The sequence below is a fragment of the Trachurus trachurus genome (genome assembly GCF_905171665.1).
Source record: "Trachurus trachurus genome assembly, chromosome: 5".
NCBI lineage: Eukaryota > Metazoa > Chordata > Actinopteri > Carangiformes > Carangidae > Trachurus > Trachurus trachurus.
This window is the reverse complement of record NC_139896.1, coordinates 187,192-259,280: the sequence shown is the minus strand read 5'-3', so window position 1 is coordinate 259,280 and position 72,089 is coordinate 187,192. Positions and strand designations below refer to the sequence as shown.

Here is a 72,089-nt window from a genome sequence, read left to right as displayed (position 1 = left end):
AAAAGCGCTGTGGAGTTTTGGGATGTTGAATTTGATGAGTTTAATGAGGGAAACCAAGAAATTCCCTTAGCCTCCATAGCGTAGCTCTGAGCAGCCAGCTGCTGCGCTCCGCTGTACTGAAAATAGCTTACACCCAGGGTTCAAACTTAACTTTTTTGTTCACTGGCCAACTGGCTAGTGAGCTTTAAAAATCTACTGGCCAGAAAGATTTTTTACTGGCCAAAAATGATGTATAGCTGTTATGTATATTTTTCATTGTGTTGAACTGTTATAATACACTCATAAGCATTTTTAACACATATCATAGCTATTAGCATATTTTTGTTTGGAATAAAGGAGTCAAGTTTGCCTTTTTTTTTCCCTAAAAGGTTCATTTTAGGGATGCACATGGTCGTTTCTAAGGCTTATTGAGCGAAGTAAGAGGGAACAGCTCTGAACCATTAACTTATAACAAGAACTTGACTGAATAATACTATCAGTTAATTATATATTTTTTTATTAGCTCCTTATGTCGTCAACTCATGGGGGCGTGTCGACATGTGCAGACTTCCACTGCCTTCAGTCATATTATTAGTAGCTAAAAGTTTCACAGGAGGACTGACACTGTGCACCATGAAGGAAGATCAGACAATAAATGTAGCTACACGGACATAGATGTGCATCACCTGTAATAACGGCGCTGAAAAAAAAAAAAGAGGTGGCAGCTCTCCTGCAGCTCCACAGAGGAGCTGTCAGAGGAGCTCTGCTGTTCCTCTCTCTTCAGTCTGGTGTTTGGCTGCACTTTCAATAAGAAAAGTTCCATATGAGCGCGATCAGCTGAGACAGAGCACAATGGATGTGGCATTGATCAGATATCGCAGCGCACATGTTTATTTAACGGCAAAAAAAAAAAAATCGGAGCGGTGTTTTTTTGCCGTTAAATAAACATGTGCGCTGCGATATCTGATCAATGCCACATCCATTGTGCTCTGTCTCAGCTGATCGCGCTCATATGGAACTTTTCTTATTGAAAGTGCATCCAAACACCAGACTGAAGAGAGAGGAGCAGCAGCTCCTCTGACAGCTCCTCTGTGGAGCTGCAGGAGAGCTGCCACGTCTTTTTATTTTTTATTGCAGCGCTGTTATTACAGGTGATTCACATCTATAATTGATCCATGTTAAATACACACGTGCGCCGCGAGCGTTGTAATCGGTCACAAATCATTGCTATACGGCATGTTGTGAGCTTGAACGTCTGCATGACACCGGCTCACAACCGGGTCGGGAGGAACAGTAACAACAACGAAGTAGTTGGATTTTTTTTCACTCGCCAGAGTGGCCAGTCAGCCGGCTTCCTTTACTCGCCAAAGCATCAAAGTTAGTCGCCACTGGCGACTGGCGACCGCTAATTTTGAACCCTGCTTACACCTACAATTAAAGATAACAAACCTACTGCTATGACTATAGCGATTATGGCTATGGGCCAATTTGCCAAAATGTTGAACTATCCCTTTAAGCACAACAGTGTGTAACTGGTTCAAACTGAATTACAGTAAGTCATGTGTTTCCATATTATAATTAAGCAATATCACACGAGAGGGAGTGCTGTTGTACTGTATATCAGCACGGCTGTGATTCGGTCGTAGGCACGAGGCCGCAGGCCGAGTGCCGCAGATAATCCCACCGTGCTGATATACAGTACAACAGCACGACCTCGAGTGTGATATTGCTTTTATACAACAGTGCTACGAGCGCATTTTAGAACAGTAATAAACTACAAGAGATTATGATTTGTTTGTTTATTTAATCATTTATTTGGCTCCGCCAACAGAAATAGTTCCGCAACTGGAAGGGAGACAAGGCTGTTGCCAGGCAACACATAAACATTTCATACTAGCTTGCTACGAGCTACAAGCTTCTCCACCGAGCTGCTTCCAGTGCTGGTTCTGGTTCTGAGCCCGTGTCTGATTAGCACCGCAGCAACAGGACCAGCATGAAGACACAGAGACGTTATCGATACCGTATTACATTTGTTTATCATCTATGTAATCAATATAAACACAGTTGAAGCTAGTAGCTGAGCTACGTGGCTAACAACAGCTAATGCTAATATCAAAACACATCACCGTCAAAACGTAGTTGCCCCCGCGGCGATTTTTTTTCCAGCCGGGTTTAGTAGAGATTTATCGCCAATTAGACGGACCAGGTCAGGTCCAGGTTTTAATGTTCAGGTCCGTTTATAACTGTAGCAGCAGCAGCAGCAGCAGCAGCAGCAGCAGCAGAGAGATGGGGCAGCTCCTGTATGGGGAGCCTGGCTCTGACTTAGCTCCTGTCCAGCTGAACAGCGGAGTGATTATGTCTGTGAAAAGTCCCAGTGCTGTTATACTGTATATCAGCACTATGGAATGTCTCGTTGTCCAATCAAATTGCTCGGTTGGGACCGGTCGGAACTAACTGTTGTATAAAGTAGTGTATAGTTTTTACAAGTGAAAGTGTTTCATTTAGCTAATTCTGCTAATTGTGTGTAGTATTTTGACAAACCAGGCCCAGTTTTCAAAAATAATGCTTAAGCAATTGAAAAAAAACTGTAACTCTTACTAACAAGCTGTCAGGTGTATGTAGCTCCGCCCCCGTCCCCACAGGTGGACAGGATGGGTTCCTCAGGTCTGTGGTGTGTGAGTCTGTGTTGATGAGACTGTCGGTGGTTGACTGCAGCTCCAGGTCAAACACTGGGTCTTCATCAGAGGGTCTGATTACCTTCTGGTTTCTGCCTCAGCTGCCCTGTAGCTTTCCTACGTTCTACCTGGACGAGGCTTCAGCGGTGTGGAGCCGCTCCGACCTCCGGCCTTCAACCGTCCACCAGCATCAGCCGGACAGAGACCGACTCAAAGACCAGAACCAGGACTACAGAGGACGGACGTCCATGAGGACTGAGGCTCTGAGGACCGGAGACCTCAGCCTGACTCTGAGGAGACCCACCACCAGAGACAGTGGCAGCTACACCTGCATCCTCAGAGAGAGGGGGGGGGGTCAGGTAACACTGTGGGTCAAAGGTCAGAGGACATGGACTCATCAGAAATGTGTTTTAATGTTTCACATCATTGTTTATAGTGATGTTTTAATCTCATGTTGTTGTTTGTGTCGATTGCAGAACGTCCTGTAAACATGAACTACATCGTCATTGGTATGATTGATCTGATCCACTTAGTGCTTTTTGCACTTGGTGTGATTCACAACATGTATGAAGGGAAGAAGGACGAAGGAGGTAGGGAGTGTGTGTGTGTGTGTGTGTGTGTGTGTGTGTGTGTGTGTGTGTGTGTGTGTGTGTGTGTGTGTGTGTGTGTGTGTGTGTGTGTGTGTGTGTGTGTGTGTGTAGCTCATGTTGTTGGCACATTGAAATGAGAAAAGAAAATGAATTGAAGTCAATGTGATCAGAGCTGTAGACTGAGGTCAGAGGTCAGAGTAGAGTTGAACTCTGCTGTGAATTGATCAGAAATTGTGTTTTAATGTTTAATTATTTATCAATATGAGAATCTCATGTTCTTGTTTGTGTTGACTACAGAACGTCTTCGAGTCTGGATCATGGTTCCTCTTATTCTCATGGTTCTCCTGTTCTCTGTGGCCGGAGCTGCTACTGTTGCTTTTGGCTTTATCGTTTATGGTAAAGGGATTAAGGACCCAGCGGGTATGTATATGTGTGTGTGTGTGTGTGTGTGTGTGTGTGTGTGTGTGTGTGTGTGTGTGTGTGTGTGTGTGTGTGTGTGTGTGTGTGTGTGTGTGTGTGTGTGTGTCCCTCCTCCTTGAGATCATATGGAGGAGCAGCTCTGTAGACCAACATCAGGTCTCTGTCTGGTTACTATGACGACAGAGCAGGAAGCTGAGGACGACTTGAGTCCAGTCAGAGCAGCTGTCCCAGTCAGTGTGTAGTGAACCTGTGGTGTGTGTGCAGAGTGATGAGCCTCATCCTCTGACACATGACCAAGGCTTTGAGTCTCTGTTTGGATCATTCATGCTGATTGACTGCAATCTTTCCTAGAATATTTGTCTTATTTCTTGTCAAAATGTCTCATTTCTAGTCCAAACTAATCTCTTTCCACTTAAAATAAGACTCATCACATAAAAAATTAACTTTTTTTTAGATCATTTTCACTTGTTGAAACAAGTAGAAAAATCTGCCAGTGAAAGTAAGTTTTTTGTGCTTGTAATAAGAAAGAAAAACTTGCTCCTTTATCAGATTTTTCTACTTATTTCAAGTGAAAATCTGCTTGAAAGAAGTAAAAAGTGTCTAAAAACAAGACATTTTTTATGTGATGAGTGAGTCCTATTTTATGTATTTGTTTTGTCTAGAAAGTTTTTGCAGTGTGGAGGAACTCACTTCACTGTCGACTGACAACAACACTAACATGTTGTTTATGTCAATGACAGAACCTCATCCAGTCTGGATCGTTGTTCTGCTGGTCCTGCAGAGTCTCCAGATGTCCCTGGCTCTCCTGGGTTTGGTGTTTTTGTTGGTCTCAGAAAATATAGAGAAATGAAGAAGACAGGGGGTTAGTATATGTTTGTCAGAGGTTATGAATTGATCAAATGTGTTGTTTTATTGTTTATTAATGTTTCAATCTCATGTTGTTAACTGTGTCGCCTACAGCACGTCATCGAGGCTGGGCCGAGGTTCTGCTGCTTCAGTTGGCTCTCCTGGTTCTCCTGTTCGCGGCTGCTGCTGTTGTTTACAATGTCCTTCTTTATAAAGGCTTTCAGAACACACAGGGTGTGTAGTGTGTGTGTGTGTCCCTCCGCTCCACACAGCTCCAGTCTTTTTAGCTGTTAAAGGGATAGTTCACCCAAAATTCAAATGTCCCTCATGATCTCCCCCCCCTCATGTGGACTAAGGGCTGGGAGAAGTTTCAGAGTCCTCCGTGGCTTCTCTGAGTTACAGGGGGTCTCGGCGTAGCAGTGCATGTCCATATGACGGTTGCTAATGGATACCAACTGTCTTCGTAACAAAAAGACACACCAAAAAACATCCAAATACCTCCATGCTGCTCGTATGTAATGTCCGTCTTGTATTGAAGCCCCGACATGAGAAATTGTCCCGAAAAAATGTAATCAGTCTATATTTCAAGCTTGTTTTGTAGCGGAAGCTTCTCGAAGCTCCTCTTCCGGGTTCGTCAATTTTGGACGAACTGGGAAGAGGACAGACCCTGGTTCGTCCAAATTTGACGAACCGGGAAGAGGAGCTTCCGCTACAAACAAGCTTGAAATATAGACCAAAACAAAAATCTCAATAATTCAAGATATAGACTCTGAGTAGAGTCAACAAGGTGAGTATAAACCAGTTTTTGGTTACTCAACCCAAATTTGTGAATGTTTCTGTTTGAGTGCACTCAAGTTTCCTACCACCCTTTATGAGAAAGACTATCCATCCTGGCTGACAGATGAAGACTGCGGAGTGAGTTGGGGAGATGAGGACTGAAGATGGTGACGATCATCCAGTGCAACTCAATCCAGTCTGTAGAACAGCTCAACAAAAACCCAGCCTGCACAAAGTGTGCAGGGAAATCATTAATTGTCCTTATCAATAGTCCACATTGTGTGTTACACACACAACAATCCCACATACTACACACAATAACATTTCCCTCACACATGTATGCTTGAACTTAGTGTCATATACCAAACTTAATAAAATAGCTTACAAAGAACACATTCACACAATGCATTAATCACATAACATTGACCGTTTTTGCGCAGGTTTGCTGACCATTATATATATATATATTTTTTTTTTCTTTTGGCCTTTTTATGCCTTTATTGATAGCACACCGTAGAGAGAGACAGGAAAGGGGGAGGCAGAGAGAGGGGGAATATAAATAAATATACTGTTTGTAATACTAACTGGTTATGAGCTCATCCTGACTGTTTTTTTGTAAACATAAATAATCCACAAATCTCAAAGTTATAAACATATTTCAAGGTGCTAATTTACCATGGTTGTAAGCAGCTAACTCACCGGATAGCCACGTCATTCAGACAGGTCGGACGACTTCTCTTTCAATGGTCAAAAACCTCTTCTGATGTAGCCTTACAGTTCAGCGGTAGAGAGCTCCACAGGGGCAGTTCATGTGTTTAGTATCAGACAAGTCTTAAAGTGGAGCACCGTTTAAATATAAATTAACAGTGGTCTTATATTCATCTTCTGTGTGGAGATCTCCTCTGATGTGAGGACATGACTGATCTATGTTCCTGTCTCTGTTAGGGATGCAAACAATTAATCGACTATCGATTAATTGTCGATAAGGATTTAATCGATTAAATTAAATTACTTGCAATTAATCGTTCCTTTTCAATGGGAGTTTTACTGTGAAATGTAAACAAGCAAAGCCGACATAATGTAGCGGATCTCTGTGTAAACGTGTGCAGCGCTGCGCACTGCAGCACACAAGGGAGAGAGGGAGAGGAGGTGAAAAGAGACAACACTGTTACCTGTTGTAGCTTTACGGGACTCAGGCTGTACCATCGCTAACACACAGACGACCAGTGAGTAACGAGTCAAAAAGCCGCCGACACGGAGCTGCCTGAGGAGTTGTAATGCAGCCTGAACGCAGCTCAAACCCACGGTGCCTCAGCACGGCGACCAAGCTTTGATAAACACACCGGATCCGCGCTGGTTTACAGTATCCTTCCGTAGTTTAGCCGGTCGCTACCGGAGCTTCATTTTAAAAAAAAGAAAAGAAAAAAAAGCGCTCGTTGCGGAGCCGCGGAGAACAGCGCGTGTGTCCACGCTGTGTTGGTTTATGTAACTTGAGGGGACAAATGAACCACATGTTTATTGTCATGCATTGCTGACCTGGGCATTGTTTCTCAATAAATTAGAAAAACCTTTCCTATCATTCCCCTTTTCCGTGCATGGTTGAAGGAGACTGGCTCGCATCCACGCTCCCACTCCCTCCTGCGCCGAAATGTCCTTTTAAGTCACATAAACCAGTATGGGTGTGTGGACACAACCACCTATATTGTTGTCAGCGCCTCATCACCGCTGGTGTTTAAAAGGCTCCGTTCTTTCTGCAGTCAGGTTAAAGCGCACATCCGCCGTGTTGGTAAACAAATAGTCCCTCTGTATCAACGGAGGAAACCGTGCTTGAGCAGCTTGGGTTGGAGGCGGTGTGAGTGCGGGCCAGCGGGGGAGAGAGGGGGGGGGGGGGAGAGGGCATTCGGGCTTCAGCACGGTGCGGAACAACTGGCCCTAGTGTGAGTGCGTCCTTATCTGTGGCCGCTGCAGCGCCACACGGGCTTTGCCTTTCAGCAATCAAGCGCTGTTTTTGTCAATGTTAAAAACAATAACAGCAACAGCTGTCGGCAGCTGAGATCGCTGTGCCTTCACCATAGAAACGCAAGACGCATTACGGCTCATTCGCAAAATACCTTTCAATGGAAACACCCGCAAATAGCAATTGCACTTTTTCTAAGTTTCTGAAATATCGCTTTTATTTTGCGAAAATCTGTAATGGAAACGCAGCGGTGTCTCTCATCTCATCTCATTATGATAGGACTTCAACCTCAGAGCTCTCTGTCCCAATAACGTGCTACTTAAACATTTTCATTGTGCTGTGCTCTTTAAATAAATTAACAAATACTAGTGTAAAGTCCATAAGGAATGTTGATCTTAAATTTTCCCCTTAAATTTAGGTTCTCAGGAAAATCGCCGCTTATCAATTAATCGATCATCGATCGATAAGGTCTATCAACTATCGATTAATGAATTACTCGATAATTTGCATCCCTAGTCTCTGTCCTCAGTGTCCTGGCATGGAGACACTGTGGAGGTCTCCAGTGGGTGGTCGGTCCTTCTGCCCTGTGAGGACTCTCCTTTACCCAGAGACCCCACAGTGACGTGGAGCCGCCATGACCTCCATCCTTCAACCGTCCACCAGAGAGACCAGCTGGGTGACGACCTCATAGACCAGAACCAGGTTTACAGCAGCAGAACGTCCATGAAGACTGACGCTCTGACCACTGGAGACCTCAGTCTCACTCTGACGGACCTCCACCTCTCTGACAGCGGAAACTACGCCTGCATCATCTCAGCGTTTGGACATGAACAAACACTGAGAAACATACAGCTGAAGGTCAAAGGTCAGCAACACACACCAACACCTACAGTACACACAGGATACAGGTCAGAGGTCAAAAGTCAGAGCTGTAGATACAGGTCTGAGGTCAGATCTGGTTGGACTTTGGACCAGGGTCACAGAGGTCATGTAAAGGTTACGTTGTTGTTTCTGAAAAGCAAGGGTTTTTATACGCACATCAGGCTGTCTTGAGGTGCAGTGCAATAAAAAATGTAATAGAAAAAAAGAGGGCATGCCCACACACTCTAATATCACAGTTTAATTGCACACAAACGTTTTCGACCGTGTGGTCTTCTTCAGAACAATGGAACACCCACATCGATAGAGAAACATAAAAGGGGACAAGCCTGAAGGTGAGGGGCACATCCTTCAGCTAGAAGCTGTCTCACTGTGTGTTTGAACAGTGGAGAAGTTTAACCATTTTTAAATGTAGAAAATGTTTTTAAATATAGACAATAACTTAGTGTTGCCACCCGTCCCTTTTTTCCCAGAATTGTTCTCTTTTTTCATCAGCTGTTCCGTTTTTGGGGGAAAATATAAAAAACGTAATTTGGTTTATAGCATATCACCATGAAATTCCTCCAAAGCAGAGAGATCATAGTATCGCCTATAGAGGCTTCTTATCAACTTGTCCAATCAGACTGCAGAGGGTTGTTATTATGGACTGTTATTATCTAGCACAGGGGTGTCAAACATGCGGTCCGTGGGCCAAAACTGGCCCGGCAGAGGGTCCAATCCGGCCCTCAGGATGAATTTGCCAAGTGTGAAAATTTGAAATTGCACATATTTTTATCAATAGGCTACATGTCAGGTTGTTCATAGCATGTTTTGTAAAAGGATAGTTCATTAACTATAGAAATATCTTTATAATGTACTTAAACAAAAGGAAAAATTAAAGGTTCTTTTTATTTATAGGTTATCATGCTATTATTTTACTGATCCGGCCCACTTGAGATCAGATTCTGCTGTCTGTAGCCCCTGAACTAAAATGAGTTTGACACCCCTGATCTAGCACCTTGGTTGTCTTCTATTGTCAAGTCTTTCAATTCAGTGGTAGGCCAATATGTGCAGATGGTCTCTCAATGGACTGGTCTGAATGTAGGTACAGTGTTTTTATTATTAGATTATTTCAAAATATTTTGTGCAGATGCATTTTAATTTGATGTACACGTAAATCACTGTTAATAATTATTGTGAGGAATCAGTAACATGCCTGTGACAGCCTCTGCACATACAGGATATACGTAGGCCTATGAAAAATAACTATAGCCTATTTAATATGGATGTTGCAACTTCATTTTTTAGGTTCAAACAAGTAGCCCTTTGTGAAGATTTTCAAACAGGTTGCAAAATAGAAGTTTTTCAATTGTGTTGATACAACATTTGAAAGGTGGTAAGGTGGCAACCCTAAACATCATACACTATTATTCGACAACCAAAAATGGGCTAAGATAAACACACAATCACATACATATACGTGTATACAGTGGGTACTAGTTTCATTTGGACGGTTTCACGCGAGATTCACGCGTGAGTCACGGGAGGCTCTCTCGGGAGGCACTCTCTCCCCCCTCTCTCCCTCCCGAATTGGGCACATTATGATAAATATAACTGTAGATGAAAACAATAATTGAAGAAAACAATAAGCTATTGTCGGCCCGAGGTATAAATGCCCAGAAATCGAATGTTTCATTTGTGTAAGTTGTAAGCTTCAGAAACCATCACACATGGAAAAGTCACGGACTGAGAGACCTGTAGTTTTAATGTAAACAAAGTCATTTACGTAAGAAAAACACAAACGTCTGTGTGAGACCATCTTATCTCAAGGAAATTTAAATCGAATGCAACTGTAACTTGTAATCCAAGAGGATAAGAGGTGAAACGTCTTCTTAGACGAATAACCAAGTCCAGTTGCATTCGATTTAAATTTCCTTGAGATAACTAGCCTATATGACCGGGGCACACGCCGGCCGGAGTCAACTCGCAACAATGTAGCTTTCCCTCGATTAAAGTAGTTCTGTCATCTCCCACTTTGTACCGGATAAGAGACAGCACCCGACAGATATGCTAAATGTCTGGATGCCACAAAGTCACTGTTAACAAAATCAGCATCTAGTCTGTCCCTTCAAGAGCAGCTGCTGACAGATGTGCATTATTGCTCCGCTCGTGAGTCCAGCAGCATCGGGTCCAGGCTGCTGGCACAGGCGTAGCGGTCGTGGGCTGTGAGTGGATTGTTACATTCACCAGAACTTGCAGAACTCAAACTACTCAAACTTGGAGCCCGACCAGGCTACAGGAGAGATCAAAAATATGCAGGGGACCCCCAAAAGGCTGAGAACCACTGATCCTGTTGAACGTAGGCTACTGTAACCACTGTGAAACAATAAAACAACAACATTGATCTGATTGACCGGCATAGCGGTCCCTCTCTCCATCCACTCTCTAGCTCTCGACCACAGCTGTAAATTAAGTACCTATGGCCTATGAACAGCGCCACTCTCCATTGCAGCTACGTTGTGGTCAAATTGTGGAATTACCCCAAAATCTTTTGAGCTGCATCTCAGTACGATGCTTCCACCTAGTGGCTACAGTGTGACCTACAATTTCACGTTACGTGAGGGAAACGTCCAAATGAAACTAGTACCCACTGTAGTCAGTGGGAACCCATTTGTAATCAAAAAACGTCATGAGGAAGAAGAATAAAAGCCGTGTATAGTCCAAAATAGACACAAATGCATAAACAACATCCAACATCACATACTAACATATTTTAAAAATCATTGAAAGTTACAGAACAAACATTAAAATAAAGTTGTTTCTGTTCGTCTCATCCACAGAAGAGTACTTTCTGACAGATGAAACCATCCTTCTCTATGTTCTCATGACTCTAAAGACTCTTGTTTTTGGTGTTACCTGGTGGCTTGGAAGAGGTAGGATGTGTGTGTGTGTGTGTGTGTGTGTGTGTGTGTGTGTGTGTGTGTGTGTGTGTGTGTGTGTGTGTGTGTGTGTGTGTGTGTGTGCACAACACTACAGAGCTTTTATTGTGAATATCTTTCATTAATTGTGTTATTTGTTTATTTTATTTCCTGTTTCCTGTAGAGTTAAATGGTGTCAAACAGGTTGTCTCCTGTTTACTGTGAGGACTTCCTGTCCAACTGTCTGTGCTGTGACGTCCTCACTCTGTCCTCTCTGTCCATCTGTTCCTCTGATCAAACCAGCCACTGATCCTGATCAATAGTGTTCAACAGTAATCAATATGGGGGTGCTCGGTGGTCGAGTGGTTAAGAGCATGTCTCATATTGGCAATTCACCTTCCTGTGAATTAAAGGCAAAAATACTTAAAAATCTCTTTAAAGGGGCGGTGTTTATCTAACTTGGTAGAGCTGCTGCCCCATGTTGAGGCTACAGTCTTTACTGCAGGCAGCCTTGGTTCAATAAGTTGTAAAACTCTGTATGAGAGTGAATTTTATTTTGCCAGTTGTGGGCCCTGCTGCTCTCTTGGAAATCAAAAGATTCATACAATGTGGAAGTGACTTTGTGAGTCCTTTGTCTGCATGAAGAGATTAAAGGGATACGCCAACATTTTTTTTCGTGTCTTGCCTCACTCCCAAGTCCATAACGAGCAGATAGACATCATCTCGACTGTGCGTGCATAAACAAAGGAGATAGAGCCGGATCGCCCGTAATTAGCTTAGCTCAAACGCTGGAAGTGTATAATAATAATAATAATACATTTAATTTAGAGGCACCTTTCTTGACACCCAAGGTCCCCTTACAGAGCATAAAATCTTAACAACATTAAAAACAAGACACAGAACAAAACAAAAAAACAAGACAGTGACCAGTTATAAGTTGTGTGCAAGTACAGGTGAGTTTTGAGTTGTGACTTGAAGGTTGTGATGGAGTCTGACTGTCTCATGTGTGGGGGGAGGGAGTTCCAGAGCCTGGGTGCCGAACAGCTGAATGATCGGGCACCCATGGTACTGAGGCGTGATGTGGGGATAGATAGTAGTCCAGCAGAGGTGGAGCGGAGGGAGCGGAGGGAGTGTATTCTTGGAGGAGGTTGCAGAGGTAGGTGGGGGCTAGGTTGTGGAGAGCTTTGTAGGTGAGGAGTAGGGTTTTATATTGGATGCGGTATTGTACCGGGAGCCAGTGGAGTTGGATGAGAACAGGGGTGATGTGGTCAGATGATTTGGTGCGGGTGATGATCCGGGTGGCCGAGTTCTGGATGATCTGCAGTCTGTTGATGAGTTTGGTGGGGAGTCCGGTGAGGAGGGCGTTGCAGTAGTCGATGCGTGATGTGACAAATGAGTGGACCAGGATTTCAGTGCTGGATTGGGTCAGTGATGGGCGGAGTCTGGAGATGTTGCGGAGGTGGAAGAATGCAGTCCGGGTGATGTTTTGAATATGGGGTGCGAATGAGAGGGTGTTGTCCAGGGTGACGCCGAGGCTCTTGACTTGGTGGGAGAAGGGTACAGGGAATCCGTCGATGATTATGGGTGGAGCTGGGGTGTGTTTGGTGAGGGTGGATTTGGAGCCGATGAGCAAATATAGGTAGTGTTAGCCTGCCTCCACCTAAAGTCGCTAATTAGCTTAGCTCAAACACTGGAAGTGTATGGGTAGTGTTAGCCTGCCTCCACCTAAAGTCGCTAATTAGCTTAGCTCAAACACTGGAAGTGTATGGGTAGTGTTAGCCTGCCTCCTACCTAAAGTCGCTAATTAGCTTAGCTCAAACACTGGAAGTGTATGGGTAGTGTTAGCCTGCCTCCTACCTGAGCTGAAACCAGCAGTCAGAAGCTGATTTCATTTTAGCTCTAAACTCTGTAAATATATCACTTTATCCACATTTCAAACATGTTTAGGTGAGAAAGTAGCCGTTTAGATCAGCAGTGTGTCGTTAATTTGTCTAAATACCAGCTGTTTACTATTTTGTTCAGACGAATTCTGCGCTACTCAAGCTAGCCGTTGTGACCAACGCACTTCCTGTTACTTTCACAAAATAAAACACCCGTTGCCCTTTACATACAGAAAACCATGACGATAGAATTTGTGCTTTTACTTTGAAATAGGAAGCTAACCTAGCCTCGATGTAGCTAGCTTGAACCAAAATAAAGCGTCTTTGCTTTCCGTTTAGAGTTGCTGAAGAGTTTCTCTGATGACTTTAGGTGGAGGCAGGCTAACACTACCTATACACTTCCAGTGTTTGAGCTAAGCTAATTACGGTGATACGGCTCTATCTCCCTTGTTACTGCACGCACAGTGGAAAGGATGGTGTCTATCTGCTGGTCATGGACTCGGGAGTGAGGCAAGTCACGTAAAAAAAAGAAATGTTGACATATCCCTTTAACAAAACATTTTGTGCTCATTATTGGAAGGTATATTATTTCATTTTTTTTACGTTATTAAACTTTATTATAAAGTTTCAGTGAATCTCTTGTTTCTTCAAGCTTCAGGATGTCCCTCACACTGGGGTGCATGACGTCTGTCCGACTACCCATTTCTCCGACCACCCATTTCTCCGACTCCGACCATACATTTCTTTATTTTTGCGTCCATCAGTCCGACCTCCCACTTCTCCGACTTAAGTAGCCCTAACCCTTAACCTTACCCTAAACCTAACCTCAACACTGTAGAATGAGTAGTCGGAGAAATGAGCCGTCGGACTTGTGGGCAGTCGGACTGACGTATGCTCCCCCTCACACTGGCAGCATCTGCAAACACTACATATCGTGATAAGAATCAAGATCGAAAAATATATCGTGATAACATTTTTTTCCATATCGCCCATCATCTTCAGTGGACAGTTTTCATCCACATGTCAACGTGACAGAGAAAAGATAGAGGAGACAAAACTAAACTCTGATCATGTCCAACACCTTCAATATCTGGTTTGGTTCTGTCCTTCAGGTTCCTCTACAGCTCTGTGATCCTTCAGTAAAGAGATTAAAACCTGCTGCTGCTGTCTGTAACAACATCTATTGCACGTCTGTCCGTCCTGGGTGAGGGATCCCTCCTCTGTTGCTCACCCTGAGGTTTCTCCGATTTTTCCCTGTTAAAAGGGTTTTCCATGGATTTTTTCCTCAGTGGATGTGAGGGTCTAAGGACAGAGGATGTTGTTATGATGCCATGTAAAGCCCTTTGAGACAAACTGTTTGTAAAAACGGACTATACAAATAAAATTGCCTTGCCTTGCCATCATCATGTGATTTGCTGTCTCTCAGTCCAACAGGTGGAGGAGGGGGCGGAGTCGGTCCAGCTGCTCTTCAAGACCAGAGGTGACCTGTCTGAAGACGTCAGAGTGGAGTGGTGGTACGGATTCAACAGGAAGATGAAGGTCCATGTGTATGAGACCGGTTCTGAAGAACAGCGCCAGGTTTACAGAGGTCGGACAGAGATGAATGAAGACCTGCTGAGGACTGGAGACCTCAGTCTGACCCTGAAACAGCCCACAGGGACCGACACAGGGAGATACATCTGCAGAGTCTACAACAAGGACGGAGTCTTACTGAGAAGGACAGCAATGTTTCTCTGGGTCAAAGGTCAGAGTTGTTTGTTAGTCTCTGCTTCATTGTTTGTCTCTGTCTCACTGTCTTCTGTTTCTTTTAGGGAGAACTCTGGTCAGAGCTGAAACAGTGGAGATGAGGAACAGAAGCTCCACTGATCCAACTCCTCCGGTGGCTGATCAATCAGTCTGATTGGTCTGTTGATCGATTTGTGATTATTGAAAGAATCGGACTTTGAACCAGAAAGAAGATGGAGGTGAAGGAGCTGATGGACAATAGATTAGAGAAGACAAGAGGACGCTACTGAAGCTACAGATGCACAGTCTGCAGACTCAGTATTGATAAGTATTGATCAGAATTGATAGGTGTGAAACCTTTGTTAACTATTTTATGCCATTAACACCTTAAACTGTGTGATTTTTTACGTGTGTATCTGTATCATTTCATGATGTGATGATCATATACAGTTGTGTTCAAAATAATAGCAGTGCGACATCACTTGCAAGATGAATCACTGATTTTGTTAGAATTTCAACTTTTTTTTTCAACTTTTTCTAGAAGGTTTAGTAAAGGTATAGAAAACCAACAGACCCAACAGGCATGGCGTACATGCTGCTGATTCTGTGAAACTGAATCATTTACTGAAAGGGCTGTGTTCAAAAAAATAGCAGTGCCAGGTTCAATTATTGAGGTCATTGATTATGTGAAAAACAATAGGTGTTAAACAGGTGGCTCTTATTCAAGGATCAAGGCAACTGATGCTGCATATGCTGGCTGTGCATTTGTCCTTGAAAAACAGAGTAAAATGGGTTGTTCAAGACACTGCTAAGAAGAAGAGCATTCTTTGATTAAGAAATTAATAAAAGAGGGGAAAACCTATAAAGAAGTGCAGACAATGATAGGCTGTTCAGCTAAAATGATATCAAACGCTCTAAAATGGCAGCCAAAACCAGAAAGGCAAGGAAGAAAAAGAAAAACGACTGTTCGAAGGGATCGGAGAATAACCAAAATGGCAAAGGATCAGCCTATTTTTTTGAACATTATATTTCTTGACTTTCTGTAAAATATTATCAAATTAAATTACTTTTTCCAATTTTCTTGGTTTGAAATAGAATGTGCAGTGTCCCCAATGCAGTTGTGTTCCTTAAAATACATTTTATTTGAAGAATTTTGAGGTTTACTCACCTTTTTAAACACACTGCTATTTGCTTTCTGTGAGGAGTTGGACATGTCATGTACCAGACCGGATCTTTTTAACTCTCAGCAACTTAAACACTTGATGTTCCTCCCTTCTGGCTTCTCTGTCAAACAGCTCTTTTTCTCACAATTGATTGAAATCTTTAAAAAATTTTAAACGTGCTTGTGTTTAAAATATTTGCTAAGAGTGTGAAATGTATTTTTTCTTTATGTCTTAACCATGCGGTGCTAGTACCATGCTTCTTTTTGAGCTAACTGAGTGAATGGGTATGTTATGTGTGCAGTTGTTGAGTGTATTTTGCACGGCGCTCCGAGTGACGGCCGTGAGTCTAAGCTAAGCTAGTCTCATGCAGTTGTTATTCCTCCCCTCCTCTAGAGGTGTGTGAGACTGAGAAGAAGAGTGCTGTGCTGTACTAACAATAATATTGCTGTACGCAGAATAAATCTCCCCCTGCTGGCCAGAACTGTGGTCCTTCTTTCCTCAACAACACAACACAACGCAGACCTGTTACAAAAGCAGCGGCTGACAGGACGTGTAAACTCCTTCAACTGGATGTTTTATTCTCCATGAGGATTTGTTTGATCGTTCCCGTTGTTCTGCACCGTCAGTTAAATCTGAACAACCTCTACATGACACCACACGGACACTTCTCTCTCTCTCTTATTTTTTTCGTAGTCGGTCGATCCACTTATGGATTATTTCCCGGTGATTGATGACTACACGCACATCCCCGTCACGTTATAATGGAGACAAACTTGAACATATCAAACACACATTTGGAGTTGCACCTGCTCAAACACACAATGTTGAATAACTCTCCAGATTTTTTTTTTTTTTCGATTAATACTCCTGATTGTCCCAAGGTAAAAAGAAAAAAAAGTAGATTCTGCAGCAGCGGCAAATGGACGTGAGCTCTGCTTTGTGAAACGGACCCCTGGTGTAACTGGTGTTTATGGTTGCATCATCCACTAATCCAGACCCACAGGTGATCTGTAACAAGCTTTATAAACATTTGGGCCTGTATTCACAAAGAATCCAAGAATAAAAGTATCTCTTAGTGACGTAATTCTAAGGAAAATCTTAGAATTTCTCCTTAAACCAACACTAAGGAACTTTTCAACCTTCATAAAATATTTTCATAACTTTTGTGATGATACATCGACTTACAACAAGTTGAATGACACCTCTGTCATGGCCTGAGGGGGTCTGTATCTCTTTCTCTGGCACTAAGCAGCTTTGAGGAGCATGGTAGGAACCCTGCTCTCACGCTAGTGTTCATGGGAAATGGAGTCTTCCTTCACTTTCACTTTTGCGAGTCACAACAAGGAGGGAACAGGCAAAACGGCACTTTAGCAATGGATTATGTTTGTGTTTTCACTTTGAAATGATCCACTGGAAACAGAAACTTAGTTTTGATGTCTTCTGTTAATTTTAATGCAGGATATTTACAGGGCTTCACGCTAGTGTTCATGGGAAATGGAGTCTTCCTTCAGGCAAAACACTACCGCTTTGGTCCACAGGCGCCGCCAAACTCAACCAAAACTGAAAGTTCTTTAGTACTGCTTTAAAGTGAAGACTAGGACCATGTAAAGATAAAAGTTATTCACAAAGCATCTCAGCCCTTGTGAGAGCTCCTAGGATGGCAAACTGGAGGGAGGAGGACTTTTTTTAAGTAAGGCGAGATACATGATTCTAGGTAAAAAATGATTCTGGCGGAGGTTACATTATAAATAGTATATGATAATATGAGATACATGATTCTTGCAGAGGTTATACTATAAATAGTACATCATAAGACGAAATACATGATTGTGGCAGAAGTGATATTATACATAGGAGGACAAGAGTTTCTTTCTAACATTTTTTTTGAAGGCAGAAAAGGACTGAATATTTAATGAACCCATCCAGCTCATTCCAAATCTGCGGACCCCTGCAGACCACACTCAGGCTGGTACTTTTGCTGTTGGGAAAAGACTTTGAAGTGAGGATGGCAGCTACATCTGTAAGAGACAAGGCCAGTGAAGAAGTCAAGAGGTACAGAGAGCGTGATCCGTTGCCCCTGCTGTCATCTCTCGATAAAAGATACCTCTGCATCCCGGCCACCAGTGTGGCATCTGAACGTGTGTTCAGTACTGCCGGAGACATTGTTCCCACAAAACATATCCTATTCAAACATGAGCATGTGGATCAGTTGATTTTGAGATGATTGAAAAAAAATCTGCCCTCCAAAAAAAAAAAACGGGATCTTCCCTATGTTCCCCAGGTTCTATGTTCCCCACTTTGTATGGCACCGGGGAACATAGGACCCTTTTTCTAAAAAATGGTCCTATGTTCCCCGCTGTATATGTGACCGGGGAACATAGAACCCGTTTTTAGAAAAAGGCTCCTATGTTCCCCGCTTTTTCCCAAAAGGACCCGAGGAACATGCAATTTTTGTACCCGTACCTGGAAGTGGAGTTGCAGATTTTTGCCTATTTTTGACTTTGCAGATTTTTGCCTATTTTTGAGTGAGAAGTTGAGTTGTGACTTTGAGTGAGAAGTGAAAGTGTCCCATTGGTTGGTTTAGGCAATGAATTAAGGAGTTGTTTAAGTTTAGTAAAAAGACCAGGTAGAGGCTAGACAGGCCAGATAGATAGAGAGTCCAGATAAGTAGAGAGAGTCCATCGACCGGCAACAGCGGAGAACATAGGACCTTTTTTTCAAATTAGGGTCCTATGTTCCCCAGTATGTATTGCGATCGGAGAACATAGGACCCTTTTTGGGAAAAACGGGGAACATAGGACCCTTTTTCAAAAAGAGGGTTAGTTACATAGGACCCGGGGAACATAGGTACGCTACCAAAAAAACAGAGGACAGTGATGATGAAAATGCAGGCATAGTGTAAGTGAACTACTTTGCTGCTTTTTGACCTGGGAAACGGTACCTCACACACAGTAGTTTGATTTATTTTATGTATTTATTTTCTCTAATCTTTTACACAAAGCACTTGTCACTGTGTGCATTGTTTCCACATTTTGTTTATAGGTGTGTAACTTGTTTACATTGAAATGTTGCACCTTTGTTACCTACCTCTAGTGTTCAAAACTATGCTCAGGCTGAAGTATTGCACTTTGTTGTTACTATTCTGTGCTACTTTTACCTCTGGAGTTCCCATCCAATGATTCAGCCAGACTTATTTTGGTCCAGGTCTAAAAATAAATACATTGACATGTGATTTTGTTGTTGTGTATGTTCTGTTTTTTATTTTATTTTTTATTTTTTTGGTAGTGCCATAAAGCCATAATGCTTGGGGATATGTGGTCTTTTACATATTTGAAAATAAACTATACTGTCACTTTCATAGAATTGGCTTCTTATTTTATAAAATATCTACAACAATTATTAAAGCAGAAGTGAGTGATCCGGTGGTTTTGGCTAATGCTGCGTTCCAGGCAGGCTTTTGAAATCGTAAATTACAGCTTCAAGTCACAACTTACGACTTTGTAGCGTTCCAGGCAACCCACTCGTGTTTTTCTGACCTGTTTTACCGGTGAAAGTCACTATAACGGCCACTCGTAACTTCTGACCCGTGAACTCGTACCAGATCGAACTGGTACCACTTCACGGTCGGAAAAATACGAGTTTCTTTGAACGCACCATAACAGTCCTCGTCCCTACGTCGCCACATTCACGGCGTTCCTTGGCTGCACACACAGCCCTGCATGCCGTTCTCTCTCCTCATTGGATAAAAACTGTAGGATACAAGGAAAGTTTTCTCCTCGGCTCAGAGCAGAGTGACTGAGAGACCCGTGTTTCAGACCAAACACTCTATAGAAGTGATTGCTGTTGGAAGATATAACTATTTAAGACTTATATTAACACAAATATATCACTTACTTCTGCTTTAACTGTAGAATCTAATCGTATCGTTCTTACACTGTATGGAATCAATTGGTATCAAATCGGTCTGTAATAAAAGGATATAGTTTTTGAATCGAATTGTAACCTGTGTATCTAGATGCATATTGAATCGTTTATCACAGAGAGATGTGCAACCCTAGGAAATACAAACATGTTCTTCTGACAAGCGGCATTTCATATATATATTAAACCTTTATGGTTCAGTGGTAGAAATAAACAGCAGTAAAAACACCAGTCTCTCCACCCAGATCATGTCCCTCCCCTCCCCCACTTCCTGTTTAAAGTTTACTTTCACTTTGACCCAGCGGTTGTGTCGCAGTTTATTTCCTCGTGTGAAGGTAAGGTGAACAGTCTGAATGTTTTCCTCTTTAACACCTGTCGTTACCTCAGTTCTCTGTCCTTCAACTTGTCGTTGTGTTGTTGTTGTTGTGTTATTATAATGTGACTGTAGCTGAGTCAGAGCTGTAACTGTAAAGTCTGGACCGACAGAACCGTGTCCTCCATGTTGTGTGGATGTTGTGGGTAGAAGAGCTGGAATAAGAGCAGAAGCAGAGTCAGTGGATGGTCAGTAGTTGAACACAGAGTGGTTCTTTGTGTGCAGCTGGAGGCAGCTTTTACCGCCTGAATGGAGGAGGTGGAGATGAGCCGCTGCTCTCCTGCTGTCTGACAGCCGCTGGAGAACAGCTGGGACTCTGTCTGTGGTGAGTGGTCTGTCATTAGATTTACACTACAGGACTGATGTGGACTCAGTGTGGCGGGCTGAGGGGCTCACAGGGTTTTTAAGCTCTAGATGATGTTCAGAAAGACAGTGAACACCACAGAGGCTCCTGCTTCAACAGCTACTACTGTCTATTGATCAATACTGTTACAGCCTATCATCAGTTTTCTGGAGTATTTCCTTGTTGTGCTACTTCCTGCTTGTACTGCAGCTGAGTTGAGGCCCAGTTGTTGTGTGTGTAATAATCAGCTGTAGCTTGTTTGATCCAGTGGTTTTCTACAGGGACGCTGTCCACACAGAGACTGTGTCACATCAACTCAGTGAATACCTGTCAAGTATCCCGTTTTGGCCGGGAAAGTCCCGTATTTTACCCCTCTTTCCCGCCGTCCTCCCGTATTAGTGTTTTCCCGTAAATCTCCCATATTTTAACCCGCGTTATTAAAAAATAATAATACCCCGGGCCAGTCCCGGCGGCACCCCGGACTGGACGCTGCTATTTCATTTGGGTTTTGGTTTTTACCTCGGAGTGGCCAACTCTCTATTAATCCTATCTTGGTTAGCGACGATGAGCGTGCTCGTCGTCACTATGTGCGAGCACACAGCCCAAAGCTACATCACCGCAGCACTGACAGGTCCTGCTCATCAAGCCTGTAACTGGTCGACCCGCGGTTGTTGAAAAAAAAAAAAAAAAAAAAAGACTCGTCTCGAACCAGCGCGTCCACACCGGTCGAGTTGTGTCGTCCATGCTCACTTAACCCAAAAGAACAGCTAGGCAGCCCAGTCCAGAGAGCAACAGAGAGGGACAGAGAGGGACAGCAGAGTAACAGGTGTGTCTCTGACTGTGTCTGTAGCCTACCTGCTGTAAAAGACAGGGTCATTCTATAATCATAGAAGGCTGAAAATCTCAGGACATATCTGCTCCAGTTATTCAGCAGTATAAAGCTGAAGCATGTGTGGGCCTTCTGTCATATAGATATCTGACAGTAGCTCCAGCTATCAAAATACAGATGAGAATAGGGCAGAAGTTGTGGAAGAAGACAGTGTGGCCTGAAAGAGCTTCATGGTGAAGCAGAGGAAAGGGGGCCTTGAAAGGCCGGTCCAGGCCAAAAGATTTATAAAATGAGTTTTGTTTTGTTTTGCCCACCAGCCACAACTCCACACTAAACCAGTTCTGAGTTCACTTTCATACACTTCAGCCATTCTTGCAGTTACAATGATAGGAACCTCAGTCAGTACTGAATCTGCTTTAAAAGAAAAAAAAAACTGAAGCAATGTTGTCTTTTCCCTCTGTTTCTCCTCAGAGTACACCAGAATGCCTCATTTATGTGTTAGAGAGAAAAAGAAAAAAAAAAACATTATTGTTGTTGTGACTATTGGGGTCAGGCACACCTGGATTAATCAGTTTGTCCAATAATGGCAGACAGGAAACAAAGGAGCTGGCTGAAGTTCAGGAAGTAGTGCATCTGTGCATAAAGCCAGTGATTTTAGCTTTCTTGTCTTAAAATGTCAGGGATACTGCAGCTTGGTTGGGGTGGCAGCACTGTTCGCGGCGGGTGCTGGAAAATTTCCCTTATTTTCAAATCCAAAACTTGACAGGTATGACTCAGTGGATCTCAGTCCTTGTGTGTGTCAGTGGATGGAAACAGTGGTCCATGGATCATGTTGCTGGGCTGCAGCTTCATGACGCCATCTAGTGGACTGATAGTAGAAGTACAGCAGCTGATGGCAGCTTCCTCTTCCTCACTGCTGTGTGACTGCATTCAACTGACACTGATATGAAGCAGAGGAGAAGAGCCAATCAGTGGAGGAGCAGCTGGAGACATGATGGACATGTGAGCTGCTGTGCAGATGAATGATGTGTGTTTCCTCTGCAGGTGAAGCTACAAAGTGTGTGTGAGCTGATGTGGATGTGAGCTCAGCAGCATGGATCAGTGTGAGGACAGAGAGGAGGGAGCCCCTCCCTCTAAAACCAAGAGCCAGACCACAGGTCAAAGGTCAGAGTTTAAAACAGTCAGAAAGACTTTTCTCTCTAAAAGTCAGTTGTTGTGTTTATTAAAAGATTGAAGATGTTTTTCATAATTTTTCTCCAACCTGTAAATTTATCAGTTGTGTTGTTGTTTCAGGATGCAGCAGCAGAGACCAGACTCTCCTGAACCCAGCTGTCTGTCTTTAAAGAGCGACCGGTCAACAGGAAGGGACATTAACTTTAAAGGAGGATGTGGATCAGCTGATCAGATGTAAGACAAAACTACATGTCTAAGCTTTTGAGTTTCTGTTGAACATTCTTCCAGTTCCTGTGGAGTCAAATGTCAATGATTCTCCATAAAATCAGATTTATAACTCAGACACATTGTCCAGCTGCAGTAAAGAGTCCCTGCCTGAACATCCACATGTTAAAGGACAAGTGCCATTATTTACAACCTGGACCTTATTTCTGGCATAAAATACGGTTGTTTACTCATCCATGTAACTTTGGTGTCATTAGGAGTCCTTTGGACGATGTTTAGATCCATTCGAGAGTTGCTTATATCCATATTGTGGGAGTGATTGGGGCACAGGAAATGCAGCTTCTAAATTACACATTATCTGCTGTGAAACTCGTTCTGTTATCGTCATCAGGGATCTGTAGAAATCTGACAAATATTCAGCCACGTTGCACAAAACTAGCAGTAGCAAATTCCAGGTAAACAAGCCGACTGTCGCAGAGTTGAATTGCTTTATTAACAATTATATATAGAACAGTATTATTCAGCCAGGGGTATTAGTTATAAAAGTGATGTACACATAGCAGAGGAGCCAATTTAATTTGTATAGCCAATTTTTACAGTTTGTCTCAAAGGGCTTTACATGGCATCACAACAACATCCTCTGCCCATAAACCCTCACATCCACTGAGGAAAAACTCCCAGGAAAACCCTTTTAACAGGGAAAAATTGGAGAAACCTCAGGGTGAGCAACAGAGCCCTCCTCTGTTGCTCACCCTGAGGTTTCTCCAATTTCCAATCCCTCACCCAGGACGGACAGACGTGCAGTACACGTATACAGACAAGAAAACAGTTTATAACACAGAATATGGAAAACATAGAGAATAGTAGGTCAACCTACAGACCCCGGATGACGACAAAAGGGAAACTCCAGACTCAAAGGGGAATCATAACAAATATTGGTGAAATGAACGAGTTTTGTGGCAGATAATGTGTTATTTAGAGGCTCCATTTTGGTGCCCTGATCACTCCCACTATATGGATATACGCGGCTCTCGAATGGATCTGAATATCATCCGAAGGACTCCTAATGACACCAAAGTTATATTGGTGAGTAAACAACCCTATTTTATGCCAGAAATAAGGTCCAGGTTGTAGAAAACAACACTTGTCCTTTAATATTCAGAGATGCTCACAGTGCAGCAGTAGCAACAGGAAATGTGTCAGAACCATCTACTTAAAATAGTTAAAAGTCAGTTCTTGTGTTTATTAAAAGATTGAAATAAATTTGCAAATTTTGTTTCAGGATCCAGCAGCAGAGACCAGAATCTCCTGAACCCAGCTGTCTGTCTTTAAAGAGCGAATGTTCAACGGGCCGGTTAATTTACTTTAAAGGAGGAGGTGGATCAGCTGATCAGATGTAAGCTGTAACTGACAGTCAGACTCAGGTTATTGTAGAAAAGAACGAGTTTGTACGACGTGTTGTTGGACCAGGTCTGAAACCAAAGTGTCTCTGTCTGTTGTGAACGTCCTCAGGGGACATATAAAGTCCATCTTGTATTATCTCTCTGTCCTGATGTTGACTTGACACTGATTCCTCCATAGAGTGGACCAGGAGAGCTCAGAGGTTCCCAGTGGTCAGTCTGCCCAGCAGCATCAAACACACCTGGACTCCATATTTATGGTGAGGACATGTCCAACAGCTGCTGTTACATCTGTTGTGTTCACCATCATCTCCATGCTGCACTTTGACACCAGTGGATTGTCAGTCTGTCCAACATGGATCTGATGTTTGTTTCCATGGTTTTAGTTTGATGCTGTCACTCATAGAGTTTCTGTTCCAGCTGCATTCAGGAACACCTGCAGCAGTTTGTGGACGTAAACTCAAATCTGTCCTGAAGAAGAAGTTCCAGTGTGTGTTTGAGGGGATCTCTAAAGCAGGAAACCCAACCCTTCTGAACCAGATCTACACAGAGCTCTACATCACAGAGGGAGGGGCTGGAGGGGTCAATGATGAACATGAGGTCAGACAGATTGAAACAGCGTCCAGGAAACCAGACAGACCAGAAACAACCATCAGACAAGAAGACATCTTTAAAGCCCCACCTGGAAGAGACCGACCAATCAGAAGAGTGATGACAAAGGGAGTGGCTGGCATTGGGAAAACAGTCTTAACACAGAAGTTCACTCTGGACTGGGCTGAAGACAAAGACAACCAGGACATACACTTCACATTTCCCTTCACCTTCAGACAGCTGAATGTGCTGAAAGAGAAAAAGTTTAGCTTGGTGGGACTTGTTCATCACTTCTTCTCTGAAACCAAAGAAGCAGGAATCTGCAGGTTTGATCAGTTCCAGGTCGTCTTCATCTTTGACGGTCTGGACGAGTGTCGACTTCCTCTGGACTTCCACAACACTGAGATCCTGACTGATGTGACAGAGTCCACCTCAGTCAACGTGCTGCTGACCAACCTCATCAGGGGGAACCTGCTTCCTTCTGCTCGCCTCTGGATAACCACACGACCTGCAGCAGCCAATCAGATACCTCCTCAGTGTGTTGACATGGTGACAGAGGTCAGAGGGTTCACTGACCCACAGAAGGAGGAGTACTTCAGGAAGAGGTTCAGAGATGAGCAGCAGGCCAGAGAGATCATCTCCCACATCAAGACATCACGAAGCCTCCACATCATGTGCCACATCCCAGTCTTCTGCTGGATCACTGCTGGAGTTCTGGAGGAGCTGTTGAAGACCAGAGAGGGAGGAGAGCTGCCCAAGACCCTGACTGAGATGTACATCCACTTCCTGGTGGTTCATCTAAAACTGAAGAAGGCCAAGTATGATGGAGGAGCTGAGACAGATCCACACTGGAGTCCAGAGAGCAGGAAGATGATTGAGTCTCTGGGAAAACTGGCTTTTGAGCAGCTGCAGAAAGGAAACCTGATCTTCTATGAATCAGACCTGACAGAGTGTGGCATCGATATCAGAGCAGCCTCAGTGTACTCAGGAGTGTTCACACAGATCTTTAAAGAGGAGAGAGGCCTGTACCAGGACAAGGTGTTCTGCTTCGTCCATCTGAGTGTTCAGGAGTTTCTGGCTGCTCTTCATGTCCATCTGACCTTCATCAACTCTGGACTCAACCTGATGTCACAACAACAAACAACCTCCTGGTTGTCTCATGTCTTTGGAGGCAAACCTGAATTGACACCTTTCTACCAGAGCGCTGTGGACGAGGCCTTACAGAGTCCAAATGGACACCTGGACTTGTTGCTCCGCTTCCTTCTGGGTCTTTCACTGGAGACCAATCAGAATATCCTACAAGGTCTGATGACACAGACAGGAAGTGACTCACGGTCCAATCAGAAAACAGTTCAGTACATCAAGAAGAAGATTGAAGAGACTCCCTCTGCAGAGAAAAGCATCAACCTGTTCCACTGTCTGAATGAACTGAATGATCGTTCTCTAGTGGAGGAGATCGAACAGTCCCTGAGATCAGGACGTCTCTCCACAGATAAACTGTCTCCTGCTCAATGGTCAGCTCTGGTCTTCATCTTACTGTCATCAGGAGTAGATCTGGACGTGTTTGACCTGAAGAAATACTCTGCTTCAGAGGAGGCTCTTCTGAGGCTGCTGCCAGTGGTCAAAGCCTCCAACAAAGCTCTGTAAGTGTAGAGATAGTTGGATTTATTCATCATTATATAATAACACTTCTGTCTTTTCAACAGGACAGATAATAAATTCCTTTCTTCTTTAATTCCTCATGATCATCTCTTCAGACTGAGCGGCTGTAACCTCTCAGAGAGAAGCTGTGAAGCTCTGTCCTCAGTCCTCAGCTCCCAGTCCTCTAGTCTGAGACACCTGGACCTGAGTAACAACAACCTGCAGGACTCAGGAGTGAAGCTGCTGTCTGGTGGACTGGAGAGTCCACACTGTAGACTGGAGACTCTCAGGTGAGGATCCATCCAGCTGTTTATCTGATGCCACTTGAACACAGCAGCAGGTGTTGACAGAGGGTTCCTGTGTGTTGTTGTGTGTGTTCAGTCTGTCAGGATGTCTGGTCACAGAGGAAGGCTGTGCTTCTCTGGCCTCAGCTCTGAGCTCCAACCCCTCCCATCTGAGAGAGCTGGACCTGAGCTACAACTATCCAGGAGCCTCAGGAGTGAAGCTGCTGTCTGCTGGACTGGAGGATCCAGACTGGAGACTGGACTCTCTCAGGTATGGAGAGGCTGCTGCAGCCACACACACTGTCTGATAGAGGAGGAGGAGCTGGAACATTTTCTATGGCCACCTTCACACACTGAACATCAAATCCCATCACTCAGACCATATCCAGAGGTTGTGTAGGCCACAGTGAAGCTCCGCCCACTCCACTGACGTCCTCTGTCTCAGTCTGACTCGTCCCAACACAGTTTATACTGAAGCCCAAAATCTCAGAGTGTTTCAAACATGAGCTGTGCAGCTTTCATCAGTCACAGTGATGAACTACTGGGATCAGGAGTTTCTCCTCATGATGACTTCAGTGTCTCATCATGACTCACTGTGTCATATTCAGGAGAAGAGATGTCAGTGATGAAAGCAGCTGTTGGCAGAGACACTGTGTCATATTCAGGAGAAGAGATGTCAGTGATGAAAGCAGCTGTTGGCAGAGACACTGTGTCATATTCAGGAGAAGAGATGTCAGTGATGAAAGCAGCTGTTGGCAGCTGTGCTCTGAGTCTCTCCAGATGTTTGGATCAGACTTTATTTCTGAGTGTTTGACCTGAACAGTCCCAGAGACTGTAGACACCTGTTGAGTGTGGACACACTAATAACAACACAGCAACAAGAATCAAAGCATGTCCACTGCTCAGAGACATTCGTCTCCCAGCGTCTCCAACCAAGGAGGAAATAAGAGACAGAAACCAGGCGGCACCATCAGGTCTCTGTCTGGTCAGATATTGATGATCAATAATCAGCTCAGTCTCTCTGAGATCCTGGTCTTGTCCTGATGAGATGTGTTGTTGTGTTGAGGAGACAGTCAATCACAGTGTGACATCCAGATGTCCTCACTGTCCAGAGGCCTGGAGCTGTCAATCAGAAGACAGTGAGTGTAGTGAACAGTGTAATAATCAGTGTTTGTGGCTGAATGTGTGTGTGATCAAACAGCTGTTTTCAGACTGACTCCAGATCAGATGAAGCCAGAGAGTGTCTCCTTAATGAAAGTCTCCACAAACAAACAAACAAACAAACAAACAAACAGAACATCAGTTATTTCACACTTCCCAGAAAGAATAAAACAAGGATTATTTTCCCAGGCCTCAGCGTACAGAGCTGTTTAAATGTTTGATGGAGGTGGGTACAAAAGAGAATTTAAAAGAAGGAGAACAGAGTCATTGATCATGAGATCCTGATCCGTCCTGTCACTGTGATCAGATGGTTTCTATTAGAGCTCCTTCATCCACTCACTGCTGCTGTGGCTCCTGTGGAAACCTGCTCACAGCCTCATTCTTCAGCTTCCTGTGGAGTTTTCTTCAAACAAACACAAGTTGTCTTCACACTCAGTGTTTCTCACTAAATTCACTGGGTCTCATTCATGAAACGCTTGTAAATCTGTGTTATGCACATAACAGCTCATGCGGATTCATTCATGAACGGTGCGGGAAACTCAGATTTGATCGTAAGCACGTGTGTAAGATGATGAATGCCAACCCATCGTAAATTAACAGCATGCCCCCGGTGATCAGCAATTAGCATAGATCTCCACTCATGAATAGCCATATAAGGAGATCCTGACCACCATATAAGGCAGGGGTGGGCAATTATTTTTTTCCAGAGGGCCACACTGACTCCGATAAAGTGAGTGAAGGGCCATACGATTCGAAATCAAATTGAAACATCAAATATTTATTGCTGAATTATATATAATTATATATTAGCCTATATAACTACATATATTTGGTGGAAATGATTGCATTACAATAGGCTGACAGCCCACAATCCATGTAATCGCATTTTCAACTTATATCCATCACAGATCACTGAAGAAACATGCTGTATTATGATATAAATATGGACTCAAGGCAGATTGTTTTATCAAAACTTACTGACCATAAATGACTGCACCAATTAATAATGTTCACAGACACCTGAATATTATAATTAAGCACTCAGATCCTTTTCAGTTCTGATTCAGTGAGACTGTTCTATTTGTGTGTAGATAACCTTTTATTTATGAAGAAACACAATACTCCTTTGCTGCTGCCTAACAGCACCAACATGAAAAAAAAGAGTGATTTGATTACAAGCGTAGCCATTGGTGGATGGAGAAATCTCGTCAGAAAACCCAGCGATCTCATAAAATACTCTTTTAATCACAGTTTGCTAAACCTTAGTGTTTGGGAAATAATAATTAGGTGCTGCGATGTTGCTTTATAACCGTCAGCAGTTATGATTCGGCTGACAGAGGTCAGGTCCCGGTCCCGCGGTCTAGGCTACCGCTGACAGGACGCACGGTCAGAAACTCCGCTGTGGAGAAAACCTGTGATAAAACAGTGTGTGTGTGAGAGCCATGTAATGTCCATGTGTGCATGCTGACAGAGAAGGTGCTGCTCTGACCCCCCTCCTCCTTTCAGGGTGCAGCCTGCTGGAGTCCCATGGTTGACACCAGGTCTGAGGAAGTGTAAGTCTGTTTTTACTTTGAGCAGCACATTCAACCATCTTCACACTGTCACATCACTGACCTCATGAGTCTTCATCAAACTGTCAATAACTGATCACATGATCAATAACTGCAGCTGTGTCTTGTTCTCTCCATCAGATTCCTGTCCACTCACAATCGACACAAACACAGTGCACACAAAGATCAAACTGTCTGACAACAACAGGAAGGCAACAGGTGTGGAGGAGGATCAGTCATATCCTGATCATCCAGACAGATTTAACTACTGGCCTCAGCTGCTGTGTTCAACTGGTCTGACTGGTCGCTGCTACTGGGAGGTCGAGTGGAGAGGAAACGTTGTTATATCAGTGAGTTACAGAGGAATCAGCAGGAAAGGAGCCAGTAGAGACTGTAGGTTTGGACTGAACGATCAGTCCTGGAGTCTGTTCTGCTCTGACGGTGGTTACTACGTCAGGCACAATAACAGTCAGACACCTATCACCTCCTCCTCCTCCTCCTCCTCCTCCTCCTCCTCCTCCTCCTCCTCCTCCTCCTCCTCCTCCTCCTCCTCCTCTGTCTCTAACAGGGTAGCAGTGTATGTGGACTGTCCTGCTGGCTCTCTGTCCTTCTACAGAGTCTCCTCTGACTCACTGATCCACCTCTACACCTTCAACACCACCTTCACTCAACCTCTCTATCCCGGGTTTGGACTCTGCTATCCTGGTTCCTGGTTGAGTCTGTGTTGAGTGAAGCAGAGTCTCCTCCTGTCACAGAAACCTTCTCACTGTTGAACAGACAGTTCAGTCTCTACATGTCTGTCTCTGTCTCTCACTCACGTTTTCACATTCATGGATTAAATCAGTTGTGAGCTGCTCACAGCTAAACACACACAACAAGAAACACAACTGGAAACAAACATCATGTTGTACGGACGCTGAATAGAATTAATTACATGTGATTTCTTTTTCTTTGTGTTTTCACTGAATCAAATTAAACAATGTGAATCAGTTTTATATGTGATGTGCATTTCCTGCTGATGTAGAGCAGCACAAAAACCATCAGCTACTAATCTAATGATGTTTCTGTTACCATGACGCTGATTCCATTATTAAACTGTATTCATCTCTGTCCTGTAAATAATCTGATGTGAAATAAATAAAAATTGTAATGTAAAAAAGAATCAGTAAATAAATTAATTACAGTAATAAACAAACATTTACATTTGGATTTTTTTTAGATACATTTCCTGGCAAATTTTTATTTATTTATTTATTCCTCAAGTTTTGACTAAAATGTCTCTCCATAGGTGTCGACATCTTAAGGTCTTAAGTTTTTTTTTTTCGTACCCGTCATCCGACAAAAAACGTTACACACAGGCTTCTTGCACACTGAGTCCGTTGTGTTTTATTCGCATGCGTTTTTATTTTGTGTTCCAAATTCCGGAGAGGGAGACAAAAATCATCACGCATTGATGCACTTTGTGGTTCTCTCACTTGTCGATTAATGAAAGAGAGAAATGAAAATATTGTGTCCATCCTGAGAGGAGCCAGTAGAGGATCTGCTGCTTGTAAACGAGCAGCAGGACTATCATGATCACTTCAACACTTTATTATAGGATGTCAATGTTCCAGTTTGATAGATATTGATCATTAGCTCACACATTAAACAGAAGACGATCAATTTCCATGATCCTGAACAGCGGCTGTCACATGCACACACACACACACACACACACACACACACACACACACACACACACACACACACACACACACACACACACACACACACACACACACACACAGACATCCACTCAGCGGTGACCCCCCCCTCTCTCTCCCTCTCTCTCTTTTCACGGATGTGAAAAACGCATTAAATTGAACCTGTTCCAAAAAACAACTTTAATGAAAAAGTTTGGGACTCGTTGTGTAAACATGATCGACACAACATGAGGTAGAATTTATTTTTTGACGTGCTGCAATTTTGGACGAAAAAAAAACAACTCAGTGTGTAAAGGCCTTATTCTGAAATGATTCACTGCTGCCAATGCGCCTCATGGCCTCTAAAGGTGCAGACTGTGAAATAATCTCTAAAACCCTTGTGTACTCACATCAGACTGTAAACACTGATTCTGATTTAAAAACCTAAAGTTGGAGAAACAACTAATCCAGAGGGAGGATGAGTGTCTCTGCTGTTGTGTGCAGTTTCTCTGCTTTGCTCACACTAATTGACAACAACACATTGTCAAACTAACCTGTTGTTCCTGTGTCTTCTACCTCTGCTACTCGTTGCTTATTGCTGCTTCTCTGTTCTCCTGTAGTCAACCTAATCTTCTGATGTGCTGGTCTACATGATCATTAATGCATACAGGGATTAATAAAGTATTCTTTGACTTTTTGAGATGGTTTCAACTAAAAAACTGAACTAAATAAATGAGAAGCTGAATGTGAAAAGGAGAAGAAGCTCAGAAAGAGGCAGGAGAGTTACTGTACCTGGGATTGTTCTTTTAGGAGCTGAAATGCACCTTTAAAGACCTGGAAAACAGAGACCAGGTTTAGAACTCATCATCTGGATCACCATGGTGACGGCACTGGGCAGCTCCTCACTGTCATTGATGCTTAATAATACAGGAAATATAGAAGTATAGAAGTGTCAGCAGACCAACTGTGTGAATATACATGTCAACATAAAGAGGTCAGAAAGTAAAGGCTCTCGTACTCATTTCATCTGACCAGTTGTAGTCCGTTACATACAATATTCACCTGCTAGATCCACAGAAGACGTTAGCTCGGCCCAGAGGCATGATGGGAGTTCCACTACTGCCATATTCAGTGGGCCACATAACACGGAGGTCACCCCGAAAGTCCCGAGCTTTTTCAGTGAATGTGACAGTTGTTGTAATAAAACCTCTTGTAATCTCTGACATGGACGCTGCTCTGCAACAGACTCTACTGTGCATCATTAATAGTAGTGAATAGTGAACTCACCTCTCTCTGCTGCTCTGGTGGCTCCTTACATCCTTTGTTGCAGCCGTGTGGCTCGCTGACAATGTCACTTCTCTGTCGTCACGGCGATATATGATACTAGTTGTCATAGTGATTGATTGCAGATGATGGGCTGGCTCCTACCTTAACCCATAAGCTTCTCCTGTAACTACTATACTCATGTAGTCTGTAGGTTCCAGTTGTTATGGTTCTTCAACAGTGGACTGACTGTGTTCCCAGTCATGTTGCTCAGACTAGAGCCAGAAACCAGTCCACTCTGAAACACAGTGAAGTGAGCCTGCAGTCCAGCCTGCTCATGTCACCTTCTACCTGAACACACCACTTTCATATGAGTCTTCATTCATGTTCATGCCCTGACCCCTTGTGGTTGTTAGGTGGCACTGCGTTACATTGATAAGAATATGAACAGGTGAGTGTTAAATGTTCACTGTTTCAGGTCTGAGTCTCATCAGGTAATCCATCATTTATTATCATTTAAAAACATCAGTCTGTGATTTACTTTAAAACCAAAAGAGAGTAAGAGATTTCTGGTGTCACAATCAAGAAATTATTAAATAATTTTAAATGATGCCTCCTTGATTTTTATCATTATTTACTTTCAATCCAGAAATCTAATTAATCTGGATGTATCGGATTTGTAATTCTAAACCAAAGACTAGAAACAAGATCATGCAACCAATTGGTTTTTTGTTTCTTAACTAAATGAGAGTAACTAATTCTTTTTTTTAATCCAGTTTTGAGTTTTGTTTTGCTACTTAATCCTTTAATTTCTCATTTGACAGAGAGAGTAGCTAGGTACACAGATAAGTGTCAAAAAGTCCAAATAAAAGACACTGACCAAAAAAGCAGCGTTTTATAAGCGATTTATAAGTTCTTTGCTTTAGAAAAAAGAATGATTGATCATGTGATGATACCCAGACCTTCAGTAACTCATCAGCTGTGTAGCCGACCATCTTGGTAGCTTAATAAACGTAATACTAATAGATGAATCCTCAGAGTTGTGTATGAGTGCTGGTGGATGTGACTGTCTCTGACCTTTGTGTAGAGTCTGTGTGAACGCTGCCTGAATCCCTGTAGATCAGCTGTGACACATGGGAAGATGTGCTGGCTGATGAATCCAGGTGGACAGCATGTGATGTAGCAGCAGCAGCTGTGATGAGCCTCTCGTACCGATAACAGTAGCTGTCATAAAGATAGGCGGGGTCAACCCTGATTTCGTCAGAGCATGTTTTGGCAGTAAACAACACAAACCAGCTAGTCACTTGTGAGACTCTTATTTTACACTTAGAAAGACAATACACCTCTGTCATGACTCTTCATGGAGCTCACAGGTCGTCAGCATCCATGAAGCAGAAGCTACTGAAGAAAAACTGCAGTCAGACCATGGTGAAGCACACTGATGTTTGTATTCAAGGTTGTTCATTCACACCATTCACACACACACACACACACACACACACACACACACACACACACACACACACACACACACACACACACACACACACACACACAACTTGTACTTCCATTGAAGCTACCAAAAGCTTATTGAGGGAGCCTGGATACATACAACACAAAACAATACAGCATATACAAAACTAACAATACACATGAAACATTAACAGTACGCACACACACACACACACACACACACACAAACACAACAATACAACAATAAAGCACATAAAAAACTAACAATACATTAAACATTAACGGACATTAGACAACATGGAGCCCTTGCGTACCAACAGGAGCTTTTTCAAAACATGTAAATATGAAAACAGATGGCAATCAAATTTACATTCAATTCACTATGGTTCAGATGCTCAATGGTTGCAGCTTATATGTATAAACTAAGTGATTTCATTTTTTCCGTTGTTTCCAGAAGCTGACCTCCTGATTTTAACAGGAATTTAATTTACTTTTCTTTAAAGCCTTTTTTTAATCGAGCACTGTTAAAGCTAAAGGACAGATAATTGAAACATTCAACTGTATTCCACATTAAGAGGAGCACTTACATCACTGTGACATGAGGAGTAGCAGTAGCAGTAGTAGTAGCTGACTAATTGAGCTAGCAAGCTAACTTTGCCATCACTGTCAACAGCTACTTTCAAACACTTTCTTGTCATCAAATCGACCAACATTTTACTACTTAAAACTCAAAACATACCTTGTACCCGTCACAAGAGAAGCTTAATTATGAGAGTCAAATCTGATGACTGTCCTCCTTTGTCTGAGGCCCGCGAAACTCAAAACAAGACAAAGGGCTGCATCACCTACCCGGAGAACTTCAAAATAAAAGGTCCGTATTGGACAAATCACTTAAATGAAGCGGTTACTATTTAAAATTAAGTGAATAGAAAAATAATCATGAAATAAATCAAAGGGAATTCAATTCAATTCAATACTTTATTTTGGACACAGTGGCGGTCCAATGTTTGTTTGCTTATAAACGTTAGTCTCTAAACAAAGTACCTACATTGTACTCTCTGGACTGAAGTAAAGGAAGTCACGAAACATCTGTTAGAGTTTTTTACGTAACGTCGGGTTAATGGGAATAAGTGTAGTATGATAGTTATTTTGTGTGTGTTTTCTCCTTTTTCTCTTGGAAGAATAGAACTGCATGCCCATTCTCTGGTCTGAAACTCCTGCAGTAGGAGGCGGTAGTGCTCCCTGGAAATGGGAAGCAAACTGCCAGAAACCTGAGAAGAAGAACTGGACACCAGCCGCCAGCAACAAGAGTCACGTTTGGGCAGAGCCATGAGTCTACGACTCAATACAGCCTAGTTGTCGGGCGGGAGTAACCGAGAGTTAGAGTGAAATGTCTGAGGTGGAGTTTCTGAGAGGATTCGTTACCCAGAGACTCACCGCCGCCTCCCAGGAAATCTTAGCGGCCGTGGACAGAGTCGTAGCCGGCTACGAGGCGCAGGCTTCGGGCTTCAGACGGGAGATCGAGCGGCAGAGGAACCTGCTGGATGTTCTCCTGCAGCCTCGAGTCCTTCTCAACAAAACCGGTTGGTGATTCGGTTTTAAATCCATTAACATCATGCTAGTCTCGGTTTGTAGATAAAGAGGACATGTTGTACACAGTGCTTAATTTGTCCATGTGTAGGTCCCGGAACACTGAGAGGGTGCTGTTCCGGGGGGGGGGGGGGGGGGGGGGGGGGACAGGAGGCGAGACGTGCGGCGTGCGTAACGGCGCTTAAATGACTTTTAACACACCCGAAAAATGACCCCGATGCGGTGAAATTCAGAGCTCACGTCGCTATGGCTTTTATCTGAGTTCATCATCTTCCTCATGTGCTGTTCCCCTGGCTGCGCTGTCCGACCTGGGTCTCTGTGTCCGTTGCGCCATAGCGCTTCAGCACCATTCAAGTCATCCCGAACGGGTTCCGGACACGGAGACCCAGATCCGACAGTGCAATTTGTCCCACCGGCAGGCAGAGGATGAGGTCGGCTTCACTCCCGTCAGTCTTCACAGACAGTCCACAAAGTTGGAAGAGTTTTGTTTGTTTGTTTGTTTGTTTTGACCCGGCCGGCTTTTAATTGTTCGTCCTTGTTCCTGTGTATCTACCTAATTAATTATTACCTATGTAACCGTAGGCTATGTAATAACATGTACTTACATTGTAAATACATAGTGTATTTTGGTGTACTTACAGGTCCTTGTTACACTTGTAGGCTAATAAGAAATGCCAAAGTGGCCTCTCTCTTTGCACACTAATCGCTCCTAATTAATAATACGGCAGGAAATATCAATAACAACGTAGCTTACCTTTGAAAACGGCCCGCAAACTATCAATAGACCCTCGTTTTCCTTCTCCCAGTATTATTCCTTTTCTCTTAGTGTGTGTTTTTCCTGCTTTCCTCCTGACGTGCGCCCAGTTGCGTAACCTGATGATTGACGTCTGTCAATCACTTTCCTCCTCTTTCCTTTTTTTCCTCGGGTTAAAATGCCTCCAAACAGGCGATCTATGAGCCTACGTCCTAACTTAACAGAGAAATAAAACACAGAGAGAGCACAACTAAAATGTGATATTATTGGCAGCTTTCCTCCAGTGGCTGCTCCAGCACCGCAGCACCTGTAGACGTCTGTCTGTCCGCATGTCTCGTCCTTTCCTTGTCCGTGGTGCTGAAATAACGCGGAGCACTTTGCTCTCATTACTTTTGTTGCCAATTTAAATTCAGAACATTGTTAAAGCCTGTAGTTTGTCTGAAAATGTAAACCAACTTCAGTCCTATGCGAAGTCCTGGTTTCTTGCCCTGATAGTGATTTTAACACTTAATGTGTTGTGCGTACCTGGGATGCATGGATAGTGCGTTACTGCGTCCTTTCAGGGTTTAAAGCATCAGCGACACATGGGCACATAGCTGGCAAATAATTTTGTTTAACAGGGTAGGGCCTCATATGAAATATTGAAACGGGCCCCCAGATGTCTAAGGCCGCCACTGCACGTAGGCCTATTTGATTGACAGAGGAGGTCCCGGATCCACTCGGCGAGGTGCCGGATCTTGTTCCGGCAGGATCCGGCACAAATTAAGCCCTGGTTGTACAGTATTTTACTGCGGTCACGCCAGCTACCCCAGCGAGCAAGCCGACGTCGAAACAACGTCTTTTCGACGTCATGGTCCGACGTCGAAATGACGTCCCTGGCGGGTGCAGAATGAAAGTTTTTGTTACGTCTTTTTTGGACGTCTTTTGGACGTTCAGTTTTGACGTTTATAGGACGTCTATACAAGGTTCAAATAAGGTTGAAAATGGTCGGCGTGGACGTCCTCTTGACGTCTTATATTGACCTAATTTGAACGTAATTTATACATAAAATATATTTTAAATATTTAAAAATTTGACCATAATAATGGCCTTATGAAATTATTATGTAGATTAGGCCATGTATCCAATACAGCATTCAAAGTACATTGTAATTGCATGTTATGCACTGTGAAAGTGCACAAATACCATTTGGGTGCGTACATTAAATATTGTTGTTGACGGTGTGTATGCCCCCCTCCTGTGTGCCTCCTTTCCCATGAACAAGTCCAATGCAGAATTCAAAATACACTTTTATTATTTTTGTTGGAAATTAAATTCAATGTTTTAGTAAAGATAATTCAGTTCATAAACATGAAACACAGTAGTCAAAAAGAGGACTTTGTCTTCAGCTCTTACAAAGAGCATCCAAGATATTTTATGTCGTTGAGCTTGTGTCTTCTCTCGCCCGACACTCACTGCTGTGATCACACGTGTTCAGTGCATGCCAAGCCAAGTAAGGATGTAAACAATTCAATTAATTGCAGTGAATCAGTCCTTTATGAGTTTTTTGTGAAATGTAAACAAGCAAAGCCGACATAAAATAGCGGGATCTCTATTTAAATGTACACAGAGGAGAGAGGGGGTGAAAAGAGACAACAACACTGTTACCTGTTGTATACTGGCCTCAGCCTGTACCATCGCTAAAACACAGAGACCACAGTGTGTAACGAGTCAAAAAGCCGCCGTCACTGAGCTGCCGTGTACGGGAGGATACGGTAAACCGACGTGGGTCCGGTGTGTTTATCAAAGCTTGGTCCGTGCTGAGGCACCGGGTCGGTTTGAGCTGCGTTCAGGCTGCATTAAAACTCCTCAGGCAGTGTCCAACATCAAAATATTAAATCCAGCAGTCCACTGAAATTCACAACACTGAACAGTAAAAAAAAAAAAAAACAGTGGGTTTCTTGATCTACGAACAACTCCAATCTGTCACATGAATCCGCCGACAGCCCCGTCGCTGGGCGTCTGCTCGCCGTCGGACGACTCCTGCAGCACCGTCCAGCGCCTCCTTCTCCTGCGGTTCCTCCGCGGCGCGCTCCGCGATGTCGGTGAGGAGGAGGAGGAGGAGGACGCCGTCCTCGCTCGCACTGCCCCGGATCAACCTGCAGAGGAGACGAGAGAGAATACCGTTACCGAGGCAACGACCTCTGATCCCCCAGGCCCCTGTTACCGAGAAAGTCACCGTTAAATCCCCAGTCTGTGGTCAGTTTATCCAGATACCGCCGGTTAGGTTAGGATTGGCTTAGGAGTGACCGAGAGCTAACAGGCTAACTTACATCCATGGTCGGGTTAGTCCCATGCTGCCACCTACTGAACTGTATGCGGGCCTAACTTACTCCTTCGCCATCCCGCTGCAACAAGCCAATTAACTTTATCTCTACAACTCCATATAAACCAGACTGTAAAAAAAAAAGGTTAAACGACAGTAAAAATGATAGATTTTGAAATATAATATAATGAAATATTAAAATCCTCATGAATTAAAGTCGTTTTGATGGCTGGTGACGTGAGGCTAACTTCTGAGAGAGAAAAAAGTTGACGATCTGAGGGTTTTTTTTTTAACATTAGCAGAGGGTTACTGATACCAGAGACGTTATAATATGTCCCTAGAAGGACTTTGCTGATACCATGAACACATTATTAACTAAGTATACAAAAATAGTGTGACTTTAACATTAAATAAAACATTTAACATTAAATAAAAGGTAATGTGCATAACTATAAGATATAGCTACTTACCGTCGATGATCCGTAGTTGTCTGACAGCTTCTCACAAAACTAACCGCTGGTAAATTCAAATTGCGCGGGTTCGCGCATGCGCAGTACACCAAGTTTCAACCGTTGCTAGGCAATCAGTGCCCATCGGGCAGCGCGCGACGCACACACACACACACATTACGTAGCTATACCAGACGCCAGGCTTAATTTCATCAATAAATATATTATTATTATTTTTATTTTTATAAATTACATTCAAATTTGGACATAGATGTCAAGAGAGAGTCACACCACACAGCTGAAGATTTCCAAAAAAGATGTGATAAAAAATTATTGTGCACCCGTCTTTTTTACGTCAGATATTGAACGTCACATCAACGTCCAGAAGAGGTCCTTATAAGACGTCCAGATATGACCTATTTTAGACGTCAGTTAGACGTACAGATGTGGTCCTGGACCGACCGACGCGATCTGGACCTGATCTGGAGGTCCATTAGACGTCAGATGTTTGCTGGGACGCTTCGGGAAAGCTCACTTTAAAATCGAGTGCCTGTCTACATCGTCTCGTACGGTAAAGCGTGTGAACGGCTTCATGGTGCATTCAAGGACACCCCGTAAACCCAGGAATCTATATCGACGGGATAGAGTACAATGTCTACCCGCATTGGCAGATTAAAATATTAATTAAAAAAAAAATCAAATAGTTTTCTGCAAACTCCACCAGATTCTTGTTCTACCACAACTACCTCTGTGGTGATTTTCAAGATGTTTCACTGTACCATCTTTTGAAATCATACACAGCATACAGTAGCCTACAATTTCTGCCACCATTGGCAGATTAAAATATTCATTAAAAATAATAATCAAATAGTTTTCTGAGAACTCCACCAGATTCTTGTTCTAGGTGCTGCCAGCTACCTCTGTGGTGATTTTGAAGCTGCTTCACTATAAAACCTTTTTGTTAATCTGATGCTGAAGTCATACACAGCATAGTACAGTGTCTGTCTCCATTGGCAGTGTCTTTAGCAAGGCAGTGGTCGTCTTGGAGGTGTGTTTGGGGTCGTTATCATGTTGGAATACTGCTCTGGGCCCAGTTTCTGAAGGGAGGGGATCATGCTCTGCTTCCATAGGCGTCATTTACGCTGGGGACGCTGGGGACATGTCCCCACCACTTTTTGTCAAGAACAATTTTGTCCCCACTACAAAATAAACGTAACATTATCCTAATGAAGAATGACGAAAAAACGTTGATAAACTATGACAAAATAGGCAGCTGAAACAATGTGCACGGCGCAGACCTTCAGCCGGAGCCAATAACTCGCAACAACGTGGCTTAGATTAAAGAGTTCTCAGCCGGGAGCGGGCGCTGCACGCGTCCTCACAGCTTGGCTGGTTACAGGGAGCTGCTTCTCTCTCTCCTCGCCGGTAAAACATCGACTCCACTCGTCTGTACTCGGTTTTCCACACACACAGGTCTGTCTCTAGCTCTGTATGTATGGATGTGTGTGTGTGTCTCGTGTGCAGACGCAACTGACAAATATTTATAGACGGACAAGCAACAACTTCATTACCGGTAATCATCATTTTATTTTGAAAATTGACCGGATTCTCTCGCCTTTTCTGTGCCCGACTTCCTGTCTGGTACGATCCGTCTATCCAGCTTGACAACGGTGCTCACGGCTCACGTGAAAAATACGACAGACGCCGAACTGAAGCGCGACCTCCACGCGGGGTCGATTGTACCGGATGAGACAGCACCCGATACTTCATGTTTGGGTGCAAAGTCAAAATCAACATCTAATCTGTCCCTTCAAAATAAAGTTTATAACGTGTCTGTTTGGAGCAGCTGCTGACAGTGACAGTTCCTCATCACTAAACCTTCCTCGCTCACGTCGTGACGACGGGACAAAGTCTTTTGGATATATATTGTATATTCTGTGTTTTTCCTCTCTATAACCATCTCGTTTCAGTTTTTGCTGGTTGACAATCATCTGGTGTGCACCCGCTGTTTCTCTGTTTCTCACTCACTCTCGATGTGCATAGATGTTATAAAAAATCAGTCACTGTCCCCACCACTTTTCAAAGTAAACTGACGCCCTTGTCTGCTTCAGTATGTCAGTAGGGTTAGGGGACAGGCAGACCGCCCACCCCTTCAACCTGAAATGACCGGTTGATTGGGATGTCTGGATGACCTGGAATATGGTCAAACACACACACATGAGAACATCAGATTATCAAAAGATGGTACAGTGAAACATCTTGAAAATCACCACAGAGGTAGCTGGGGTCATGTAGAATAAGAATCTGTTGAAGTTCTTAGAAAACAATTTGATTCTTATTTTTAATGAATATTCTAATCTCCCAATGGAGGCAGACATTGTACTGTATGCTGTGTATGACTTCAGCATCAGATTATCAAAAGATGGTACAGTGAAACAATTTGAAAATCACCACAGAGGTAGTTGTGGTCATGTAGAACAAGAATCCGTTGGAGTTTGCAGAAAAAATTTTGATTATTTTTTTTAATTAATATTTTAATCTGCCAATGGGAGCAGACATTAATGTGGATGAATCTACGTTACCCACTCTTGTTAATGGGCCCATTTTAGATAAATCTATGGTTTTGTCTCTATGGTTATTTTGTTATTATTAGTGGTGGTGGAAATGCTGGGCGAGCCGACCAGCGTTTCTTTACTTTCGGTTTCGTGGCGAGTCATGAGAATAACGCCGCCGAATCTCCGTTTATGGTGGGAACTACGACGGTATGTGATCGTCTTCCAACCTCTGACTTTAATTCTTGATGAATGAAAACATGAGTCTGTCTTGTGCCGGTCAAAGAATTTCACGGTGCGGAGGCTCATAAATGTAGTGTGGAAACACTTCGCTTTTCCAAAACTCCTCGTTGTCCCTTTAACGTGATAGAAGGACAGAAAACACATACATGATCGCCGGTGAAATGAAATACAAACCGAAACCAAGCAGTCTCATTCCTTAAACAATCATGTCGGAAGAGACACCCTGTTATCGTGGAGAAGATTTTCATCTGTTTCAGAAGGGTCAAACTATTGCCATGAATCAAGCAAATAAAACATCTAAGGAGATTACTGAGACTACTAAAAATGGGTTAAGAACTGTCAAATGCATTATTAAAAACCTGAAGGAGAGTGGAGAACCATCATATTAAAGGAAGAAATGTGGTCCGGTGTGACCACAGAGTCCAGAACCCCACTGAGAATCTTTGAAAAAATTAATGCAACTCTGGACAGACAGCGTCTGACCGTCCTGACAGCGAGCGACGTCACTCCGTCACTCCGTCGCTCTGTCCAGCGATGACGCAGAGCCCTTAAAAAATCGCTCGCCCTGTCTCTATCTGGACGACATTTCGCGGCAGCCTCCCGCCCCTAAACACTTCTTATTGGTTGAAATGAACACGCTGCTTTCTGTTGACAAGCAAGTTATCAGAGATAGGAGAATATGAGAGAAACAAAATAAAAAAACACTCCAAGATGTGAAAAACAGCAATAGCGCCACAAGTTTGTTTACGTCCCTCAATAATTTGATTGGTTTGGATTCTGAACCAATAGAATATACTGGCTGCATATCAGGACCCCTTCGTGCGAGATTTCGTCGCCGTTTCGCTCGCTCACTGCATGTCAGGACGGGGTTTAAAGGTGGTCTATCAAAATAGTGTGTGACTTTATTTTGGTCGGGCAGTGTAAATAAACTTGTTACTTCTACTTAAGAGTAACAATAGTAATTGGTCTGAAAGCTTTGATATATCTCTGGGCTCTTAGGGCATTGGTTAGAGTCCAATAGTCTACAATATTTTATTACTACTAGTTAGGGGTGTCACGATTTCTATTTTTTATCGAAATCGATCGAAATTACGTCATAGTCTCGAGCATCGAAGTCAAAGAGAGGATCGACGCCCCCCGCAAAGCTACAACTGCCTGTTGTCCCCATTGCACCGGCGTCTTTTGTCTTTCAGTCACTGGTCCGAGTTCTCCTTTACTTTTTCTCTCGAGACAACACTCATTCTCTTTCTCTCTCTCTCTCTCTCTCTCTCTCTCTCTCTCTCTCTCTCTCTCTCTCTCTGTATCTTTTATTTCACCGGCGGTGTCAGCTGATGTTGCCTGGCTCTATTCCAGCCACATGGATGAATGAAAACTATTGACCACGTCTCATATTTCTATCAAAGTAAAGTTATTTCACAATTTATAGCGTTTTATCAGCCAGCCCTGGTGGGTTATTGACCCACTCCTACCTGGGAAACAGGAGGGAGATACAGCTCTAACTACACAACACTGACAAACACTGAGAGCCGCATGTTGCAGAGACGTTATAAGATTTAAAAAACAACCAGCAAATAATAAGCCGACGATAATACATCGACTTTCTGTCGATGTATTATTTGCGGGGGCTCTCTTTTACATGACATTAAGTCGATATCAGGAGATGACGCGACGGTAAATTAATGAAAATAAAATTATGATAATGTACAGATATAAATATATTTGTTTCAAAACCTTGGGGGCAATTTTGGCCCCTGGATCATGATTTTGGGGGCATTGTTGGTAAAATTGTTACCTTTATATTGTAAATAAATTATTTAAATGTGACCATTAGTGCCTAATGTGATACATTATGGAAATTGCATCACTTATATGTATCCCATCTTTTGAAATAAGATTTACTGTACAAAATTTGATGAATAAAACCAATGATCGTAGACTAGACTAGTCTGAAAATAGCATAGGCGTCTGTGCTGTAAGAAAAAGAAAAAAAATTGAGAATCGAATCGTGACCCTAACATCGAAAATCAAATCGAATCGAGGATTGGGAGAATCGTGACACCCCTACTACTAGTACTAGTAGTCATTTTCTATGAAGGTGTACTTTGATTGTGGTAACTGGAGGATTCTGTTTGATCAGCGTGACTTTATGGATTACTGATTGATGAATGGGTGCAGTTGGCTGCAGGAGAAGCTGTTGGTGTCCACTGAGAAGATAACTGGGGTTCATACGGACACCAGTTATATGAGTGACAGTATGAAGACACTGTTGTTCATAATGTGTGTGTTATTGTTTCTGCAGGTGATCAGCAACTGTTGATGATTAAAGCAGAGGATCCTCCTGAATTGACCACTAATCTGGATCAGGAGAACCCAGAGAGTCTACATATTAAAGAAGAAAAGGAGGAACTATTGACCACTCCAGAGTTCTCCCTCACTTCTGTTCACGTGAGGAGTGACGAAGAGGAGGAGAAACCTCAGTCCCTACAACCTCATCAAAGACAAACTGAGGCAGAGCTTCCATCCAGCAGCTCAGCTGAACAGATAGAGGTCGAGGTAGAGATAGAGGCTGATGGAGACGACTGTGGAGGATCTGAGCCAGACAGGGACTCAGATCAGCCTGAAGATCTTCAGCCAGATACAGATGATGAGGTGTCAGTGTCGTCTGCTGAGACTGACAGTGATGATGACTGGAGAGAAACCAGAGCACCTGAGTCAGGTTTGAACAGTGAAGCTGTTCATTTAAGTGATGAAGAATGTGACACTGGTAAGAAGTCTCCATGCTGTGCAGAGAGTGGGAAAACATTTAAACATAATGGGGATTTTAAAGACCACACAAGTGTCCATACAGGAGAGAAACCATTTGACTGTGCTACCTGTGGTAAACATTTCAGATATAAAGGTAGTCTTAAAAGACACATGGAAGTCCATACAGGAGAGAAACTATTTGACTGTGCTACCTGTGGTAAACACTTTAGTCGAAGAGAGACTCTTCAACGCCATGTGAGAGTCCATACCAGAGAGAAACCATTTCACTGTGCTGCCTGTGGTAAAACATTTGGGCAAAGAAAGATTCTTGAAGACCACATGAGAATCCATACAGGGGAGAAACCATTTGACTGTGCTACCTGCGGCAAACAATTCAGATTTAAAGGTAATCTTAAAAACCACATGGAAGTCCATACAGGAGAGAAACAATTTGACTGTTCTACCTGCGGTAAACACTTCAGATATAAAGGTAATCTTAAAAACCACATGAGATTCCATACAGGAGAGAAACCATTTGACTGCGCTACCTGTGGTAAACAATTTGGATATAAAAGTAATCTTAAAAAACACATGATAATCCATACAGGGAAAAAAACATTTGACTGTGCTACCTATGGTAAAAAGAATTACTAAAAATGGGTTGTAATGAACATATGAAAGTCCATGCGTCCAGTGGTTAAAAAAAAAAAAAGATGTTAAGGGAATTTTTCTAAGCACTTGAGAATCCACACACAGGATAAACCATTTAGTTGTACTATTTTTGGAGAAAGATTTACCCAGCAGATAAATATTTTCTTTCACTCAAAAAGTCCATTCAACAGTGAAGCCATTTGATTGCAGTTTTTGTGGAAAGTTGTTGTCTTGAGAGGCACATGGAAGTCCATACAGAAGTGAGTGTGGAGTACATTTAAGGCAGTAGGCAGTCTCAAAAGACACCTTAAATAATTTAGTTGCAATTTTTGTGATGAGACATTTTGTCAACAGGAAGATCTTTGGTTTGGTTTTGTTTTTATTATGACATGTTCAATAAAGAATCAATTTTTTTTTTTAAATCAAAATCAAATCTTTTCGTAAACCCACAATAATCCAGGAAGGAGAGTCAATGTACCGTTGGAAGTTTTTGTGGCTATCAATTCTCAGATATTTGGGGCATCAGTTGCTCAGGCAGTAGAGGTGGATAGTGCCAATGATCAGAGGGTTGGAGGTTTGAATCCCACTCTCTCCCAGTTGCTGTCGTAGTATCCTTGGGCAAGACACCTTGCCCACCTTGCCCCGTGTGAGAGTGTGTGGATGTTTGGTGGTAGTCAGAGCTGCAATTTGGCACAAAATGGCAGCCACGGTTCTGTCAGTCTGCCCCGGGGCAGCTGTGGCTACAGACGTAGCTTACCACCACCGGTGTGAATGTGGTATGAAGGAATAATGGTTTCTGTTAATCTCTTTGGGTATCGTGGAAAGCGCTATATAAATGTAAGCCATTACTATTATTATTATTATAATTATTATTATTATGAATATTAACAAAGGAAAGCACTCAGGTCTGAAATAAAGCTGAGGTAGAGACAGAGGTTAAAATAACAACAATCACTCATATCAAAATGTTAAAATGTGCTAAAAACATCATAATAATGGAATCAGATTACATTTACATAATGCTTTTCTATTGATACCCGATACCCAAAGCACGTACAGTAACCATTATTCATTCATACCCCATTCACACCGGTGGTGGTAAGCTACATATTAGCCACAGCTGCCCCGGGGCAGACTGACGGAAGCTTGGCTGCCATTGTGCGCCAAACGGCCCGTCCGACCACCACCATGATCATTCGTATGCAAGGTAAGGTGTCTTGCCCAAGGACACTGTGACAGAGACTGGAAGAGAGCGGGATTCAAACCGCCAACCCTCTGAATATTGGATGACCAGCTCTACCTCCTGAGCCACTGCCGCCCCCACATCACTCACACGAGCAAAGGGAAAGCAGTCAGGTCTGAGGTGAAGCGCCCTCCAAGGCCAAACAGCAGTGATTCTAGGGGACGGTGCAGCCACCACAGCCCTGCTGTAAACCAATGTAACAGGGCTGTGTTGTATAGGCACAGGGAAGACCAGGAGACTGTATGTATGTACATGTGTTTTCACATCCTGTAGTGAATAAATCCAGGAAAATAATCACATCTGAGTCATCTTTGTTTCTGAGCTGCACTTATCACACTTGCTATAACAATAGACAGATTTTGGCATTGGTGGTGGAACAGTTGGTGAAGCTGCTGCCTTTCCTGTTACTCATTGATTCTTTATTGCTGGTTTATTGCACTGTTTTTAAGTTTAAGATTACTTTATTTGTTCCACAGTTGTGGTCAACACAACACTGATGATTTCTGTGCTCACATTGACTCATCTTCTTAAGTTAGTTGTAATAGTAGTAATTCTTCCTTACCTTTCTGAGGTTCTTCTATGAGAACTCAGATCTTACTCTGTGGTTTATGTTGTGCTCTGGCACAACTATAGGATAAGAAAAGTAAGAATATTATGATGCCTCACAACGGAAGCACCATTTATGTTGTGCTCTAGCACAACTAAAGAGAAAAAGTGTAATTATGTCTTGCACGGGGAAACCATTTAATGTTGTGCTCTAACACAACTTATAGGTAATTTATTAAGATTATTTAGATGCCTCACAACGGAAGCACCATTTATGTTGGGGTTATACCAACTATAAGGAAAGTTATTATTAAGAGGGTTATTGGCTATCAAATTAGTAAAATATCAATACCAAAATATTAATAATTACTATAAAATTATTAATGGGATTTAATTTTATTAAATCCACCTCGGGGCACCAGACAGCCAATGTACCAAAGTCAGTCACATAAGGGTGTGCTAACTATTAATATAGAACCTTGTTTAATGATTAAATTAATAATTATAAACAAATTAACATTATCAATAGTTGCAAAGTTGAAGGATTTAGAAGTTCTACTGCATAGAGGTTGGCATACTCACTATTGTACAACATTAACAGACAAGTAAAGTTTCAAGGAAGTTTATTGGACACATCTAGAAAATGGAATAACAAAACATGAAACTAAGACAAGTTACTATGTACACGTGTGTGTGTGTGTGTGTGTGTGTGTGTGTGTGTGTGTGTGTGTGTGTGTGTGTGTGTGTGTGTGTGTGTGTGTGTGTGTGTGTGTGTGTGTGTGTGTGTGTGTGTGTGCGTGTGTGTGTGTGTGTGCGTGTGTGTGTGTGTGTGAGTGTGGATGACCATGTGTCTGTGAGGTGTGAAGTGTGACCTCAGACAATGGAAAAGATGGAGGATGGTTGCCTTGTCCTGAGACAAAGGGGGGTTACAACCAAATGGCCTCCAAGATGGCCTCTAAGACCAACCACATGTGATGTGGGGGAGGTGAACAAAGGTGTGTCCTTTGTTCAACACTCAAGTTGCATTTTAAACATAGGTTAACTAAATATGAGGCTATAGCTGACAACAACAAAGCAACAACAACAAAGCTCAAGTATTTAAACTGATTTCAATCAATACATACATTGGCATGGTTGGAGTATTCTATGCTTAGTCAAGGTGCAAGGTAATTCTAACTAGGCCCAGTTACGTTACCAAGTCACGTGAGGGTGAGAAGTCCCGGTGCTGTTGGGGATTCCTGCGGTTGCAGGTTTTGCTGGTCCTGTTGTGGAAGTTAAGTCCAGTGATTGTGTCTTTGTCCAGTGAACTACAGCCGTCCTGGCTGTGTCGTTTGAGTTCCGTTGAGGAGAGTCCTTCTCCTTGCAGAGTTGGTTGGTTGCTCTGCTTGGCGTTGTGGCTCCGTTCCTTGTTGACTCAACTAGTAGACCGTTGTGTCGTGCTAATTGGTTCTTGTTCTTTAATCCGTTGGTAGGCACTCGCGTCGCTACCAGTGGAGGCGTCTGCCTTGTGCAGGCCTCATGGAGACTGGAGAGCTGTAGCAGTAGCTCCAGGTGAGGAGCTGAGAGGAGCGGCAGCTCCTTCTGAGAATCACCAAGAAGAGAGGAGGGCGAAGAGAGAGAGAAGAAGCAAACTTCTCCTTTTTATATGGCCTGTGACCTCACAGGTCCTGGGGCCATACCTGACCAATGGGGGGTCAGTAGTGGAGGTTTCACACCTAGGTGCGAAGAGGTGAAGGACGCTGGGAGGCTGAGTTCAATGGTTTTCCTTTGTCTGAGAGACAAAGAAGCCATGCGGCCTTGTCCTCCATTTTGACTGGGCTGAGTCCCAACATTTATGTCTTCAGTTCATCTCTTGCTGTGTTGTAAATGCAGTTTCCATTGGTTGCAAATTCTCCTCACCGTTTGAGTGCACACATCTCCGTGGTGACCAGAGCACGTTCAGGAGGTCATCATCTCTCTGAAACCTTGGAGATCAGCCAGACTTGGTTATTTAACTTTAGTGGTTTCCTTCTGATGTGTCTACTTGTAATACTTCCCCTGCTGTATGATGTGACATCACAGCACTACTATAGCCGTTAGACTACCTAAAACTTGATATGATTATAATCATCATCTGATTCAATCAGAATTATCCATTGAGTTTTTTATGTTCCATAGTATTTGGTTCACTTAACTTGGGTACATGTCAGTTTTTGCTTTTGTAGCTTACTTCCCTCATGTTTTTATGTCTGTAACATAGTGTGTGTGATAAAAGTTGTTTATTCACTTGGGCCTTTATTTCATGGAGCAAAGTGCAGTGGAGCATTTTAATTTATCCAGATAGGGCAACAGTATCACATCCAAAAGGTGAGTCACAGTACAAAGTTTAACACCAACAGTTGTGTCGCAGTTTATTTTCTCACTTAAGGTAACCTGAAGAGAGTGGTTCTTTGTGTGCAGCTCCACTTCCTGATGACTGGAGGCAGCTTTTACCGCCTGAATGGAGGAGGTGGAGATGAGCCGCTGCTCTCCTGCTGTCTGACAGCCGCTGGAGAACAGCTGGGACTCTGTCTGTGGTGAGTGGTCTGTCATTAGATTTACACTACAGGACTGATGTGGACTCAGTGTGGCGGGCTGAGGGGCTCACAGGGTTTTTAAGGCTCTACATCAATGGTCGCCAAACCCTAGATCGCGATCGACCATCTTGAAGACTGTCCCTGTCGCGCTCGAAAATACTGGAAAGATAAGCGTAAAAACACATTATGCCTGATTGCTTTTTCGATCCAGCTTTTGTTTTGTTTTTCAGTGTAGCAGCCAGGTGGGTGCTGCATTAAAGTAGCCTGACCAATCAGATAAGAGAAGCCGCACAGAGTTGATCATGCTGCACAGAGAGTGGTTGTTTCACTGAGGGTTCTCGTCACAGGTTGCTCTGAGCAAAGTGGGACCGTCAGTTATCGACTGGGCACATTAACGTCTGTGTGGGAAAGCGTAATCTGCACGGTAGTAAAAAAGTGAGCCTTGTCGTACATGTCCTGCGGACGTGTGCGTAGTCCGTTCTGCGTACGTTCCGCCGGACTGACAGACACCTCAGACTGCCTAGTTGTCTGGGTAACAATTTATGATAAGTACACACTATTAATTAGTGTGTACGTGTTAAAACACGTCTTAAAACCCATTTTTGTTCCTTGGCTTTCAACCCAGCATGAGACTCTACCTCTGTTTTAGTGTTTTATGGTCTGTTTTATTTATTGTGTTTATTGTTTTTTTATTTTTGTTTTATTTAAAATGTAAATTGTTTTAAAAGCAATAAACAATTATTATTATTTAATATTTATTTTTCTGCTAATTGTTTTATTTCCATATGTTACATTATGTACAGCACTTTTTTTCAGCTGTGGTTGTTTTAAAGGGCTTTCTAAATAAAGTTGAGTTGAGTTAATCATTAGTTAAGCATTAATAAACGTATTTCCTTGTTGTGCTACTTCCTGCTTGTACTGCAGCACAAACACTCTAGTCAAGGTTATTGATTATTGGATAAAAATCATCAATATTGTTGAGAAGAATCTTTTAGAGTTGCAACATTTGATCAACATCTAGCAGAAATTTTCAGTAAACTAAATAATTTTGTTTCTTGTTGATTGTTGCTGTTGCTGTGTTGTGACAAAACAAAACATTTTGAAGATGTTGCCTCAGACTGAGAGAAACTTGAACGCATCATTTGTCTGTCAGCTGAGGCCCAGTTGTTGTGTGTGTAGCTTGTTTGATCCAGTGGTTTTCTACAGGGACGCTGTCCACACAGAGACTGTGTCACATCAACTCAGTGGATCTCAGTCCTTGTGTGTGTCAGTGGATGGAAACAGTGGTCCATGGATCATGTTGCTGGGCTGCAGCTTCATGACGCCATCTAGTGGACTGATAGTAGAAGTACAGCAGCTGATGGCAGCTTCCTCTTCCTCACTGCTGTGTGACTGCATTCAGCTGACACTGATATGAAGCAGAGGAGAAGAGCCAATCAGTGGAGGAGCAGCTGGAGACATGATGGACATGTGAGCTGCTGTGCACATGAATGATGTGTGTTTCCTCTGCAGGTGAAGCTACAAAGTGTGTGTGAGCTGATGTGGATGTGAGCTCAGCAGCATGGATCAGTGTGAGGACAGAGAGGAGGGAGCCCCTCCCTCTAAAACCAAGAGCCAGACCACAGGTCAAAGGTCAGAATATAAAACAGTCAGAAAGACTTTTCTCTCTAAAAGTCAGTTGTTGTGTTTATTAAAAGATTGAGGATATTTTTCATCAGTTTTTCTCCAACATGCACATTCATCAGTTGTGTTGTTGTTTCAGGATCCAGCAGCAGAGACCAGACTCTCCTGAACCCAGCTGTCTGTCTTTAAAGAGCGACCGGTCAACAGGAAGGTTCATTAACTTTAAAGGAGGATGTGGATCAGCTGATCAGATGTAAGACAAAACTACATGTCTAAGCTTTTGACTCTGTTGAACGTTCTTCCAGTTCCTGTGGAGTCAAATTTCAATGATTCTCCATAAAATCAGATTTACAACTCAGACACATTGTCCAGCTGCAGTAAAGAGTCCCTGCCTGAACATCCACATGTTAAAGGACAAGTGCCGTTATTTACAACCTGGACCTTATTTCTGGCATAAAATCCGGTTGTTTACTCATCCATGTAACTTTGGTGTCATTAGGAGTCCTTTGGACGATGTTTAGATCCATTCGAGAGTTTCTTGTATCCATATTGTGGGAGTGATTGGGGCACAGGAAATGCAGCTTCTAAATTACACATTATCTGCTGTGAAACTCGTTCTGTTATTGTCAACAGGGATCTGTAGAAATCTGACAAATATTCAGCCATGTTGCACAAAACTAGCAGTAGCAAATTCCAGGTAAACAAGCTGACTGTCGCAGAGTTGAATTGCTTTATTAACAATTATATACAACAGTATTATTACATATTATACAACAGAACAGTATTATTCAGCCAGGGGTATTACAGTTATAAAAGTGATATACACATAGCAGAGGAGCCAATTTAATTTGTATAGCCAATTTTTACAGTTTGTCTCAAAGGGCTTTACATGGCATCACAACAACATCCTCTGCCCATAAACCCTCACATCCACTGAGGAAAAACTCCCAGGAAAACCCTTTTAACAGGGAAAAATTGGAGAAACAACAGGGTGAGCAACAGAGGAGGGATCCCTCACCCAGAATGGGCAGACGTGCAATAGAAGTATAAAGACAAGAAAACAGGTTATAACATAGAACATGGAAAACATAGAGAATAGTAGGTCAACCTACAGACCCCAGATGACAATAAAGGGCAACTCCAGACTCAAAGGGGAATAGCACTAGCGAATCATAACAAATATTGGTGAAATGAACGAGTTTTGTGGCAGATAATGTGTTATTTAGAGGCTATATTTTGGTGCCCTGATCACTCTCACTATATGGATATACGCGGCTCTCAAATGGATCTGAATATCATCCGAAGGACTCCGAATGACACCAAAGTTATATTGGTGAGTAAACAACCCTATTTTATGCCAGAAATAAGGCCCAGGTTGGAGAAAACAACACTTGTCCTTTCATTTTCAGAGATGCTCACAGTGCAGCAGTAGCAATAGGAAATGTGTCAGAACCATCTACTTAGTTAAATAGTTAAAAGTCAGTTCTTGTGTTTATTAAAAGATTGAAGATGTTTTTCATCAGTTTTTACAACATGCAAATTTATCAGTTGTGTTGTTGTTTCAGGATCCAGCAGCAGAGACCAGACTCTCCTGAACCCAGCTGTCTGTCTTTAAAGAGCGACTGGTCAACGGGCCGGTTAATTAACTTTAAAGGAGGACATGGATCAGTTGATCAGATGTAAGCTGTAACTGACAGTCAGACTCAGGTTATTGTAGAAAAGAATCAGTTTGTACGACGTGTTGTTGGACCAGGTCTGAATCCAAAGTGTCTCTGTCTGTTGTGAACGTCCTCAGGGGACATATAAAGTCCATCTTGTATTATCTCTCTGTCCTGATGTTGACTTGACACTGATTCCTCCACAGAGTGGACCAGGAGAGCTCAGAGGTTCCCAGTGGTCAGTCTGCCCAGCAGCATCAAACACACCTGGACTCCATATTTATGGTGAGGACATGTCCAACAGCTGCTGTTACATCTGTTGTGTTCACCATCATCTCCATGCTGCACTTTGACACCAGTGGATTGTCAGTCTGTCAGGTTTTAGTTTGATGCTGTCACTCATAGAGTTTCTGTTCCAGCTGCTGGAGGAGAACATGGTCACTTTTGTCAAGAACGAGCTGAAGAAGATCCACAAGGCTCTGAGTCCAGATTACCCAGAATGCTCAGGGAGTCGGAGGGAGGATGATGAGGTGTTGGACGGTGAGGATGAAGAGCAGAGGAGCAGCAGAGAGGCATTAGTGAAGATCACAGTGAACTTCCTGAGGAGGATGAAGCAGGAAGAGCTGGCTGAGCGTCTGCAGAGCAGTAAGAGGATTTCTCTAAAGATTCAACATGATGGACAAATGAGACGTTCACTGACATCAACACATGGAGGGAAACATGTTCACATAGTTGTTATTTAGAGAAATTAACATGTTATATTTTCTTATTGGTCTGATTTCCTGTGTTTTCATTTAGAACATGCTGCAGCAGTTTGTGGACGTAAACTCCAATCTGCCCTGAAGAAGAAGTTCCAGTGTGTGTTTGAGGGGATCTCTAAAGCAGGAAACCCAACCCTTCTGAACCAGATCTACACAGAGCTCTACATCACTGAGGGAGGGGCTGGAGGGGTCAATGATGAACATGAGGTCAGACAGATTGAAACAGCATCCAGGAGACCAGATAGACCAGAAACAACCATCAGACAAGAAGACATCTTTAAAGCCCCACCTGGAAGAGACCGACCAATCAGAACAGTGATTACAAAGGGAGTGGCTGGCATTGGGAAAACAGTCTTAACACAGAAGTTCACTCTGGACTGGGCTGAAGACAAAACCAACCAGGACATACACTTCACATTTCCCTTCACCTTCAGAGAGCTGAATGTGCTGAAAGAGAAAAAGTTCAGCTTGGTGGAACTTGTTCATCACTTCTTCTCTGAAACCAAAGAAGCAGGAATCTGCAGGTTTGATCAGTTCCAGGTCGTCTTCATCTTTGACGGTCTGGACGAGTGTCGACTTCCTCTGGACTTCCACAACACTGAGGTCCTGACTGATGTGACAGAGTCCACCTCAGTCAACGTGCTGCTGACCAACCTCATCAGGGGGAACCTGCTTCCCTCTGCTCGCCTCTGGATAACCACACGACCTGCAGCAGCCAATCAGATCCCTCCTCAGTGTGTTGACATGGTGACAGAGGTCAGAGGGTTCACTGACCCACAGAAGGAGGAGTACTTCAGGAAGAGGTTCAGAGATGAGCAGCAGGCCAGAGAGATCATCTCCCACCTCAAGACATCACGAAGCCTCCACATCATGTGCCACATCCCAGTCTTCTGCTGGATCACTGCTACAGTTCTGGAGAAGCTGTTGAAGACCAGAAGGAGAGGAGAGCTGCCCAAGACCCTGACTGAGATGTACATCCACTTCCTGGTGGTTTATCTAAAACTGAAGAAGGTCAAGTATGATGGAGGAGCTGAGACAGATCCACACTGGAGTAAAAAGAACAGGAAGATGATTGAGTCTCTGGGAAAACTGGCTTTTGAGCAGCTGCAGAAAGGAAACCTGATCTTCTATGAATCAGACCTGACAGAGTGTGGCATCGATATCAGAGCAGCCTCAGTGTACTCAGGAGTGTTCACACAGATCTTTAAAGAGGAGAGAGGCCTGTACCAGGACAAGGTGTTCTGCTTCGTCCATCTGAGTGTTCAGGAGTTTCTGGCTGCTCTTCATGTCCATCTGACCTTCTTCAACTCTGGACTCAACCTGATGTCACAGCAACAAACAACCTCTAGGTGGTCTCAAGTGTTTGGAGACACATCTACACCTTTCTACCAGAGCGCTGTGGGCGAGGCCTTACAGAGTCCAAATGGACACCTGGACTTGTTCCTCCGCTTCCTCCTGGGTCTTTCACTGAAGACCAATCAGAATATCCTACGAGGTCTGATGACACAGACAGGAAGTGACTCACGGTCCAATCAGAAAACAGTTCAGTACATCAAGAAGAAGATTGAAGAGACTCCCTCTGCAGAGAAAAGCATCAACCTGTTCCACTGTCTTAATGAACTGAATGATCGTTCTCTAGTGGAGGAGATCCAACAGTCCCTGAGTTCAGGACGTCTCTCCACAGATAAACTGTCTCCTGCTCAATGGTCGGCTCTGGTCTTCATCTTACTGTCATCAGAAGAAGATCTGGACGAGTTTGACCTGAAGAAATACTCTGCTTCAGAGGAGGCTCTTCTGAGGCTGCTGCCAGTGGTCAAATCCTCTAACAAAGCTCTGTAAGTGTAGAGATAGTTGGATTTATTCATCATTACATAAAAACCCTTCTGCCTTTTCAACAGGACAGAAAATAAATTCCTTTCTTCTTTAATTCCCAATGATCATCTCTTCAGACTGAGCGGCTGTAACCTCTCAGAGAGAAGCTGTGAAGCTCTGTCCTCAGTCCTCAGCTCCCAGTCCTCTAGTCTGAGACACCTGGACCTGAGTAACAACAACCTGCAGGACTCAGGAGTGAAGCTGCTGTCTGGTGGACTGGAGAGTCCACACTGTAGACTGGAGACTCTCAGGTGAGGATCCATCCAGCTGTTTATCTGATGACACTTGAACACAGCAGCAGGTGTTGACAGAGGGTTCCTGTGTGTTGTTGTGTGTGTTCAGTCTGTCAGGATGTCTGGTCACAGAGGAAGGCTGTGCTTCTCTGGCCTCAGCTCTGAGCTCCAACCCCTCCCATCTGAGAGAGCTGGACCTGAGCTACAACCATCCAGGAGCCTCAGGAGTGAAGCTGCTGTCTGCTGGACTGGAGGATCCAGACTGGAGACTGGACTCTCTCAGGTATGGAGAGGCTGCTGCAGCCACACACACTGTCTGGTAGAGGAGGAGGAGCTGGAACATTTTCTATGGCCACCTTCACACACTGAACATCAAATCCGATCACTCAGACCATATCCAGAGGTTGTGTAAGCCACAGTGAAGCTCCGCCCACTCCACTGACGTCCTCTGTCTCAGTCTGACTCGTCCCAACACAGTTTATACTGAAGCCAAAATCTCAGAGTGTTTCAAACATGAGCTGTGCAGCTTTCATCAGTCACAGTGATGAACTACTGGGATCAGGAGTTTCTCCTCATGATGACTTCAGTGTCTCATCATGACTCACTGTGTCATATTCAGGAGAAGAGATGTCAGTGATGAAAGCAGCTGTTGGCAGCTGTGCTCTGAGTCTTTCCAGATGTTTGGATCAGACTTTATTTCTGAGTGTTTGACCTGAACAGTCCCAGAGACTGTAGACACCTGTTGAGTGTGGACACACTGACAACAACACAGCAACAAGAATCAAAGCATGTCCACTGCTCAGAGACATTCGTCTCCCAGCGTCTCCAACCAAGGAGAAAATATGAGACAGAAATCAGGCGGCACCATCAGGTTTCTGTCTGGTCAGATATTGATGATCAATAATCAGCTCAGTCTCTCTGAGATCCTGGTCTTGTCCTGATGAGATGTGTTGTTGTGTTGAGGAGACAGTAAATCACAGTGTGACATCCAGATGTCCTCACTGTCCAGAGGCCTGGAGCTGTCAATCAGAAGACAGTGAGTGTAGTGAACAGTGTAATAATCAGTGTTTATGGCTGAATGTGTGTGTGATCAAACAGCTGTTTTCAGACTGACTCCAGATCAGATGAAGCCACAAAGTGTCTCCTTAATGAAAGTCTCCACAAACAAACAAACAAACAAACAAACAAACAGAACATCAGTTATTTCACACTTCCATGAAAGAATAAAACAAGGATTATTTTCCCAGGCCTCAGCGTACAGAGCTGTTTAAATGTTTGATGGAGGTGGGTACAAAAGAGAATTTAAAAGAAGGAGAACAGAGTCATTGATGATGAGATCCTGATCCGTCCTGTCACTGTGATCAGATGGTTTCTATTAGAGCTCCTTCATCCACTCACTGCTGCTGTGGCTCCTGTGGAAACCTGCTCACAGCCTTATTCTTCAGCTTCCTGTGGAGTTTTCTTCAAACAAACACAAGTTGTCTTCACACTCAGTGTTTCTCACTAAACTCACTGGGTCTCATTCATGAAACGCTCGTAAATCTGTGTTATGCACATAACAGCTCATGCTACTAAAACTCTACTCCGGATTCATAAACCGTGCGGGAAACTCGGATTTGATCGTAAGCACGTGTGTAAGATGATGAATGCCAACCCATCGTAAATTAACAGCATGCCCCCGGTGATCAGCAATTAGCATAGATCTCCACTCATGAATAGCCATATAAGGAGGTCCTGACCACCATATAAGGCAGGGGTGGGCAATTATTTTTTCCAGAGGGCCACACTGACTCCGATAAAGTGAGTGAAGGGCCACACGATTCGAAATCAAATTGAAACATCAAATATTTATTGCTGAATTATATATAATTATATATTAGCCTATATAACTACATATATTTGGTGGAAATGATTGCATTACAATAGGCTGACAGCCCACAATCCATGTAATCGCATTTTCAACTTATATCCATCACAGATCACTGAAGAAACATGCTGTATTATGATATAAATATGGACCCAAGGCAGATTGTTTTATCAAAACTTACTGACCATAAATGACTGCACCAATTAATAATGTTAACAGACACCTGAATATTATAATTAAGCACTCAGATCCTTTTCAGTTCTGATTCAGTGAGACTGTTCTATTTGTGTGTAGATAACCTTTTATTTATGAAGAAACACAATACTCCTTTGCTGCTGCCTAACAGCACCAACATGAAAAAAAAGAGTGATTTGATTACAAGCGTAGCCATTGGTGGATGGAGAAATCTCGTCAGAAAACCCAGCGATCTCATAAAATACTCTTTTAATCACAGTTTGCTAAACCTTAGTGTTTGGGAAATAATAATTAGGTGCCGCGATGTTGCTTTATAACCGTCAGCAGTTATGATTCGGCTGACAGAGGTCAGGTCCCGGTCCCGCGGTCTAGGCTACCGCTGACAGGACGCACGGTCAGAAACTCCGCTGTGGAGAAAACCTGCACCAGAGCGGCTGCTCTCTCTCCTCCGTCGGAGCTCCGGTGTCAGACAGAGAAAGAGACTGAGCAGCCGTTCATCTCTGTCTTCTACCTGGAGGAGGTTACGTTGTTACTTTCTGTCTGCGATGTGCAGGCTCCTGTTCTAACAGGGCTGTCACTGTTTCAAACAGCTGATTAGTGCGCATCAACGTAATAAAAGCAATCGGGTCATAATAGCAGTTCGGCTCGCACTTCGGCTCGCGGGCCGTAAAATGCCCATGTATGATATAAGGAGTTAGGTGCATCCTGTTCACCTGCAGCCATGACGCAAACAAGGAAAGAGGGAGAGAGAGAAAAAAAGAGAGATCGCGGATCTAAGTCATTTTGGGTGAAGGGGAGTCCAGAAAAAATATGTAACTCTCTTCTGTTAGTAGTGGTGTGACTGGGACAGGTCAAAGGCTGGAGGGAAGAAACAGATGGAGTGAATTAAGTATCCTATCTTAGTAAACCCACAACATGAAATAAAAAAAAGAATAAAAACTAAAAACACATAAGTACAGAGCTCCAGCAGCCATGAGAGGAAGAGGCTCTTCACAGCCTCAGCTGTAGAGGAGCATGCATGAAGTTATATAGGCAGGTTCTATTCTTACAGATGCAGCAGCCGTCTCTCACAGCTCCATCCAAACTGCTGCCAACTGTGTTATTGTGCAGGATGAAGTGTGTGTCCACCGAGCTTGTAGCAACGTGTAGCGTCACACACAACACACAGTGATAAAACAGTGTGTGTGTGAGAGCCATGTAATGTCCATGTGTGCATGCTGACAGAGAAGGTGCTGCTCTGACCCCCCTCCTCCTTTCAGGGTGGAGCCTGCTGGAGTCCCATGGTTGACACCAGGTCTGAGGAAGTGTAAGTCTGTTTTGACTTTGAGCAGCACATTCAACCATCTTCACACTGTCACATCACTGACCTCATGAGTCTTCATCAAACTGTCAATAACTGATCACATGATCAATAACTGCAGCTGTGTCTTGTTCTCTCCATCAGATTCCTGTCCACTCACAATCGACACAAACACAGTGTACACAAACATCAAACTGTCTGACAACAACAGGAAGGCGACACGTGTGGAGGAGCATCAGTCATATCCTGATCATCCAGACAGATTTGACTATTATCCTCAGCTGCTGTGTTCAACTGGTCTGACTGGTCGCTGCTACTGGGAGGTCGAGAGGAGAGGAAACGTTTCTATATCAGTGAGTTACAGAGGAATCAGCAGGAAAGGAAACAGTAGAGACTGTAGGTTTGGAGAGAACGATCAGTCCTGGAGTCTGATCTGCTCTGATGGTCGTGGTTACAGAGTCTGGCACAATAACAGAGTGACACCTATCACCTCCTCCTCCTCCTCCTCCTCCTCCTCCTCCTCCTCCTCCTCCTCCTCCTCCTCTGTCTCTAACAGAGTAGCAGTGTATGTGGACTGTCCTGCTGGCTCTCTGTCCTTCTACAGAGTCTCCTCTGACTCACTGATCCACCTCTACACCTTCAACACCACCTTCACTCAACCTCTCTATCCTGGGTTTGGATTCATCAGGTCTGATTCCTCAGTGAGTCTGTGTTGAGTGAAGCAGAGTCTCCTCCTGTCACAGAAACCTTCTCACTGTTGAACAGACAGTTCAGTCTCTACATGTCTGTCTCTGTCTCTCACTCACATCTTATCAGTTGATGTTTTAAACTCTTCTCAGTGATTCTTGTAAACTTCTTCCTCTTCCTTTAAAGATGGAAGCGTCGATTATTACAGGACAAAAACCACGGTGACTTTTACTCAGCTGCTGATGAAGGACGAGGCCTAATATCACCAAGCTAAAAGTCTCTGAGCCGCCAGCGTCACTGAGGAGAAAAACACATTTTAAACACATTCACTGTTCATGTTCAACTTTACAGGCTGTTTGTGAGCTGCTCACAGCTAAACACACAACAAGAAACACAACTGGAAACACACATCATGTTGTACGGACGCTGAATAGAATGAATTACATGTGATTTCTTTTTCTTTGTGTTTTCACTGAATCAAATAAAACAATGTGAATCAGTTTTATATGTGATGTGCATTTCCTGCTGATGTAGAGCAGCACAAAAACCATCAGCTACTAATCTAATGACTTTTATGTTACCATGACGCTGATTCCATTATTAAACTGTAAATAATCTGATGTGAAATAAATAAAAATTGTAATGTAAAAAAGAATCAGTAAATAAATTAATTACAGTAATAAACAAACATTTACATTTGGATTTTTTTTAGATACATTTCCTGGCAAATTTTTATTTATTTATTTATTCCTCAAGTTTTGACTAAAATGTCTCTCCATAGGTGTCGACATCTTAAGGTCTTAAGTTTTTTTTTTTCGTACCCGTCATCCGACAAAAAACGTTACACACAGGCTTCTTGCACACTGAGTCCGTTGTGTTTTATTCACATGCGTTTTTATTTTGTGTTCCAAATTCCAGAGAGGGAGACAAGAATCATCACGCATTGATGCACTTTGTGGTTCTCTCACTTGTCGATTAATGAAAGAGAGAAATGAAAATATTGTGTCCATCCTGAGAGGAGCCAGTAGAGGATCTGCTGCTTGTTAATGAGCAGCAGGACTATCATGATCACTTCAACACTTTATTTTAGGATGTCGATGTTCCAGTTTGATAGATATTGATTATTAGCTCACACATTAAACAGAAGACGATCAATTTCCATGATCCTGAACAGCGGCTGTCACATGCGCACACACACACACACAGACATCCACTCAGCGGTGATCCCCCCCTCTCTCTCCCTCTCTCTCCCTCTCCAGCCTTGAAACGCTGATGTGATTGGTCAAAAAGACTTTTCACGGATGCGAAAAACGCATTAAATTGAACCTGTTCCGAAAACTTTAATGAAAAAGTTTGGGACTCGGTGTGTAAACATGATCGACACAACATGAGGTAGAATTTATTTTTTGACGTGCTGCAATTTTGGACGAAAAAAAACAACTCAGTGTGTAAAGGCCTTATGGTGCGTTCAAGACAACTCGGAAGTCGGGAATTTCCGAGTTGGGATTTCCGACTTCCGACATCATAGCGTTCACGCCGCAGGAACTCGGAAAAGAAGAAAACATGGATGCCAGAAAGAAGTTCGGTATATTGTGGCTCATGGCTGAATATGAGAAATTTATGCAGCAGCAAGTTATGTTTATTGTGGAGGCAAATGAAGAGGAGAGGAGACGCCGCAGGTGAGTGTCTACATATACCGTTATAACCTTACGTTAGATAGCCGTTAAACGTTATTTCCGAGGACCACAACTACCGTTAAACGTTAACGTAACGAACAAATAGAAATAACGTGAAGTCTTTCAGATTTCATTGTGTTTAGATTCCTCAACAATGTTGTATGAGTGTGTGTGTGTGTCCTGTGTTTCACTGTAGGCTATTTCTTTTTTTTCCTCCCTTGACTTTGTATCATCTGTATCATTTGTACAGCTCCGCTACAAATGGTAGTCAAGGAGGGGGGGAAGAGATACAGTGAAACATGTTAACGTTACACACACACTCATACAGACACAGAGGGCTTTCCCTCTAACCCCAGCTAATCCACAGAAAGCTTAATCTAAATTCAATTTAGTGACATCCGTAATATGCAAAAAAAACAATCCAAAAGAAACGAAAATTAACTTTCTGCCTCATATGGACAGTGCCATGGATTTATCGGTGAAGAGTGAACTGCTGATATTTTTTTGTCTCAGTAGTGCTGAATGACCAAGCCGCTGTCCGCTGTTTCAGTGCTGAAATGAATGAATGACAGCGTGTCACTGCCCGTGAAAGAGAGAGAGAGAGAGAGAGAGAGAGAGAGATAGATGTTTGGAGCTCTCCCCGGTGCTGAACGCCCGCGGCTGATGTATTTCCTCCACAAAAGATGCTCTGCCGTCTCTGCCTTTCTTTTATTTTTTCCATCTGCTTTCCTGCTTGTGTACATATTTGTCTTTCAGCTTATGACACACGCTGTCCCTGCAGATGTGTACGAACCCATAACATTGTTGAGGAATCTAAACACAATAAAATCTGAAAGACATGACGTTATTTCTATTTGTTCATTACGTTAATGTTTGGGGCTATCCTGAATAAATAAATTCAAATTCTACATGCATATTTTTGTGGTCTTCAGGCCTATTTGTATTTTAAAATCTGTTAAAATCAATCAATCAACCAATCAATATACTTATACTATCATATTATCTGAAACTGCCTATAATTTCTTTCAGGAGAGCAATCACCTTTCAAATCCAGACTGGGTGCATTCCCAAAGTTTTAAAGACTGGAACTGCATAGAATGTCCTCTTAAACATGGATGAACACACATTCAGGAGGCATCTCAGAATCAGTCGTACCCACTTTGACATCCTAACAGCTCAGTTAAAGGAGCAAGGCCTAAAAGAGGACCATCAGGCTGGAGGTCACCCTGAGATTCCAATACTCAAAAAAGTTGTGATGTTTCTGTGGTACCTGGCCAATCAAAATTCGTTCAGAGAAATGTCAGATAAATTCGATGTTTCACAAGGAGCAGCCCACAACGCCATCCTGGAGGTGTTGAATTTAGTGTGCAAACTGGCACTGGCTTACATTACCTGGCCAGAAGACTACCAGAAGATGGCGATAAGCGCTGCATTTGAGAGAGGGTGCAGCATCAGCAACATCATTGGGGCGATAGATGGCTGCCACATAAAAATACAGAAACCAAAAATTCGTGGCGATGACTATATAAATCGCAAATCATACTTCTCCGTCCTGCTTCAGGGCATCGTAGATGAAAGGGGGAGATTCACCGATATCTTCACCGGACCACCAGGGAGAGTTCACGACGCACGAATGCTTAAGACCTCTGCATTTTACACCAGCTGGGAGGAAGAAATGGGAACCTATAAGCTATTGGGGGATAGCGCTTACATCAGCCAGGCCTTCCCTTTCATCACAACCCCCAAAAGAGACACTGGTGCCCTGACAGATGCTGACCTGCAGCAGAATGCCCGTGTGAGTCGTGGAAGGGTCATTGTCGAGAACGCATTTGGGCGCATGAAATGTAAGTGGAGGCGCATGCGGGATCTCCAAAACACCAGAATCGATGTGGTGGTGAAGATGATTGTGGCAGCATGCACGCTCCATAACATGTCCATGTTCTACTTGTGTGATGAACATCCTCATGGTTGTCCAAGGCAGGAGGATGATGATAATCTGTGAGCAGCTGACGTTGAACGTGGACGCAGATGACCCGAATTATAGGAACTGAATGAAAATTGAACTCAATGTAACAAAAATGAGTCAATTAAACCTATAATGAAGAATCAATTAATGATTTGTTTTATATATTTGCATCATTGTTGCCCAGTTTGGTCACACACCGTAGCATTAGTAAATCTTTCTCCCTGATCAAAATATTGTGTTATAGAGTACAAAGGTTTGTGAAAATTTTGTTAACAAAGGAGGGAGGTACAGCTACCAATTTTTAAAATTTAAATATAGCCTACATTAATTTAGCGTGTGTATGTGTGTGTGTGTGTGTGTATATATATATATATATATATATATATATATGTGTGTGTGTGGGGCCAGAGGGGGGCAGTAGGGTTGTGCAGATGGCAACAAATTAAAGAAAAAGGCAAGTATATGCCTCTTGTCACTCTCAGTTGTTTGCTTTGACCATGTCCCGAGCAAAGCAAACATAACTGAGAGTGACAAGAGACATCTACTTGCCTTTTTCTTTAATTTGTTGCCATCTGCACAACCCTACTGCCCCCCTCTGTTCACAAATACAAAGTGGATATATGCAAAGGGAGTAAATACAAACACCATACAATTTTAAATGAAAAGATACACACAGAATTGTGGTTTTTATATTTTTTAGTAGTTTATTTCTTTCAAGTAATCTTCAAGTAATCTTATAACATATTACATTTTTTATCTGAACAGGCTTATTTCAACAACTACTCTATATCTGGACTTCTATGTATGTGTGTAGGTGTCTGTGTGTAGTGGGGTAGGAACAAATCAGCAACAATATATTTATTAAAACAGGGATCTGATTTCAGAACAGTCCTTTACCCCAAACTAAACAAGAGTCAGAGTGTGTCCTTTTTAAAACTTTTCGAGGAAGGCACTCATCATTTTTTGAAAAGACTCCTGTGAGGATTTCATTTGTCCGAGTAGCTCTTCATGCCTGGTCTGGTTGGCGGCCTTCGACTCCCTCAAGAACCCCAGGAGAGGGCCCTCCTCTGCTCTCCCTCTGCGCCAGTGAGGCGTCGGCTGACAGGGTTGGGTTGGCACTTCTTTCGTAGAGTCTTCATCATAAAGTCCCACAGCATCAGGTCTTCTTATTTCAACACCCTCCGCTGTGCCAACAACTGGATAGTCAATGTCATGTTTATCCCCCAACAGACTATCCAACTCTGCATAAAACTGAAAACGCATTGTGCCTTTCCCTGTTGTGCGATTGTTGTCTTTTATTTTTTTGTAAGCTTCTTCTAGGGTGGCCCATTTCCTTGCTACTTTTTCTGGGTCAAAGGTCTCCTCAAACTGGGAGGACAGCTTGGTTGAGATGTCCATCCAGAAATGTTTTTTTTCCCCCTTCGCTGACTTGACTCTGGCATTCAGCTCAGCAAGGTTTTTTGGTAAACCCCTGGTGTCACCCTCTAAATGCTGGCGCATCAAGTCAATTAAGTAGAGCGTGTGTGCCTTACTGAACCCATTATTGGGTGGCAGGGGGAGTGTGGAGGTCTGTTCTACCTGCATCGGCTGCGGCTCTCCCTCACAACTGGCCTCAACACCTAGATAAAGGAATACTTGTCATTATTTTTTGTTTAATGATTATAAATAACTGCAATGTTACCTGTAAGGGTGGTGATACAGTATGCAGCTTTCTAAAATAATAAATATGACTTATACCAAACAATAGCCTATGAACCTGTAGAAACATCCATGTCCAATATTTCCCAAAAACGTTTCCTCACCCCCAAATTACCACTGTGTCACTGTTTGATTATGTAGTGTGAAAAATCCCTGACACTCACCATGTACATTAACAGCACCTGTCAAGTTGTCATCCATAAGGAAAGGCTGGGTTTTTGCCTCATCACGCCACAGTGTGCCATTGTCATCTGCGTACACTGAGAAAGACAGCGGAGTTGTTGTCGGTGTTGTCAAAAATCTAACATTACGTTAGCCCCGTACACAACACCGGACTACGTAGTGTTATTAGCTAACATTAGCCTACTAACATTAGCAAAAACAAGGCTGGGGGGATGGGGGACGATGAAGTAGCTCACACAATACAATAATCACAGCTTAATATAAACGTATTTCATATACTACAATGACACACACACAAAAATATGCATTAAACCCTTAACGAATAACTTAAAATTTACCGTTACCTTACCGTTTAAGATGAAGGCCGCCATGTTTTATGTTGCGGTGACGTCAACTCGGAAAATCGGAGCTCTGAAATGATACCCGAGTTTCCGACTTGTAATTTCCGAGTTCGACGCCGTTCAATTCGTTTTTTACAACTCGGAGCTCGTTAATTCCCGACTTCCGAGTTGTCTTGAACGCACCATTATTCTGGAATGATTCACTGCTGCCAATGCGCCTCATGGCCTCTAAAGGTGCAGACTGTAAAATAATCTCTAAAACCCTTGTGTACTCACATCAGACTGTAAACATTGATTCTGATTTAAAAAGCTACAGTTGGAGAAACAACTAATCCAGAGGGAGGATGAGTGTCTCTGCTGTTGTGTGCAGTTTCTCTGCTTTGCTCACACTAATTGACAATAACACATTGTCAAACTTCCCTGTTGCTCCTGTGTCTTCTACCTCTGCTACTCGTTGCTTATTGCTGCTTCTCTGTTCTCCTGTAGTCAACCTAATCTTCTGATGTGCTGGTCTACATGATCATTAATGCATACAGGGATTAATAAAGTATTCTTTACTTTTTGAGATGGTTTCAACTAAAAAACTGAACTAAATAAATGAGAAGCTGAATGTGAAAAGGAGAAGAAGCTCAGAAAGAGGCAGGAGAGTTACTGTACCTGGGATTGTTCTTTTAGGAGCTGAAATGCACCTTTAAAGACCTGGAAAACAGAGACCAGGTTTAGAACTCATCATCTGGATCACCATGGTGATGGCACTGGCAGCTCCTCACTGTCATTGATGCTTAATAATACAGGAAATATAGAAGTATAGAAGTGTCAGCAGACCAACTGTGTGAATATACATGTCAACATAAAGAGGTCAGAAAGTAAAGGCTCTCGTACTCATTTCATCTGACCAGTTGTAGTCCGTTACAGACAATATTCACCTGTTAGTAACAATGGAAACAGTTTCAACTAAACACTGATTCTTTATTATGATTCAAACAAATGAAGCACAACATCAGTGACTGTAGGTTTAACACATCTGACTTTACTGAACATTATCTTTGTTGTTAGTCAGTGTTGTCGTTGATGAAAATCCATGGTTCAAAGTCTCATTACTCATCCATTTAATCCACTAGCATAGCATTCATCAACACGCAGCATCAAATCCACAACGCCGTCGGCTCGGCCCAGAGGCATGATGGGAGTTCCACTACTGCCATATTCAGTGGGCCACATAACACGGAGGTCACCCCGAAAGTCCCGAGCTTTTTCAGTGAATGTGACAGTTGTTGTAATAAAACCTCTTGTAATCTCTGACATGGACGCTGCTCTTCTCTGCAACAGACTCTACTGTGCATCATTAATAGTAGTGAATAGTGAACTCACCTCTCTCTGCTGCTCTGGTGGCTCCTTACATCCTTTGTTGCAGCCGTGTGGCTCGCTGACAATGTCACTTCTCTGTCGTCACGGCGATATATGATACTAGTTGTCATAGTGATTGATTGCAGATGATTGGCTGGCTCCTACCTTAACCCATAAGCTTCTCCTGTAACTACTATACTCATGTAGTCTGTAGGTTACAGTTGTTATGGTTCTTCAACAGTGGACTGACTGTGTTCCCAGTCATGTTGCTCAGACTAGAGCCAGAAACCAGTCCACTCTGAAACACAGTGAAGTGAGCCTGCAGTCCAGCCTGGTCATGTGACCTTCTACCTGAACACACCACTTTCAGATGAGTGTTCATTCATGTTCATGCCCTGACCCCTTGTGGTTGTTAGGTGGTACTGCGTTACATTGATAATAATATGAACAGGTGAGTGTTAAATGTTCACTGTTTCAGGTCTGAGTCTCATCACATAATCCAGCATTTAATATAATTTAAAAACACAAGTCTGTTTGTTACTTTAAAAAAAACAGAAAGAAAGAAAATCCAAAAAGTAAAAAAAAAAAAAAAATTCTGAGTCTTTATAATTATTCCTTTCATTTCTTTTCTATTTTTTTATTTAACCATTATTTATAGAGGTACCCTCATTAAGACATAGTGTCTCATTTTCATTCTCATTTGACCGAGACGGTGCACAGACAGGAAGATGACATCAAGAGCAAAAAAATCTAAATAAAAGCAAAATAAAATGAACTATCAAACACCAAAGATGTACAATTTTGACAGTTTTTGTTTTTTCTGTTCTGATTCCAAAAGGTTTTTCTTCCATTTTCATTTTGAAACAGCAGATTTACAGGGTTTTTTTTCATTTAGAAAAATAAAAAAATATGGATTATCTGATGATACCCAGACCATTTCAGTCTTAGAAACTCATCAGCTGTGTAGCCTACCTTCTTAAACTTCAACTTAATATAGATGAATCCTCAGAGTTGTGTATGAGTGCTGGTGGATGTGACTGTCTCTGACCTTTGTGTAGAGTCTGTGTGAACGCTGCCTGAATCCCTGTAGATCAGCTGTGACACATGGGAAGATGTGCTGGCTGATGAATCCAGGTGGACAGCATGTGATGTAGCAGCAGCAGCTGTGATGAGCCTCTGTCATGAGCCTTCATGGAGCTCACAGGTCGTCAGCATCCATGAAGGAGAAGCTGTTAGTGAAGAAAACTCCAGTCAGACCATGGTGAAGCACACTGATGTTTCCACAAGCTGACCTCCTGCTTTGAACAGGAATTTACTGGACTTTGAGCCATTTTATCAGACACTGTAAAAGATACAGGACAGATCATTGCAATACAATGAGCTTTAGCAAACAGTCAAATATTAAGTGTATCATTAACCCTTGACACATTACAATCAATACATTTACTGATATGTGACATTTAAAGGGGAACTCTACAGGTCTGGCAGCTTCTCCTCTGTGTTGCTAACCCTCCTCCCCCACCTGGCCATGTGCATCTGTTTTCAATGAAGGCGACCAGAAGACAATCCATGGAGCGGTGGATAACATTATTCATCATATATGTGTATATTTGTGTAGTCTTATCTGTCATAAACAAGAGATTATGGGTAACGGGGTGCGGTGCTGCTGGGACCAGAGCTGGAACACCGGGTCGTGCATAGTTCCTGTTTAACATGAGCACATGAGCAGCTAGAGAGTTGACATCACTGTGACACAGCCTGGATAAACACCAGTCTGCTGCTTTTCATGAAGCCCAGGGAGCAACACCAGCTCCTCTAACCACTGAGTCCACATCAGGTCCACCTCACTGTTCCAATCAGGTAGATGATGGTGTTTGTGTAAAGTCTTGTTGAGCCTCAGTTCAAACCTTCTTCAGGTTCAGGAGGTTCTGTCAGAGGCTGGTGAAGACCTCCAGCAGAACCACGGCTCCACAGCACAGTGCTTTTCAACAATGAAGCTAAACCTTATCTATTAAACACCGATCTGCTAAATCTCAATAAGCACAGAATGACTGATGAGTTTATCAATACAATGTTCAGCATGAGCCTATATCCAAAAAGCACTGGACCCAGCAGAATCACAGCCCACTGTGCCGCCTTAAGAGAAGAGATTTTAAAGTTCTGCTCCTGGTTTACAAATCACTGAATGGTTTAGGTCCAGAATACATGAATGACATGTTAGTAGAGTCTAAACTACATGAAAGACATGTTAGTAGAGTATAAACCCAGCAGAGCTCTGAGATCTACTGACTCAGGTCAGATAGTGGAGCTCAGAGTTCAGACCAGACATGGTGAAGCAGCATTTAGCTGTGATGCTGCAACAACTGGAACAAACTACCAGCAGACCTGAGATCAGCCCCAACTGTCAGCACTTTGAAATCCAGGTTAAAAACATTTCTCTTTTCTTGCGCTTATAGCTGAGCTCTTTTTAAGAACTTAAAACTTTATCTATTTTTATTTCTATTTTATTTCATCTCCTATTTTTAACTCTGTGTTTTCTTGTTTTTATGTTGTTTTATGCAGTTTTTTTTTAAAATTGTTTTGTCTTTATGTAAACCACCACACCAATAATCTGTTTATCAAATGGATAGTATTAAAGTTTGTTGACATAGTAAAAATTAAAACTGCATTTGTTAATTATTGGATACTTGTTTCTTTCTATGACTCTGAAATCATGAAGAGCTCTAATGGATATAATGGAAAACTGAATGAAAGGGTAGGCTTCTATAAGCTAGACAGCAGCCTACACCTTTTCCATCTATAGTTGAATGAATGACAGTTACAGCGGATAGTCACGACCATTTTAAATGATAGTTTACACCCTTTGCACAGTGAATTCCAGTTTCTTCCCTCTGGACGGAGGTTGTCAGTCCCATTTTGTAGAACAAAACGTTACAAAAACAGCTTTGTCCCAGCTGCAGTAACACTGGTAAACAAGCTGTAGTTTGCACAAAAGCTGCACAAGTCACTTTTCAGAGCATGATGTTTCCCCCTTTTTATCTCATTGCTTTTATTCATTCTTAACTTGGAGCAAATTTTGCTCTTGGTGTTTTTAATTCTTTTTTAGTTTCATGTTTTTTACTTCTTATATTTATTTCATGAACTGCAGCACTTTCTGTCGAGCCGAAGCTGTCTCTTGTTTTATGTGTATGTGTTCTTTTTAAATGTCCTGTGTCTGATTTGATTGTTCGTTTTCTGTTGCTTGTTTAACTCTCGACTGCAAAACTAGTTTACCCTTGGGTATCAATAAAGTAACCTGAACCTGAACCTGAACCTGATGGTATTATGGAAGGTTGACTGACTGTGATTGACTGTAAATCATTTTGTGTAAAAAAAAAAAAAAAAAAAAAGACTGAATAAACTATTACTACTACTACTAAAGCACACTGAGTTGCCTTGGTATGAAATGCGCTATATAAATAAAGATGCCTTGCTTTAATGGAGCACATATTGACCAATGAGACAGAAAACAAGCCAGTGAGTGGACTATGCTGCCCTACGAAGCCAGACTGCAGTAACTACGCGAACAGTGAAACTGAGAAAAATGGCTTTAAAGTTTTTTGATTTGCCTTCCAAATGTGTTGTAGGTAGATTAGTGAAAATACACAGATTTGACAGGTTTTCATTAAGTAATATTCATGCAATTAAATATATGACCACATATTTTACATTTTACCCCTAAAAAGCAGATACTGCGCTCTGCTGCCAGGTTTCCTTACACAGATAGACAGGTAATGCTGAGGCAAAGTGCAGTAACTACAATGTTGTTGTTTTCTTCCAGCTTTCATTACTTAATTACTAACTTTGACCACCTCAAAAATGATTAATAATTTGACAGTACAAACTTTAGTGAGCTAACATTTAATGTCCAGTGTTTAGCTTTTAGTTTTATGTGCTTGTGCTAACCTGCTGAAGCTAATGTTAGCTAGCTACCGTAACTGTCTAGCAGTGTGTAACAGAGCACAGTAACTGCAGCTGAGGTACAGGGAAAAAGAGGCAGAGTGCAGTAACTGTAGTTACTGTGGTTTGGCTCAGTTTCAAGAGTGATTTTGTACAGGGAAACAGATACAGAGTGCAGTAACTGTAGTTACTGTGGTTTGGCTCAGTTTCAGGAGTGATTTTGTAGTTACTGCAATTTTTCATACCTCATATCTCTAAAACTGAGCAAAATTGACTGCTGAAAATTTTACACAAGATAAAACATTTATTGACAAGTTCAATTTTACAAAAAACTAAATTTTCACGTAGTTACTGCGGTCTGGCTTAGCAGGGCAGTATGGATCTCTGAGCTCAGTGACACCTACCAGTTGTTACAGTTGATGGCAGCGCAGCGGTTCAGTGCTTTCTCATGCGTCGTGTCACTGTCTGACTCCCATCAGACTTTATTTACATCTGCTAATGAAAAGAGGAGAAATAATCTCTGCATCAGGCTTCACAGTCACAGCTCAGGATAACACACACACACACACACACACACACACACACACACACACACTGGAACAGAATAACCTTCACAACACTCTCTGCCTGTTCAACAGTTAGCTGCTAGGATTAGCCACAAGCTAACATGAAGCTATCAAAGTGAGTGAAAAGCTTTTCCGTATCAATGAACTTGTCATGTATCTCACTCAGCATCATCACAGAACATCAGCAGTTGTTGTCTGGAGCAGATCTTCACATGTATGATCAATAAAGTCACCTTTAACCCTCAAATAGAAAGTTAGATTAACGGAGCTCAGTACAAGTCAACCTACCACGAGACTCCCACAGCAGACTGTTGCCTAGAAACGGGTCAACCCGCCAAGTCTGCAGGGGCTCGTTAGTGTGGCCTTTCAAAATAAGAGCTTCTAACTCATAGATCATAATAAATAAATGAATTATACAGGAGTAAATGACTTCATATTGTAACAGGCAGGTGAATAATAATACATGTAATGCACTTCCATAATAACTGAATTACAGTTAGTGGAATTACTAACTCATTAACTCCACATTCAATTCAATTCAATTCAAAAAACTTTATTGTCTATCGCAAGGATAGAAAATTGTCATTAGTTTTCCCACCTGTTTGAACTGTTTATTTATTTTGTTAAATAAATGATCCTTATTTTGTCCACAGTCCCTTTTGTTGCAATCTTTGAGCGGGGTTGTAATGTGATGACAGCCTGGGAAGTTCACCCAGAGGATTTTTAGGAATAAAACTGATGTCATAGCCTACAGCTGAGGCAGAGACAGAGGTTGAAATGACTAATCGCTCACATCAAAATGTTAAAATGTGCTAAAAGCATCAGTGACAGGGGCAAAGGGAAAGCA

At 42.8% G+C, this 72,089-nt stretch overlaps 3 protein-coding genes across 3 annotated transcripts; all 3 read left to right on the top strand.

Annotated features, from left to right (window-relative positions):
• Nucleotides 1-20,007: 20,007 nt before the first annotated feature.
• On the top strand, nt 20,008-59,775 carry LOC310986446 (NACHT, LRR and PYD domains-containing protein 3-like). The gene is given in 13 exon segments (XM_083972354.1): nt 20,008-20,044; nt 22,299-22,418; nt 22,548-22,661; nt 51,093-51,206; nt 52,519-52,632; nt 52,818-52,896; nt 53,031-53,256; nt 53,410-55,204; nt 55,206-55,294; nt 55,297-55,495; nt 55,587-55,760; nt 58,799-58,845; nt 58,984-59,775. Coding segments are annotated over 12 exon segments (3,594 nt in total). The 5' UTR covers nt 20,008-20,044; nt 22,299-22,347; the 3' UTR covers nt 59,556-59,775.
• LOC310986581 (uncharacterized protein) lies at nt 34,999-48,458 on the top strand (the record flags this gene model as incomplete). Its single annotated transcript, XM_083972539.1, has 4 exons — nt 34,999-35,280; nt 43,890-44,888; nt 48,248-48,326; nt 48,440-48,458. The coding sequence occupies exons 1-4, from the start codon at nt 35,088-35,090 to the stop codon at nt 48,456-48,458; spliced, it is 1,290 nt and encodes a 429-aa protein (XP_083828665.1). The 5' UTR covers nt 34,999-35,087.
• A 2,538-nt stretch (nt 59,776-62,313) lies between the features above and the next one.
• On the top strand, nt 62,314-63,204 carry LOC310985564 (uncharacterized protein; the record flags this gene model as incomplete). The annotated part of the gene is made up of 1 exon (XM_083971179.1): nt 62,314-63,204. The coding sequence occupies one exon, from the start codon at nt 62,314-62,316 to the stop codon at nt 63,202-63,204; it is 891 nt and encodes a 296-aa protein (XP_083827305.1).
• Nucleotides 63,205-72,089: the final 8,885 nt, after the last annotated feature.